General features: G+C 46.0%; 1 protein-coding gene across 1 annotated transcript; it reads right to left on the bottom strand.

The window, feature by feature from the left end:
* Positions 1 to 19,369: 19,369 nt before the first annotated feature.
* Positions 19,370 to 71,405, bottom strand: LOC148480700 (solute carrier family 26 member 6-like). The gene is made up of 18 exons (XM_088454018.1): positions 71,266 to 71,405; positions 66,862 to 67,001; positions 65,042 to 65,152; positions 63,660 to 63,826; positions 62,653 to 62,817; positions 61,908 to 62,060; positions 60,415 to 60,497; positions 51,253 to 51,400; positions 48,104 to 48,217; positions 47,910 to 47,987; positions 46,597 to 46,692; positions 42,435 to 42,541; positions 42,281 to 42,350; positions 40,796 to 40,888; positions 40,593 to 40,709; positions 39,741 to 39,932; positions 32,259 to 32,313; positions 19,370 to 19,521 (listed from the first exon to the last, which is right to left on the bottom strand). Exons 1-18 carry the CDS (start codon positions 71,403 to 71,405, stop codon positions 19,370 to 19,372), a joined length of 2,181 nt encoding a protein of 726 aa, XP_088310144.1.
* Positions 71,406 to 72,089: the final 684 nt, after the last annotated feature.

Genomic DNA, 72,089 nt, shown 5'->3' with positions numbered 1-72,089 from the left:
CGATGTACGGTGCAGACTGCAGAGATCTGACGTGCAGGTGCTATAACCCCGATGTACGGTGCAGACTGCAGGGATCTGATGTGCAGGTGCTATAACCTCGGTGTATGGTGCAGACTGCAGGGATCTGACATGCAGGTGCTATAACCCCGGTGTACGGTGCAGACTGCAGGGATCTCACGTGCAGACTGCAGGGATCTGACGTGCAGGTGCTATAACCCCGGTGTACGGTGCAGACTGCAGGGATCTCACGTGCAGACTGCAGGGATCTGTCGTGCAGGTGCTATAACCCCAGTGTACGGTGCAGACTGCAGGGATCTGTCGTGCAGGTGCTATAACCCCGGTGTACGGTGCAGACTGCAGGGATCTGACATGCAGGTGCTATAACCCCGGTGTACGGTGCAGACTCCAGGGATCTGACGTGCAGGTGCTATAACCCCGGTGTAAGGTGCAGACTGCAGGGATCTGACATGCAGGTGCTATAACCCCGATGTACGGTGCAGACTGCAGGGATCTCACGTGCAGGTGCTATAACACCGGTGTACGGTGCAGACTGCAGGGATCTCACGTGCAGACTACAGGGATCTGACATGCAGGTGCTATAACCCCGGTGTACGGTGCAGACTCCAGGGATCTGACGTGCAGGTGCTATAACCCCGGTGTACGGTGCAGACTGCAGGGATCTGTCGTGCAGGTGCTATAACCCCGGTGTACATTACAGACTGCAGGGATCTGACGTGCAGGTGCTATAACCCCGGTGTACGGTGCAGACTGCAGGGATCTGACGTGCAGGTGCTATAACCCCCGTGTACATTGCAGACTGCAGGGATCTGACATGCAGGTGCTATAACCCCGGTGTACATTGCAGACTGCAGGGATCTGACGTGCAGGTGCAATAACCCCGGTGTAGATTGCAGACTGCAGGGATCTGTCGTGCTGGTGCTATAACCCCGGTGTAAGGTGCAGACTGCAGGGATCTGACATGCAGGTGCTATAACCCCGGTGTACGGTGCAGACTACAGGGATCTCACGTGCAGGTGCTATAACCCCGGTGTACGGTGCAGACTGCAGGAATCTGACGTGCAGGTGCTATAACCCCGGTGTACATTGCAGACTGCAGGGATCTGTCGTGCAGGTGCTATAACCCGGGTGTAAGGTGCAGACTGCAGGGATCTGACATGCAGGTGCTATAACCCCGATGTATGGTGCAGACTGCAGGGATCTCACGTGCAGGTGCTATAACCCCGGTGTACGGTGCAGACTGCAGGGATCTCACGTGCAGACTGCAGGGATCTGACGTGCAGGTGCTATAACCCCGGTGTACGGTGCAGACTGTAGGGATCTCACGTGCAGGTGCTATAACCCCGGTGTACGGTGCAGACTGCAGGGATCTCACGTGCAGACTGCAGGGATCTGTCGTGCAGGTGCTATAACCCCAGTGTACGGTGCAGACTGCAGGGATCTGTCGTGCAGGTGCTATAACCCCGGTGTACGGTGCAGACTGCAGGGATCTGACATGCAGGTGCTATAACCCCGGTGTACGGTGCAGACTCCAGGGATCTTATGTGCAGGTGCTATAACCCCGGTGTAAGGTGCAGACTGCAGGGATCTGACATGCAGGTGCTATAACCCCGATGTACGGTGCAGACTGCAGGGATCTCACGTGCAGGTGCTATAACCCCGGTGTACGGTGCAGACTGCAGGGATCTCACGTGCAGACTGCAGGGATCTGACATGCAGGTGCTATAACCCCGGTGTACGGTGCAGACTCCAGGGATCTGACGTGCAGGTGCTATAACCCCGGTGTACGGTGCAGACTGCTGGGATCTGTCGTGCAGGTGCTATAACCCCGGTGTACATTACAGACTGCAGGGATCTGACGTGCAGGTGCTATAACCCCGGTGTACGGTGCAGACTGCAGGGATCTGACGTGCAGGTGCTATAACCTCCGTGTACATTGCAGACTGCAGGGATCTGACATGCAGGTGCTATAACCCCGGTGTACATTGCAGACTGCAGGGATCTGACGTGCAGGTGCAATAACCCCGGTGTAGATTGCAGACTGCAGGGATCTGTCGTGCTGGTGCTATAACCCCGGTGTAAGGTGCAGACTGCAGGGATCTGACATGCAGGTGCTATAACCCCGGTGTACGGTGCAGACTACAGGGATCTCACGTGCAGGTGCTATAACCCCGGTGTACGGTGCAGACTGCAGGGATCTCACGTGCAGACTGCAGGGATCTAACGTGCAGGTTCTATAACCCCGGTGTAAGGTGCAGACTGCAGGGATCTGACGTGCAGGTGCTATAACCCCGGTGTACAGTGCAGACTGCAGGGATCTGACGTGCAGGTGCTATATCCCCGGTGTACGGTGCAAACTCCAGGGATCTGACATGCAGGTGCTATAACCCCGGTTTAAGGTGCAGACTGCAATGATCTGACATGCAGGTGCTTTAACCCCGTTGTACATTGCAGACTGCAGGGATCTGACGTGCAGGTGCTATAACCCCGGTGTACGGTGCAGACTACAGGGATCTGACATGCAGGTGCTATAACCCCGTTGTACATTGCAGACTGCAGGGATCTGACGTGCAGGTGCTATAACCCCGGTGTACGGTGCAGACTTCAGGGATCTGACATGCAGGTGCTATAACCCCGGTGTACGGTGCAGACTACAGGGATCTGACATGCAGGTGCTATAACCCTGGTGTACGGTGCAGACTGCAGGGATCTGACGTGCAGGTGCTATAACCCCGGTGTACGGTGCAGAGTGCAGGGATCTGACATGCAGGTGCTATAACCTCGGTGTACAGTGCAGACTGCAGGGATCTAATGTGCAGGTGCTATAACCTCGGTGTACAGTGCAGACTGCAGGGATCTGACGTGCAGGTGCTATAACCCCGGTGTACGGTGCAGACTGCAGGGATCTGACATGCTGGTGCTATAACCCCGTTGTATATTGCAGACTGCAGGGATCTGACGTGCAGGTGCTATAACCCCGGTGTACAGTGCAGACTGCAGGGATCTGGCGTGCAGGTGCTATATAACCCCGGTGTAGATTGCAGACTGCAGGGATCTGGCGTGCAGGTGCTATATAACCCCGGTGTACGGTGCAGACTGCAGGGATCTGACGTGCAGGTGCTATAACCCCGGTGTAAGGTGCAGACTGCAGGGATCTGACGTGCAGGTGCTATAACCCCGGTGTACGGTGCAGACTGCAGGGATCTGACGTGCAGGTGCTATAACCCCGGTGTACATTGCAGACTGCAGGGATCTGACGTGCAGGTGCTATAACCCCAATGTACGGTGCAGACTGCAGAGATCTGACGTGCAGGTGCTATAACCCCGATGTACGGTGCAGACTGCAGGGATCTGACGTGCAGGTGCTATAACCCCGATGTACGGTGCAGACTGCAGAGATCTGACATGCAGGTGCTATAACCCCGATGTACGGTGCAGACTGCAGAGATCTGACATGCAGGTGCTATAACCCCGGTGTACGTTGCAGATAGCAGGGATCTGACGTGCAGGTGTTATAACCCCGGTGTACGGTGCAGACTGCAGGGATCTGACGTGCAGGTGCTATAACCCCGTTGTATATTGCAGACTGCAGGGATCTGACGTGCAGGTGCTATAACCCCGGTGTACATTGCAGACTGCAGGGATCTGATGTGCAGGTGCTATAACCCCGGTGTACATTGCAGACTGCAGGGATCTGACGTGCAGGTTGCAGGGATCTGACGTGCAGGTGCTATAACCCCGGTGTACGGTGCAGACTCCAGGGATCTGACATGCAGGTGCTATAACCCCGGTGTACGGTGCAGACTGCAGGGATCTGACGTGCAGGTGCTATAACCCCGGTGTACGGTGCAGACTGCAGGGATCTGACGTGCAGGTGCTATAACCCCGGTGTACATTACAGACTACAGGGATCTGACGTGCAGGTGCTATAACCCCGGTGTACGGTGCAGACTCCAGGGATCTGACGTGCAGGTGCTATAACCCCGGTGTACATTACAGACTGCAGGGATCTGACGTGCAGGTGCTATAACCCCGGTGTAAGGTGCAGACTGCAGGGATCTGACGTGCAGGTGCTATAACCCCGGTGTACGGTGCAGAATGCAGGGATCTGTCGTGCAGGTGCTATAACCCCGGTGTAAGGTGCAGACTGCAGGGATCTGACATGCAGGTGCTATAACCCCGGTGTAAGGTGCAGACTGCAGGGATCTGTCGTGCAGGTGCTATAACTCCGGTGTACGGTGCAGACTGCAGGAATCTCACGTGCAGGTGCTATAACCCCGGTGTACATTACAGACTGCAGGGATCTGACGTGCAGGTACTATAACCCCGGTGTACGGTGCAGACTGCAGGGATCTGACGTGCAGGTGCTATAACCCCGGTGTAAGGTGCAGACTGCAGGGATCTGACATGCAGGTGCTATAACCCCGGTGTACATTGCAGACTGCAGGGATCTGATGTGCAGGTGCTATAACCCCGGTGTAGATTGCAGACTGCAGGGATCTGTCGTGCAGGTGCTATAACCCCGGTGTAAGGTGCAAACTGCAGGGATCTGACGTGCAGGTGCTATAACCCCGGTGTACAATGCAGACTGCAGGGATCTGACATGCAGGTGCTATAACCCCGGTGTACGGTGCAGACTGTAGGGATCTGACGTGCAGGTGCTATAACCCCGGTGTACGTTGCAGACTGCAGGGATCTGACGTGCAGGTGCTATAACCCTGGTGTACGTTGCAGACTGCAGGGATCTGACGTGCAGGTGCTATAACCCCTGTGTACGGTGCAGACTCCAGGGATCTGACATGCAGGTGCTATATCCCCGGTGTACGGTGCAGACTGCAGGGATCTGTCGTGCAGGTGCTATAACCCCGGTGTACATTACAGACTCCAGGGATCTGACGTGCAGGTGCTATAACCCCGGTGTACGATGCAGACTGCAGGGATCTGTCGTGCAGGTGCTATAACCCCGGTGTACGGTGCAGACTCCAGGGATCTGACATGCAGGTGCTATAACCCCGGTGTACGGTGCAGACTCCAGGGATCTGACATGCAGGTGCTATAACCCCGGTGTACGGTGCAGACTGCAGGGATCTGTCGTGCAGGTGCTATAACCCCGGTGTACGGTGCAGACTCCAGGGATCTGACATGCAGGTGCTATAACCCCGGTGTACGGTGCAGACTGCAGGGATCTGTCGTGCAGGTGCTATAACCCCGGTGTACGGTGCAGACTCCAGGGATCTGACGTGCAGGTGCTATAACTCCGGTGTACAGTGCAGACTGCAGGGATCTGACGTACAGGTGCTATAACCCCGGTGTAAGGTGCAGACTGCAGGGATCTGATGTGCAGGTGCTATAACCCCGGTGTACGGTGCAGACTGCAGGGATCTGATGTGCAGGTGCTATAACCCCGGTGTACGGTGGAGACTGAGGGTCTGATTCAGAGATGGAACGCAATGCAGATATCTTTGCAGAACTAGTGAATGCTATTGTGCATGTGCTAATGCCAGGATGCGCATGCACAGCGATTGTATTGCGTTTGTGCTCGTACAGAGGAATCGCTCACAAAGTGAGTGACAGGTACAGTAGTCAGCGTTTGGGGGTGGTAGCGGGATGGTTGGTTAGATAAACGCAGCCGTGTCGGGCCGTTTCATGGGCGTGCATGGGCTGCCCGATGTGCGTCGATAGTACCGATGTTTACGCTGTTGAACGCCGTCGAACGGATATGAGAAGGCGGCGTGCTCGGCTGTGCTTTGGAAGGCATTAGCATATTTTCATAGTTGCGATCCTTGCGTAATCATAGATGCGATCCTTGCGTAATTATAGATGCGATCCTTGCGTAATCATAGCTGCGATCCTTGCGTAATCATAGATCCAATTTTATTAGCCTCCGCCTCTGAATCACGCCGTGAATATGATGACTGTGCAAACACAGGAAAACTGCTGCAACTGTGTTTTAAAAGTCACTTTAAAGTGCAGAGCTCACTTGTTTTACACAAAGAAAGGATGATTCACAGTGAGGGCCATTAATGAACTGGGAAAGAATGAGGCCCAAAGTGTGGTTACAGCTGCACATATCCATCCGCCTAATGCTTACAGTAGATAGCTGGTACATATCCATCCGCCTAATGCTTACAGTAGATAGCTGGTACATATCTACACCTGGAAATGCCCCTGTACAACTACCCTGCACCTATTTCTGCAGAACTGTGGACCCATATGGACATGCCCATACTACTATCACTTATGGCCATTATTACATCGCTGTAGGGACAGTGGGCCTGATTCAGAGCCGCTCGTAAGCAACTGCTCATTCGCTCCGAGCGATGTTCGCACATCTGCGCATGCGTATGGGTCGTAATGCGCATGCGCCAACCAGTCAGTGCGGTCGGAAATCGTGTGCTCGCAAAATAGCGAGGGGCTGGTAATTTGAGTGACAGAATGAGACGTTTGTGGGTGGTAACAGGGGAAGGTGCTTGAAAACGGGGAGTGGAGATCCGAACGCAGGCGTGCCAAATGGTCAAAACTGGCGTTTTAAGGGTGTGCATAATTAGCAAAGCAGCGTCATCGACCACATCACTTGGTTGTCCTTTAGCCTGAACTGCTCGCATGATTGCGGTAGGAAAATCCTACCACATGAATAGTGAGCCGTTCAGATGCCTTTCGATGTACTTGATTAATCTAATAAATAGCGGAGATGACGTATGATGCGAACGGCCAGGGGGCGTCTTTACAAAATAGCTAGCGCATGTTTCGGACGCTCGCTCAGACATAGAGGCGTCAACAGACCACAAAGAGCGAGCGCTCAATTTAAATAGCCAGCCCCTTTTTCTGAACGAGCGAGCGCAAATAGCGTCTGGCTCTGAATGAGGTGCAGTGACCGCTGGGGAGTTTAATTGTGTAACAATAAAGCAGAAGTACTAAGGCTCAGGGAGGACAGAGCCACCCGTGCAGCAGATGGGCAGTATTGGCCGTGCCTCTATTAGATTAGGTTTCTAGTAATTATGGAAGTGGTGGAAATGTCTGTGTTTATTATATATATTACAATTGTACCAATAAATGCACCAGGTATGGTTTTGCATTTCCCACTTCGCCCCAGATACGGCTTTTCATAACAAACTTGGCACCAGGTACAGCTCTGCATAACAGACTTGGCACCAGGTACAGCTCTGCATAACAAACTTGGCACCAGGTACAGCTCTGCATAACAGACTTAGCACCAGGTACAGCTCTGCATAACAGACTTGGCACCAGGTACAGCTCTGCATAACAGACTTAGCACCAGGTACAGCTCTGCATAACAGACGGCACCTGGTACGGCTCTGCATCACAGACTTAGCACGAGGGCTTGCTCTGCATATCAGTATTGGCACCAGGTACAATCTGTAGAACTACTACTCTGCATTTGACATGGAATGACCCCTTTACGTGGTATACTAGCCACCAGATGTGGGCCTGGTTGGACTTGGCACCAGATATGAGTCTGTGGTTGGACTTGGCACCAGATATGAGTCTGTGGTTGGACTTGGCACCAGATATGAGTCTGTGGTTGGACTTGGCACCAGATATGGTGACATCAGTTATGGTTGTGCTAATTAAACTTTGCACAAGATACAGCATAACTTTGCTTTCTGTATTATACTCGGCACCATATAGTATGTAGATTTGCATATTAAACAAGGACCAGATAAAGCTCTGCATATTAGGCAAGCTGTTATATATAAGACTACACCAAGGTCTGCAGCAACAAGTTACTGGATTTACAGAAGGAGAAGGAGGTACGGAAAGTCAAAAGGGGACAAATACAGCAGATAATGCTCATATAACACAAATCCCTTTAGTCACTATCATATGGAGTAATGGGGCCTCCTAGCCAGCTGTACTAGAGACCGGGCACAGTTACAGGAACTTGTAGGGAAAACACAAGCAGAACTGGGATATGTGCAATGGAGTTTGTATACCTATAACTGGCAACTAGGATGTGCAGTATAGCTGGCATAGAGGCTGGCAACAGAGTCTTGTAACTAGGATGTGCTGTATAGCTGGCATAGAGGCTGGGAGCTGGGCTGTGCTCTATAGCTGGCATAGAGGCTGGTATCTGGGCTGTGCAGAAGAGCTGGCATAGAGGCTGGTAGCTGGGCTGTGCTATAGAGGCTGGTATCTGGGCTGTGCAGTAGAGCTGGCATAGAGACTGGTAGCTGGGCTGTGCTGTATAGCTGGCATAAAGGCTGGTAGCTGGGCTGTGCTGTATAGCTGGCATAGAGGCTGGTATCTGGGCTGTGCAGTAGAGCTGGCATAGAGGCTTGTAACTGAGCTGTGCAGTATAGCTGGCATAGAGGCTGGTATCTGGGCGGTGCAGTAGAGCTGGCATAGAGGCAGGTAACTGGGCTGTGCTGTATAACTGGCATAGAGGCTGGTATCTGGGCTATGCAGTAGAGCTGGCATAGAGGCTTGTAACTGAGCTGTGCAATATAGCTGGCATAGATGCAGGTAGCTGGGCTGTGCAGTAGAGCTGGCATAGAGGCTGGTAACTGTGCTGTGCTGTATAGCTGGCATAGAGGCTGGTGACTGGGCTGTTCAGTAGAGCAGGCATAGAGGCTGGTATCTGGGCTGTGCAGTAGAGCTGACATAGAGGCTGGTAGCTGGGCTGTGCAGTATAGCTGGCATAGAGGCTGGTAGCTGGGCTGTGCTGTAGAGCTGGCATAGAGGCTGGTAACTGTGCTGTGCTGTATAGCTGGCATAGAGGCTGGTAGCTGGGCTGTGCAGTAGAGCTGGCATAGAGGATGGTAACTGGGCTGTGCAGTATAGCTGGCATAGAGGCTGGTAACTGGGCTGTGCAGGAAAGCTGGCATAGAGGCTGATAACTGAGCTGTGCAGTTGAGCTGGCATAGAGGCTGATAACTGGGCTGTGCTGTAGAGCTGGCATAGAGGCTGGTAACTGGGCTGTGCTGTATAGCTGGTGTAGAAGCTGGTAATAGGGCTGTGTATTATAGCTGGCACAGAGGCTGGTAACTGGGCTGTGCAATATAGCTGGCATAGAGGCTGGTAACTGGGTTGTGCTGTATAGCTGGCATAAAGGCTGGTAACTTGGCTGTGCTGTATAGCTGGCATAGAGGCTGGTAAATTGGCTGTGCTGTATAGCTGGCATAGAGGCTGATAACTGGGATGTGCAGTAAAGCTGGCATAGAGGCAGGTAACTGGGCTGTGCTGTATAGCTGGCATGAGGCTGGTAACTGGAATGTGTGGTATAGTTGGCACTAAGGCTGGTAACTGGTCTGTGTCATATAGCTAGCATTAATTGTGGTAACTGGGTTATGCTGTATAGCTGGCACTGAAGCTGGCAACTGGATTGTGTGGTATAGCTGGCATGGAGGCTGATTACTGGGCTCTGCATGATAGTAATCTAATTCATTTATATCAGATCATTAACAGATATGTTGGTAAAGGTCTGTGAATATGCAACTTTTAATTACACAAATGCAAGCTTTCATTACCTATTTACAACATAATTAACTCATCAATTGAGTGTTAAGTGTTTTAGTTATACAGTTTCCTGTTGTGGCTGGATCCACCGACCACCACCTGACATGCAAATGGGGAGAAATGACTTATTGCATGTACTGGATCTATTACCCGTACATCTCGCCTTGTGTACATTATTGTAGATGCTGAAAGTGTAGGAAGATATCACCTTGACAATCAGATTCCTTTGAATGCCAACTGCTGGGAGTCGTGTGCTACAGTATTAGTGGATACTGGGCCTGATTCAACAAGGAACGCACGCTAGCAGACGCACTCACCCATCCGGTACGAGAATATGCTAATCAATGCATACGCACGCGAGACCGCAGCACAAGATGCAGATGCCCAGCCCCATATAAGGCCGCCCATCTCCCTCACAGCCTGATCAGCACGCAAGATAGCATAACATCGAGAACCATCGGACCCATTAGCATTATAGTGGTTGACCAGACCTGCCGCAGGATTTTGGCCGCTTCCTGTGGACAGCTTACGGTATGGCTGTTTTTGCAGCCGCACTGCCCCTATAATGGCGTTATAACACCTGCGTTCGACTGACCACCCCCACGTCACCACCCACAAATGCCACTTCCTGTCAGTCAATCTTGGAATGGTCTGCGTACACACTGGGCCTGATTCAGACCCGCTCGCGAGCGAAGGACGCTCGCAAGCGGGTCGATGGTGCCCGAATGTGCATGCGCACAACGGAGGGAGCTCCGTCGTGCGCATGCGCGAGACCCGGCGAGCAACGAGGAATTTGTCGCTTGGGGTCTCGCACCAAAGGGGGCATGCTGTCGATGGTGAGTGACAGCATGCCCCCTTTGGTGGGCGTGCCGGGGGCGTGGCTGCCAGACGGAGGCGTTCCCATGGGAACGCCTACCGTCTGAGTCCGGCCCCACTGACATCACTAGTGATGTCAGTGGGAGTGATTTTGGCTCTGATAGAGCCAAAATCACTCCAGGGCTTGCGGTCACCGAGACCCTACCGCAGGGTCCCGTCGCAAACCCGATGGTCGCGATGGTCTTGACCATCGCGACCATCATCATGGACGCTCGCATAGCTGTGGGTGGTAACCCACAGCTATGCGAGCATCCAAGAGGCCGCTCCATTTTTAGGGAGGAGGGCCCTGATTCAGAGCGAGCGCTCTGGTCAGAGCATTCGGCTCTGAATCAGGCCCACTGTGTGTAGTCTGCATACCATAACCCAATCGCACTAGGTAGTTTGCGCTCGCGTAGTGTGATGCATGCGCAGTGCACAAGCATCGGCCAAGTGCGTGTGTTTTCTCTCCTTTGCGTTCCTTGCTGAATCAGGCCCTCTGTCCCAATGCAGAGGCGTGCAAGTATTGGGGAATCAAACATTGCTGTAAACTCCCTGTGAGGTAGCTGAATACTGTAATGTAATACACAGGGTGACTTAGTAAAGAATATTTGCGGGATATCCCCTGAAAACGCCCATTTTCAGGGGATGTCTGCAAATATTAAGGATCCACTGAATATAACAAGGAGGGATCACAGCAGTCCGTTCATTACCGACTGCAAAAGTAGCACCCATACGTTTCTAAGGGGCTGCTAAACTGTTGGTTTTACCAAGCTCCCGAATGGGCGTTTCTAGAGAGGAGGGGGTCTGTGTGCAGTCTCCGTCACGGGCCCCCTCCTCTCCGCCCGGCAGCGCACTGAGCGGGGTGCGGCCAGCACCGCACTTATAGACTCTGGGTACTAGAGTGTGCCCAGAGTCTATATCGCATGCGCAGGTCACCGGGAAAATGGCCACCGCGGCCATTTTCCCTGCACTGCGCATGCACAAACGACGGGAAAATGCCCACGGTGACCATTTTCCAGCATTTTTTACAGCGCAGACACCGGCGCCAACGTGCTACCCTGCACCCATTATAAATGCGCCCATGCCCACAGGAGCCTATGGGTTACTCTTTTGCAAGTTGTACTGTAGAGGGATCCATTAGATCCCTCTCTGTCAGCCCCCAGTGATTCATGTGCAGTACACGTACCAACGCTGAATCCGGAAGAATGATCGTGTAAGCTATCAGTCTGCTTCCAGCTCTTCGCCAGGATGGGATTTCCTGAGGAGGCCTGTCAGCTGGCATTCGCGAAGTATTGGTATGTGTGCCAACACATACCAATACTTGTCCATATGGGTTCGGTTACTCGGTTTGTTATGTTGCCAAGGCCCCTGGATGCTACTTAACACATTATTACCCCCGTACCCCGCTTCAGCCCAAGCATGGGGTTTCGGGAGAGGGGGGGCCTGTTCTTGGGGGGGGGGTCCCCACCTCCCCTGAGATTCCCAGCTTGGGCTGGCCAGCTTGGGGTGGGAATGCTTTGGCCATGGAGCCCCGGTGATGGGGTCTCCTGGCTGTGGCATTACACCCCGGTCAGTTTGGGTCTGGTGCTGGTTTTAAATATAGGGGGACCCCTATGCATTTTTTTCCCCCTCTATTTAAAACCAGCACTGGCCCTGCAGCCAGGTGCTGGTTCCTAAATTATGGGGGAACCCTACTTGTTTTGTACCCCATAATTTTAGGAACCAGAACTGGCTGAGCAGTCTGGGGCTGGTTATGCTTTTGGGGGGGACATTATGTCATTTTTTTTTTTTTTTTACATTTAACCCGTTTTTTACAGGTTCAATACACAAGTAGCCTTCACATATCTCACTGATATGTGCAGGCTGCTTGCTCGGGAGAATTTTGCAGAGAGAAAACACTGCAATCTCGGGTGAGTAATCTCATCTAAACTTGCTGCTCGGGGGAGAAATCTTAATTTGCTTCACCATTGGCCAACTCACTTTCAGCTAAACTGACTTCTTAGTAAAATTGCGAGTTTATATACGAGAAAATCATCCGAGTTTCGGCAAATCAAGTTTAAAAAAAAAACAAACTCGATCAGACTCGATTCTTAGTAAATTTACCCCTAGAGGTCTTACACGGTGAGTCCTAGGAGACCGTAACATCAGTCTTTGCTTTTACAATCCTTTTCCGCTGAGCTGGGCAGTTGCTTGTAACCATTACAATTTGGGTGGGCCTACCAGTAACCATCTCATAGTGCACTGATTGATGAGTGGAGCTAGGAATTAAAGTATCAGTAGCTCTCCACACACTATAAATGGCTGAAAGTATCTACCAATCAGAATGCAGGAAGCTATCCACTGGTTATTATGGTGTGCCAGAACAGCTGAACCTGTCATCCACCATGCCATGAGTCTGCGTAGGACCACAGGAGGGGTTAGTAATTGATTTAGGGTGCCATTAGAGATCTGGGGGTCTTATTTCTGGGATCTGTGTAGTAAAGCAACCTTTGGCCTTGGGTAGGCTACCTAATCGATCACCATGGAGGCACAGTGGTTAGCACCGCAACCTTACAGTGCTGGGACCATGAGTTTGATTGCAACCATGGCACTATATGATGGAACATAACCAGTGAGGTGGTTTGTTTGGTAGTAATGTGACGGTACAGTCGTACTCACACACTCAGACTGGTCATGGAGCGCATTGGTGGCATACAGCTCACCAGCCCGGTGACTGTATACGGGTAGCGGTGCAAGCAGAACCATGCTCTCTGGCAATGTGGAATCACAGTATATCACAGGTCTCACTGGCGCTAAGTGGAAGATGTCTGTAACAAGATGGCGTCGTTCATATTAGTGAAGTGGGTGGTATATGGGATGCTGGCCTCAACCCCCCGGGGTCCAACAGAACTCCACGATATTTGTGAGTAGGTGGGTATGCGTTACTGGTTCCTAGTGGATGGATATGCAGTTTTCTCATAAATATTGACTATATCGACTCACAAAATGGCAACAGACTCTGGGTCTGATTCAGAGCCGGACGCTATTTGCGCTCGCTCGTTCAGAAAAAGGGGGTGGCTATTTAAATGAATCGTTAGCTCTTTGCGGTCTGTTGACTCCTCCATGTCTGAACGAGCGAACAAAACATGCGGTCGTAATTTTGGAAAAACACCCCCTGGCCGCTCGCATCATACGTCATGTCCGCTATTTATTAGATTAATCGAGTACATCGAACGGCGTCTGAACTGCTCGCTATTCTTGTGGTTGGTTTTTCCTACCGCAATCTTGCGAGCAGTTCTGACTATAAAATAACCAAGTGACGTGGGCAATGACGCTGCTGTATTAATTATGCACACCCTTAAAACGCCTGTTTTGACCTTTAAGCACGCCTGCGTTCTGATCTCCACTCCCCGTTTTCAAGCACCTTCCCCTGTTACCACCCACATACGCCTCATTCTGTCACTCAAAATAGCAGGCATTCGCTATTTAGCGAGCACACGATTTGTGACCGCACTGACTGGTTCGCGCATGTGTATTACAATCCGTACGCATGCGCAGATGTGCGAACATCGCTCGGAACAAACGAGCGGCCGCTTACGAGCGGCTCTGAATGAGACCCTCTGCTCTATGGGGCAGATCATGTATGAAGCTCTGGGAAGTGATAAAGTGGAGAGTGATAAACTAACAACCAATCAGCTCCCAACTGTCATATTTCAATCACAGCCTGTAACATGACAGTTAGGAGCTGAGTGGTTGATCGTTTATCTCTCTCCACTTTATCACTTCTCAGAGCTTCATAAATCTGCCCCTAGATCATAAAGCATCAGGTTGGATACTGGGAATTGCATTTATAAAGTGATTCCTATTATACTCTTTATACAGTATTAGATCAACTGAGGCCAGAGGTCACTGCATCTCCTAATTAGCGTACATTACTATGAGAAAAAATAATTCAGATTTTATCATACATTCGGAGCCTATAACCACACAATCGGCAGATACAGGTCATTGAACTTTCTGTTATTAGTATAACACCCTCAGGGTACCATAAACACAGCTATGAGAACCGAAGCCGCCAAGAACACCCTTATATTGCTCTCCAGCTGTTTATGAAACGTGAGATTTGATTAAGAGAACTATTAATAACTGCTGATAGTTGTGGACAGAAGGTCAGCTATTTGGGGTATGTTTTTGGTTACTGTTTCGCCGATTTTGTGTTTGTCACAATAAACAAACCTGTGACGAAATCATTTAAACTTAAGATGTTGTCAAACAGAGCTACCAGTAAACATAGGAACAACTGGCGTTGATGACAATCCAGAATCTTTCTGTCTGGGCAGCATCTCCCCAGATATAGTTGGCAGGGCCGTAACTAGGGTAGTGCAGCCGGTGCCATGGCACAGGGCAGGGGGCGCTATTTGGGCCCGTCAGTTTTCCTGTTTATTATCATTCTCACTTGTAGCTTCCTCTTATTTTATCCCCAGCAGCTCCTGGCCTCTCTTATCTCTTCCCTGGCCCTTCCCCATGAGGCTATGGCCCTTTTTTTGGATACGGCTGTCGAAGCTGAATAATTGGCTGAGACAAGTTCAGTTTAAAATGTAATCGCAGCGACGCCATCTTGCGAATGGCCGCAAGACTCCATTTTAGAAATGAGATCGCAAGACGCCATTTTGCGAATGGCCGCCTAAGCGCCATTTTAGGTAAACTCACAGTATAGTACATGTGGCGATATTTATATTAGCACTATGCGATCGCTTCTTTCATCGTTTCTCATACACACAATATTACTCACAAGAGCGCTATTAACTAGTCGCATATTAGCGAATGCATAAGACTTTGTATGAAACCGCTGTAAAATTAGCTTTATGCGCACGCATCTGCCCCAAGTTAACTAGCGTCCTTATATCTAACCCTGAATACCCACACATTTCATATTCACTCATAAAGGTTCAATAAGCATCAAATGTATGATTTAAGTTGGTTTAGTTAGTTTAAATGCTGAGAAATAGAGGTATTATACATGATAAGCAAGTTGTTTGGTCTTGTTCTGATGCGTACGCTTTTTCCAGCATTCCGGTGTTATCGGTGGAGAGATCGCATCATGCAAACTCAAGTTATGGATCGCAGAACTTACAAGCAACAAAATGTTTAACTGTTGGAATGTTACAGAAGGGGTTACTAGAAAGATTCCCCTGCTGTTAGAGGCAGGGAGAGTCTATTTGAACCAGCCTGTTAAATGTGCTGTAACATATGCTTCTCCTCTGGGAACCAATGACATCAGCAGGAAACTTCCCCATTGTCCTGTTTTAGTCTGCGGGGGATAAATATGTGTGCCCGAATACTGTTTTTTTAGTCCATGCTGAATGCTGTATGAACTGAGGGTCTCTATATTGATGCCTATCTCTGTGTCCGGAGGCGCAGCGTATGTATACTGTACTTGGGTCTGTATTATTTCCTTTTACGCCTAAATTGTGTATGTATCAATTGCGTGTAACTGACTGTACTTTTACCTGAATAATACTTGTGCTTTGGAACCACAGATTCCACTCCTGTCTTTATTTGCGGTCAGACTGCATACGCAAATTAGCGTTATTCTTAGAGGTTTATAGGAAGGATTTTAGAAGGTATAGGCAGGGGTATATAGAGGTTCTGATCCAGTTTCGCTGCGCCAATGCTCTTTCTGGCACAGGGCATCAAAAAGTCTAGTTACGTCTCTGATGGTTGGTATACGGAGGCACAAAAAGCAGCATTTAAAATATACCACACTGGAGGGGAGATGTATCCAGCCATGGAGATGAGGAAGAGAAGTTGCCCAAATCAGCCAATCGCCTTCTTTTATTTAGCACAGTCTATGAAATGACAGAAGCTGATTGGCTGCATTGGGCAACTGCTCCAATTTATTTATCTCCAAAGCTAGATACATTTCCCCCTGGATATCTGGCTCCAATGTTTTTTTTTTTTTCTTTCACCAGTGTTGTATTTTTTTTAGCACATTTTCGCTTACAATGTAACTTCTGAGTTTCAGATCTCTCTCGTGTATCCAAACTGCACCTTAACATGATTGACATCTATTGCTGACATTGTAGCAGCTGACACCTTGTTCTCCAAGCAATGCAACTAGGGAAATAAATGAGGCTTTGGAGGAATCAGTCTATGTTTAATATTTATTTATTTTTTATTTTTTTGGGGGGGGGGATCTTTTAATTGGAGATTCTTTAGTAGCAACAGAATATTAATCAGATTTAGTTGCATCAAAGAAGGAGTAAATAATATTTGTATAAAAATATTGAAAACATATCAAATTAACATTCTAGAACAGTCACAGCATGTAGCGGCAATTGGTAATGAAATTATGTAACATGGCAACATGGCAGCGCCCTCTTCTATAGTCTGGCTATAAAATGTGGGTAGTGTAAAGATCCCCTTCAGTATTTGTACCTGGAAGTGACGTGGATGAGGGTGGAAGTGCGGTTCCATGCCCATAAAGTCCACCAAAAGAAGACTTTTGTCCCCTCGTGGGATTGCTTTGCTCGCCACAGGTTTATATTCCCCCTCTATGTCCACATGGATAGTAAGCAATGACGTTGGACAGTAACTGATGACGTCAGGGTACAAATACTGAAGGGGACACTCACATCTCAGGTACAAATACTTAAGGGCAGCTATACGGGTACATCCCCTTCAGTATTTGTACCTGGAGATGTAAGTGTTCATTGATCCATACTGAAATGCAAATGGAGTCTTAAAGACACAGAGATTGCCGATTTAGCAAAAGTTTGTAATAAGTCAAATTATTCCCATTATGAGCAGTTCTTATACACATTGTTAGCGCATATGTCTGCCGATAGCCACCATTGGAATTGCATGGATCTCCATGCAATTCCGATCTGCGTCCCCTTGTGGTAACCATCGGTGATGTATGCATGTGTACAACTAAAACATCGAACAATTACTTCTGATGTTTTCAGTTCATCCATTTCTGCATCAGACCCTCAATGAGAGACCAAAATGACACACAGCCGTAGTATATAAACATATATTAATATAATAAAAAGATCCAAAAACAACACTTTACATATTGTAACTGGGAAACAAGTTAAACTTAAGTCATTCAGGTTTTCTGAAGCTGTACAAAAATTTTTTTCAATAACAAACGAGCCTGTGAGAGGCACACGTTCGGTTAGAACTCGGTTTTGGTCTATGGTTGGGATTTAGGTTTCAGTGAGGGATTGGCGAGTGTTAGTGTTTAGAGTTAAGGTTTGGGGTAGACTTGGAGTACAGTAAGTATGTGGGATAAGATGAGAAGGTGACTTTGGGCTTTTAAAAATAAATATATATAGATAAACCTCTTTCTTGATGGCAGAGTGAATGTGAATACAATTCCATATTACCGAATCTCTACTGTGTGGCTCCATCCCAAGCCCTACAGATCTCTATTTTATGTTTTGTTTTTTTAAGGAAGTTCTTGGCACTGTATGTGATGTGTTTGCAATGGGAGGAAACCCAGCTTTAATCCTGGCATATTAAATAAGCATAAACTTGGACGGGCAAACCACTAGGCATTCTCCAGGCTCGGGTTATGGAGTGGACTCAGTTCAAGCCTTCTAAGCAGTGGTTTGCCATAGAGGAACAGTCCATTGCTTGACCGATTGCTACCCTGCTTGGGCCCCACCTTACCATGTGCTGCCCACCAACCATTGCCATTATAATCCTTTAATGGAAGACAATGAGGCACTGGAGTAGTTTTCCATACCCCCATTTCCTCTGACTTCACTTGCATGTAATGTTTTCTTTCCTAGTGGGTCAGCAGTCACATGTTCTGAAGGACTGGTCCACCATCCAACCTTTACGTGTCTGCCGTTTGGTGGTAACTGGGGAAATCCGTCCATTTCTGGCTCTACAAGGGGGAACTGTCTCTTCCAAATAGGGACCTTTGGAGATAAATCTCCTGGGTATGGATCTAGCCATAGCCATATTTGAATCGTCCTGTACCATCCATCTACATCCAAGACATATGTCCTCCTTGACATGTAAGCTTTTTATTAAAGATTTTTTAGCCTCACCTCCTGAATACACGCAAGCTTGGCTGCATTTCCATCAGAAGCCAATGCTGAGCACACAACCATGTGACCATGAGAACCAATAAGAAGCTACTTTGGCAATATTTGAATGTGTCTCAGCAGGGGTTGCACCTTCCACAATCTCCCAGTGCTGGGATGCCTGAGGGGTTCCATACTTGAATATTTTGAACCCCCTTCTTGCTTTGGCACGTTCCAGGTTATCATCTTCACCAGACATGTAGGAATCAGTGCTATGAAGACAGAATGAACCTAGAAGGGACATAATGACCTTTGACATAGTTTGATTGGCATTTGCATCTGGTCACAAAATCTTCAGATACATCCAGCATCAATAGATGTAATATAAAAGGTCAATGCAAGATAGTGAATAAATGTGTACACTGATAAACAATATACTTTATTACACAAAACAACAACAACATACAATTGAATCAAAACATATTCAGATTAATATAATAATGCCTAAAAACAATATAATAGGACTATACAGTGACATAAATCTTTAAGATTGGTGTAGCTTATGTAAAGAGGCCCCGAAAACCGATTAAAAGTAATAATTAAAACAAAAAGGATTTAAAGTAATTAGTTTTCTAAAAAAATATCAGTCTCTTATTCACAGGCTCTGGAACCAGAAATAAATTTCAATACCAGTGTATTTGTATTTGTGACAACTGTGTGTATACTTAGCGGGCCTACAGTATGTGCTATTTGTGATGTATCTTTATTCCCGCAGACCCAACGTTTGAGCAGACTTAAGGTGCGTCCTATATATCCAGGACATGAGAGTAAACGGATAACAAATGTAGATGAACATATACAATCAGTCTGTCGTGTGGCATGGGATATAAAGGTAAAGATTGAAGGGGTCAGGACTTACACATACTGCATTTTCCACGCGAATACCTTTCTATTGTATATCAGACAACTTGGGTTTGGGTTTATTGCAGAGAATAATCTGATTAAATTGCTGTTATTTCTTGGAGTGAGCTGGACTCGCTGTTTTGTCCGTTTGAGAGATAGGAAACCGCATCGTGGATTGAAGCAAAGACGGAGGCCTGAGTGATGGTCTCATTAAAGAAATTGCTGTTCTCCAGCTGTCTTAGCACTGATGCTGCAAATAAAAGAAGCTTATTATTATTACCTGTATGTTCTGTGTGCACCCATTCAGGGAACAGGGAATTGTTTCTGAGTTGTGACACCGTATCGGGTTTATTTTACATTTAGATAGATGTTAGTGGGGATCGTGTAGCATAGGACGGAATTTGTGTCTCAGGGGTCTATGGGTCTGATTCAGAGCCGCTCGTTAGCGGCCGCTCGTTCGTTGCAAGCGACGTTTGCACAACTGCGCATGCGTACGGATCGTAATACGCATGCGCGAACCAGTCAGTGTGTCCGAAAATCGTTTGTTCGCTAAATAGCGAATGCCTGCTATTTTGAGTGACAGGAGGAGGCGTATGTGGGTGGTAACAGGGGAAGGTGCTTAAAAACGGGGAGTGGAGATCCGAACGCAGGCGTGCTTAAAGGTCAAAACGGGCGTTTTATGGGTGTGCATAATTAATACAGCAGCGTCATTGACCACGTCACTGGGTTATTTTATAGTCAGAACTGCTCGCAAGACTGCGGTAGGAAAAACCAACCACAAGAATAGCGAGCAGTTCATACGCTGGTCGATGTACTCGATTAATCTAATAAATAGCGGACATGACATAGGATGCGAGCGGCCAGGGGGCGTAGTTTTCCAAAAAACGAACGCATGTTTTGTACGCTCGTTCAGACCTAGAGGCGTGAACAGACCGCAAAGAGCGAACGGTTCATTTGAATAGCCACCCCTTGTTTTAGAACAAGCGAGCGCAAATAGCGTCCGGCTCTGAATGAGGTCCTATGTACGAAGCCTAACTGTCACTCTATAGGCTGTGTTTGAAAAATGACAGCTAGGAGCTGATTGTTTGGTCCTTTATCTGCATCCAGTTTATCTCTCTCCAAGGCTGTATTACATAGACCCTTAAATCACATGCATAAAAATGTGACCTGAGAACATAATTTTCCCCTGCTAAGTGGCTCTGTAATGGCTAAATCACCCACGCCTCAGGTAGGAGAGGCGTCTACTGTCACTTCAGCCACAGAGTCCTTACATTCCACAGTGTATCCCAGAGGCAATCCGGAGGTAACAAGCAGAAGTGAGCGTTATCCGCTGCCTGTGACTGCTCGCAAGTTGATCGCTAGGCTGTTATTGAACAGCGCTTTAATGTGGGAACAGACTCAGGGGCTTATTTCACACAATTCTCATTTTAATACAGATGTGATAAATATTTTGATAAATGTAAAAATTTATATTTTCATGCAAATATACTTAGAGCCGCATTCAATTTGAGCCAAGCCACGTTAAGTTAATGTGGCCCGGACTTAACTCCGACTTCACCTGTTTTGGAGGCGGAAAAGTATCGCGCGCGTGCACGCTTTACCCCGTATTCAATTTGAAAAGTACGTGTAAACGGGACCCGGCGATACTTTAACAAGTGGTAAGTACTGTCAGTTTTGGGGAAATCAGCCTGACACCCCCCAAAAGATGCTCTGACATGGGGGTTAACTATGGTACCCCCCGATTTGGCTTGCTGAAGGTATTTGGTGGTTTTAAACGGGCTCAATAGCTGGTAAATAGCGTTTTTCTATACCTGATGCAGAATAGCATTTAGGAGTATTTTTTCCAGAAAATAAGTTATCCCAGCAAATTTGGGGTACTTGAAAATGGGGGTCAACATATTTAGAGTTGAAAAAGTGAAGTTGAATAAATCGTGAAAAATCCACCTGCCGCAAGCCCCTGCAATCAAAAAAACACTTGGGGCCCCCTCCTAGAGTCAAGTTTGCTAGTTTTTAAGTTTGTACCCCAACATTTTTTTTTTCGCCCCCTTTTTCAAAGTAAATTTTTGGGGGTGTCCTTAAGTTTTTGGGGATTTTTTACACCGATTACCTTTGGGGGACTGCCTGAAGGCTGCACGTGGGGTTCCCGCAACGTTGCACCCCAATTCTGCACTTTTTTCCACCTGCCGTTCATAGGCGAAACTTTACCGCCTATTACATTGCATTGACAACGCCTAGGCGGAAAGTCTTTCAAATTGAATACGGGGTAAAACCAAAACAGGCGATAATGACGTCATCGCTGGCAACTTAACATGGATCCGGACTTAACGCTTCAAATTGAATACGGGCCTTAGTTTCTTTTGCCAGGAGATCGGCTCCGATAAGAGCCCATCCTAGCAAAGAAGCTGGTCGGAGTGTGATAGTATAACGCTATCACACTGTGTAATAATGTGATAGTATAACGCTATCGCACTGCTTCCTGGTTCGGGTCCCCAGCAGGCAAAGCTCATTGCATGGCCGACAGCCTCCCTCCAGCTCATTCTCTGAAAAAATATAGTCTCACATAGGCTACTATAGGGTAATGCCAATGTGGGGATGGCATTATCCTAATGGGCCAAGCTTGGTAAATTCGTCAGCGGGGCAGCCCCCATGGAAACCTTATGGGGGCTACCTTTGAGGACGAAAATGGAGATTTCTGCTGCGATCCCTCCATAGTGCATCTGGGGGAAACGAAAATGGCTACTTTTGGGGAATATCTCACAAATATATATATATATATATATATATATATATATATATATACACAGAGTGGCAGCCGGCGTTCTCTGCGTTTTCTCCTCCCTGTTCACTAGTTGACGTTGTTTGTCCAGGCTTTTATGACGGATGCTGTCCAGTTCAGCCTTTGCGGTGGTTCAACACTGCCTGCGCATTTTAGAGATGTGTGATAACCGGTTCTAGAGTTGGAGATATTCGCTGTGTCCCTATGGACGCTGAGATCATGTCACGTTAAGTCTGAAACATTGTCTATGTTTGACTTTAGATAACTAAGGTCTTGGTAAAGGTTCTGGTGAACCGAAACGTCAACCATGATGAGATCCACAATCGTTTGACCTAGATGACATCTATATACTTCTGATGATGATGTTTTAATAAATGGGACTATTGATTTAAATGGCGAGTGCATCCTTCCCATAGTGGAAACAGACTATATTTTAGGGGCCTGTTGGTCTTTGGTAGCACCCCGATTTTGTCTATGTAAAGTTGAGGACTCTGTGGGATATATATATATATATATATATATATATAATTTTTTATTTTTTTTTAATTGAAACATCATATGACATATCAGACATGAATATAAGGTTGATAGTACAAGCAATATGTAAACATTATAATACAGATACAACAGATGTGCATTCAGACTGGCTAAAAGCAACACTGGAAACAAAAGATCATTGTTAAAAGTATAACCGAGGTAATAACCAAAGCCACAGGGTTAACATTAAAGTATCAACATGTCTATGCCTCAACCAATTTTCTTAATTTTCCTATCCAAGCAAATGGAGCCATCTCTGGATTGAATACCAGAGATAACCAGATATGTAATGAACAAATAGCGCAGTGGAAAATTGAGTGTAAATTTAACAATCCAAACTTACGGGTAGAAGGGAGAATGTAAAACTTTACAGTGAATAAGTACTAGCCCAGATATAATATTATAAATAAAAATGTTGTTAAAGAAAAACAAAATGGGAGAAACTGAACATAAGGGGGAGGAAAAACAAACAAATGGTAAAATGACATTTAAGTTCTGAGCAAAGAAAAGAAAACATTGTTACTATTAGGTAATTTGTGGTAACAAAAAACAGTGTAATAGGTTGAGTCTCCCATATCCATAATGCTTGGGACCAGGGGTATTTTGGATATTGGAATATTCCGTATTTTTGAATATTTGCATACTATAACGAAATATCTTGGGAATGGGACCCAAATCTAAACACAGAATGCATTATATGTTATATACACCTTATACACACAGTCTGCAGGTCATTTTATACAGTATTATTAATAATTTTGTGCATCAAAAAAAGTTTGTGTACATACATGAAATTAATTTGTTTCATCTACACCTTATACACACAGCCTGAAGGTTATTTTATACTATATTTTTAATCATTTTGTTCTTTAAACAAAGTTTGTGTACATGAAACCATCAAAAATCAAAGGTTTCACTTTCTCAGTCATCCTAAAAATATTCCGTATTTCGGAATAGTCCATATTTCGGAATATTTGGGTATGGGAGACTCAACCTGTATAACCAAGCAAAACATAGATTACCTGTAGGAAGGGCATATCTACTGTATTTCTATTAAAATATACTAGAATTTAAATAAATAGACAACGTGAAATGTAAAGAAGTTCCCATGGATGTATGGTAATATAAATGTCAAATAACTAATGGCAGTACACTATTCCATAAGCCTAATATTTAGTGGCTGGAAACAACCCTAGACAGCAATCTAAGACCGAACAAATAATATGAGACCACAATGGTGTAGAGAAAATGGCATTTAACCATTATCAAAAACCTGTATTTTCAGTGGGAAGCTAAGGGAAAACCTATATGGGTGTTTGGGGACAAAAACAGTATGAGGAGGCACTGAGAAGTTCGTTTTAAAGTGAATCATGGAAAGTTGGTGTTATCCCAATTATCAAAAATAAATAAAATACTGGGCCTGATTCAGAGCCGGACACTCTTTAAGAGCGGTCACTCTGAATCAGGGCGGCATTTTTTTTTTGAGCCGGCCCCCCGGCCGCTCGCTAAGCTGTGGGTGACCACCCACAGCTTTTGTGAGCGGCCAGCTGATGGTCGCGACCATCGGACTTGCGACGAGACCCTTGTGGTAGGGTCTCGTGCATCACAAGCCCCAGTTAGCGTCCAGCTCTAATAGAGCCGAAAGCTCACTCCTGAGGCCGTCCCCAAACGGCAGGCATTCCTGTGGGAACGCCTCCGTTTGGCCAGCCACCCCCCCTGCCCGCCTCCAAAACGGGGCGAGCTGTCAATCAAAATTGAGAGCCGCCCCGCTTTGGTGCGAGACCCATAGCGACGGAGCGCCCGTCGCTGGCCGGGTCTCGCGCATTCGCGCTGTGCGCTCGCGAGCGGGTCTGAATCAGGCCCACTGTTTCAAGTCAGGGAATGTCTGCAACTCTCATTCCATCAGGCCACATGTGAAAAACAAAAGGTGAAAACTGTATGTAAAGGGCCCCATACATCAGCAATGGATGGCCGTGATCCCGCAATGCTGCAACCTGGCATCGCGGGGTCACAGAAATCCAACATGTTGGATTTTCCCGATTTGATGATCGCGATTAAAAAATTATCGTGATTGTCTAATCAGGGACATTTAACATGGAAAAATTCAGCGATCCTGCGATGGATCACTGAACATCAATGGTGGGCGGTCGCCGTTTCCACCTGGAAGATTGGCATTTCCGATCGCATAGCAACAATCAGTCGCTGATGTATGGGCACCTTAAACCGCTACATCCAGGGCTGAAGATAATTTCATACCAATAGTGTGAGATAATTGTGACTTTACAGGAGATCCCGGAGTCCCTATGAGATTAAAGGTAGTTTGGTTTTGCTGAGAATGGAGACTATCATCCTCAGCAATCAGGGATGAAGGGAGATATAACTGATATAATTGAATACTAAAAAAATATTACAAAGGTAATGTGAGCAAAATCTATTATTAATAGTAATTACCAAATTCAAAATAGTACAAATCTAATATAAGGCGGCTCGCAGTTGCCCAATAATGAGCCTCCCCCTTAGAAATGAAAATATCAATCTATTAAAGTAACAGCACCTAGGGGCCCCCAAGATGTTATAAACACAGAGCCTTATTCAGAGCCGGACGCTCTTTCAGAGCGCTTGCTCTGAAGCAGGGCGGCATTTTTTAATTTGAACCGGCCTCCTGGCTGTGCGCTAAGCTGTGGTTGACCACCCACAGCTTTTGCGAGCGGCCATGTGATGGTCGCGATGGTCACGACCATCGGGCTTGCGACGAGACCCTTGTGGTAGGGTCTCGTCCATCACAAGCCCCAGTGAGCTTCCGGCTCTAATAGAGCCGGAAGCTCACTACTGAGGCCGCCCCCAAACGGCAGGCGTTCCTTCGGGAATGCCTCCGTTTGGCACGCCACCCGCCTGCCCGCCTCCAAAACGGGGCGAGCTGTCAATCACAATCGACAGCCGCCCCGTTTTGGTGCGAGACCTGTAGCGACTGAACGCCCGTCGCCTGCCGGGTCTCGCGCACGCTGGAGCTGGCGTGCGCATGCGCAGTGGGGGACCATCGACCCGCTTCCAAGTGCTGTGCGGGTCTCAATCAGGCCCACAGTACAGATGTGTTTAGGGATAGGACTGCTAATGACATTTAAGTAACAGCACCCAGGGGGCCTTGAAACAAAGCTGGTATAGACATAGCAGGGAGTAATCCCAGTAGCTTCTTCCAAGGAAATACACACAGCAGTTTATCTGGAATATTAAAGGCAAGAATGCCAGGAAATATAGCGTTGTGACCGCCATCCACATGCCATTGAGGTGATGAATGTGAAATGTGCATTAATGAAACTCATATCCCACAATGTAAGTCCGAAGTTGCAAAGAGATGAGTAGCAGGGTTCCCCTCTAAATTAGGAAACGCAACATATTGGGAAGGTGACCTGGTAGAATGGGTGTGATATGTGTTACCGCATGGCCGGCGGTTCAATTCCCGACAGCGGCTGCCCGACAAAGGAGGAAATCTCGATCGTCATAAAGGTAAGTATTTACTAACCTAACCTCCCTAACCCTCCTTAGGGGTGCCTAACCCTAACCTCCCCCCCTGTGCCTAACCCTAACCTCCCCCCTCTAAGTGCATAAACCTAACCCCCCCCTTCCCCGCTGCCTAAACCTAAGTCCCCCAGGCGGGGTGCCTACCCCTAACCTCCCCCAGGGGGTGCCTAACCCTAACCCTCATTCCCCCTAGCCTAAGCCTAACCCTAACCTCGACGTCAGGCAAATGACAAGCGTCTAGATTTAGACACCTGTCATTCGTCCCTAGCCGGGATAAAGCAGTCTGGAAGCCAGTGGTCGGCATTTAGACCATCGGGTTCCAGACTACATCCCGGTAGAATTAATGCCAGCATTTTCCGGACGAGGAATGGGCATAAAAGCAATAGGCTCAGAGTTGAGACTAATTGGGGCTGGCTCATTAATCTCACAGTCACTCTGCAATTGGGTTAGAGTAGCTAGTTCTGATGTTTGTGCATGCAGAGAATCGGGTCAGTGTCAAAAAGAGACAATAATCTATTCAACTTGTAATCTAGGTAAGGTATTAGAATCTTCAACAACGCCGACGCTAAATGAGTAGCCAAAGGTGTAACATCAAATCCTGAATCCAGAACCTCCACTGTTGGTGAAACAGGAAGGATAGTGAAGAGGATCACTCCTCCAACTGGAAAAGCCTGTGAGCAAACATGATACGAAAAACAGCGTACCTTGTTGAGAGATGAAAACGGGGCAAATCTTAGCAAGATTATAAAACTATGGGGTTATCTAACAACACTAATAGTAACACAGATATACAGCTGAGATAATAACACTACATAATAAAGTTGCAAGTATCGAGTATATGAAAGGGATGTAGTCTGGAAGCCGATGGTCTAAATGCCGACCGTCGCTTCCAGACTCTCTAATCCCAGCGTGGTACTAATGACAGGCGTTGAAAACTCGACGCTTGTCATTAACCATATGCCGGAAGACCGACGCCTAGCATACTGAACAACGGTAAACTGGGCACCAGGCACGGACACCCGTGCGGGGGGGAGGAGGGTTAGATTTAGGGCTCTCGGGGGGGACTTAGGGTTAGGCACCCCCCTGGGAGGGATAGGTTTAGGCTAGAGGAAGGGGGGGTTAGGGTTAGGCACCCCCGGGGGGGGAGGTCAGGGTTAGGCACCCCCCCAGGGGACTTAGGTTTAGGCATCGGGGAAGGGGGGATTAGGGTTAGGCACTTGGGGGGGAGGTTAAGGTTAGGCACCCCTAAGAGAGGGTTAGGGTTAAAATTAGGTTAGCAATACTTACCTTAGGGACGATCGGGATCTGCCGCTGTCGGGATTTGAATGCGGCCGACGGTAATACCTACTACACCCATATGAAATAATGCACTGTAATAGCAGGTGTAATGTGAAATTATAACACCAGGTGGCAGTATTGTAACATACAAGACTGAAGTATAGCTAATAAACCCGTGCAGAATTCACAGAGCCCCGTAAATACTGTGACCCATATTCAATTAGAGGCAAAGTTTTCACCTGTCCGACTGTTCGCTTCATTCGCCTGTTTCAGAGGCGAATTTATTCCGTGCGCGTCCCCGCTTTTCGCCTAATTCAATTGCAAAACAGGCGAAAACGGAAATAGGCGAATGCAGAACAGGTGAAAAGTACTGAAAGAATTGGGGAATCAATATATAGCTGTGTACTAATAGCCCTAATAACATAGGGAATCACTATAGATGTGTACTAATAGCCCTAATAACATAGGGAATCACTATAGATGTGTACTAATAGCCCTAATAACATAGGGAATCACTATAGATGTGTACTAATAGCCCTAATAACATAGGGAATCACTATAGATGTGTACTAATAGCCCTAATAACATAGGGAATCACTATAGATGTGTACTAATAGCCCTAATAACATAGGGAATCACTATAGATGTGTACTAATAGCCCTAATAACAGAGGGAATCAATATATAGCTGTGTACTAATAGCCCTAATAACATAGGGAATCACTATAGATGTGTACTAATAGCCCTAATAACATAGGGAATCACTATAGATGTGTACTAATAGCCCTAATAACATAGGGAATCACTATAGATGTGTACTAATAGCCCTAATAACATAGGGAATCACTATAGATGTGTACTAATAGCCCTAATAACATAGGGAATCACTATAGATGTGTACTAATAGCCCTAATAACATAGGGAATCAATATATAGCTGTGTACTAATAGCCCTAATAACATAGGGAATCACTATAGATGTGTACTAATAGCCCTAATAACATAGGGAATCACTATAGATGTGTACTAATAGCCCTAATAACATAGGGAATCACTATAGATGTGTACTAATAGCCCTAATAACATAGGGAATCACTATAGATGTGTACTAATAGCCCTAATAACATAGGGAATCACTATAGATGTGTACTAATAGTCCTAATAACATAGGGAATCAGTATAGATGTGTACTAATAGCCCTAATAAGACTATTTTGCGTACTTAAGTTGTGTAAATTGCTTGCTATTAGCGTCTTTGTAAAAGTGGTGAAGAATGGCATAAAGCTGTATTTTTTGGTGAAAATAAGTATTCCTGTCAAATTTGGGGTGCTTGAAAATGGATGCTAGCATATTATTATGTCTCTAAAGTGAACTTTTAAAAAACGTGAAAAATCCACCTGCTACATGCACCTGCAATCCCCAAAACACCTGACCCATACTTGGGGACCCCCAAGAAGTCTATTTCGCTACTTTTATGTTTATCCTCCCACTTTTTAAATATTCACCCCAAAAATGACATGTCTTTTTTGGTGTGTTCTTAGGTTTTTGTTTCTGTTTTTTTTTTGCAGATTTGTCTTTTGGGGGGGCTGTTCCAAGGGGTCTGAGTTGTTTCCCCACATTTGCACCCCAAAATAAAGATTTTGCATTTCTTTTCACCAGCTATTGATTGGAGAATCTTTTTTGGAGAATTGTTTTCACTTAGGCGAAATTGTCCTGGAATTGAATTTGGCAAAAAAAAAATTTGGCAAATTTTTCACAAAAAAATAGGCGAATTTGGCTTTTCGCCTCTAAATGAATTCCCCTCTGTGTGTGGAAATTGTACCTGTGCCAATGGAAAATATTCTCAATAACTTGAAAATACACTTTGAAACAAAACTATTTCTTAAATGTAGATGTTACACAACAGATGCATCAATACCCTTAGCAATAGAAAACAATGTATCTCATTTATACCAAAAAAAAAGTAGAGATAAGATCAGTCAGCCAATAATGTGGACATTTTCAATAGAGAGCTCACAGTTCCCAAAACAAAATCTGTCCAGCAGGCTATTGGACAGGCTAATATGGGCAGCAGCAGTGTTCAGATCTGGAGTTGAACCTGAAATGAGAGCGGACAGTGGGCCTAATTCAGACCCGCTCGCGAGCGTAGGATGCTCGCAAGTGGGTCGATGGTGCCCTAATACGCATGCACACGACGGAGGAGATCCGTCGTGCGCATGCGCGAGACCCGCATAGCGACAGCCAAGCTGTCGCTCCGGGTCTCGCACCAAAGGGGGCGTGCTGTCGATGGTGACTGACAGCACGCCCCCTTTGGTGGGCGTGCTGGGGGCGTGGCTGCCAGAAAGAGGCATTCCCATGGGAACGCCTACCGTCTGAGTCCGGCCCCACTGACATCAGTAGTGATGTCAGTGGGAGTGATTTTGGCTCTGATAGAGCCAAAATCATTCCAGGGCTTGCAGCAGCGAGACCCTACCGCAGGGTCTCATCGCAAGCCCGATGGTCGTGATGGTCTTGACCATCGTGACCATCATCATGGACAATCGCTATAGCTGTGGGAGGTAACCCACAGCGTTCCCATGGGAACGTCCATGAGGCCGCTCCAAGTTGAGGTAGGAGGGACGGCCCTGATTCAGAGCGAGTGCTCTGGTCAGAGCGTTCAGCTCTGAATCACAGGCCCAGTGTCCAGAGTCAGGACTTTGAAATAACCGAAGTATAAAAAAAGTAAAGGGGATGAGAAACCGGGTCTGGCAAATTGCACTATATGAGGAAAAAAGATAGAGGACGGGTAAGACCAGGCAAACAGGGGAGAGATACAGCTACTGAGCCATTGTGATGGATGGTCAGCTGCGGGGGGCACCAGATGAAAGTGAACGTCAGTGATTCCAGACAGGAGAGTTCTGTGGCACCTGGACAGTCAGAAAGGAGCAGCTCCAGCCGTGAGAAGCAGTCACTCTGGAAACACCAGGAGAGTATTCAGCATCGGGTTACCTCCGCAGCCCCGGAGCTTCAGGCAATTGAGAACTACCAGCAGCATACAGGAGCCACGGTCTCCCAGGTCCATGCCCACTCTCTGTGAAAGGTAAGATGGAGTCCCGCAGGGACAATAAGCACCAGGAGAGACTGTCCAGTGATGAGTCTCCCCCTGGCAGTGTTATTAGACACCAGAGCTGCAGTATGTACATGAGGTTCAGGGATGGAGATCTTTTACAGGGAGAGCCACAGGTTACTCAATTCCAGAACACGGACCGAACCTCAGACAGTCCAGCAGGGAGGCAAGCCAGACACCACTGGAGGAGGAAGGCAGCCCGGTAAGTGAGAACTGGCTCAAGGGTGCTGCTTACATTCACTGGGACCACCCATCACACCAGCCCACAGCTTGAAGTATAGCAGTCACTTACAGCAGGAGAGATTCTCAGTCAATCCCAGGTTTTGCGCCCAAAGATGGCCGAGGGCGGTCAAATGCACCTTACACTTTGTAGGCTTGACTCCGGGATATAGAAGGTGACTCCAGACCTAAGATCAGGACCAAACTTTTTGCCGAAGTATCAGTGCAGCTGTAACGCATGGCTAACAGTAAATCTTAGAGCAAAAACTAGGTTTTAAAGCAGTTGAAGCTAGCAAGGTCCGGAGTTCATGTAAAAAGCAGCCACACTGGGTGCCTCGCCCACCGGAAGTCTATCCCGCAAAAAATGTATGATAAAGAGGCCCTTAAGCAGCTTATCCCATAATAACTAATTGAATCTGCCTATTAGAGTTGGGATGAGTGTCTCCTAGCTGAATGTAGCTGAACTCTGAATTGCAGTGTACAAATAGAGCTGTCCAGCCGCTTGAGGCTACATGCAAAAACAGCCCGTATTTACCCTCCCTACATGCAAATAAATAAATGTATTTGCACCCTTTGCATTGCATAATGGTTTGTTCAAGTGCAAAGTTGACACGACTTTTATTTTTTGCTTTGTTCCCACCTCTATTGAGCATAACCTCAACAGAAGGACTCATAGATATGAAACTCTTGTTGTCCTTCTGGTTGGGTGGGAAAGTGGTTTACAATGTGTCATCTATATACTGCATATATACTAGTCCCTTCATAGCCCTTTTCTGTGTGTGTTCAGTAAGTACATCTAATTAACCAGTTCATCTATTAAGCTCTGCTGATTTTTGGTGACGTAAGCAAGGTCCTTTGACAATCCTCTCCTAGTCAATGACCACAGAGTCTGCTAGGATCTACAGAAGTCCATCTGTCCATCTCTGAACTCATGTGGAACCTAGCTATGGGAAAGATGAGTATGGGAAAGTGAGCAGCCAACTTTTTATAAGCCAAACACTCTCACAAGCTGCTCTGGGCAACCAGTGTGTGGTAACTACGGGTATTTGTGCAAGGTTTTGAAGTTTGGCTCCTGCATTGTGCATTATTTATATTACTTGGCAATCCATCTGGCATTCTGCGGGTCAGATGCGGACCTCAAAACCATTTCTTTTGTCCCTTCCATCTCCATGGTCTTTACTAGTAGTTAACTGTGATCCAACCAGTAACTTGTCATTTATAAGCTATTTACCCATCCTATGCAAGACAAAGGAAAACCCTAATCTAATTAGCTCATTTCACTACAGAGAATCACCAATGTGCACATGATTAACCAGACCAATGGCGATACCAGGCACTGTTATATTTTTATGTGAATTTAAATGTATGAAGACAACATATAATAAATAAGCCACCTCCGTGGAGAACTGTACAGTTGATGGTCTGAAATGGGGCTATGCAGACCCTGTATAAGATAATTGTTCCGATCATTACTGAAGACTTATTGATATAATACATCATTCTGGTAAAGCTGTGTGAGGTGAGTCTGGCTGCGGAGAAAGCGAAGGACACTTACAGTCACAGCTGACGAGATAAACGTCCACTTCAATTTCACGAAACTCCTCGAAGAGCTAAAAGAAAAAAAATGTTGAAAATTTGAAGCTTACATATTGTTGCTTGGTTACTATTTCATGTGCATCTTTGCTATAGCTTATATCTTTTTGGGGGAGATATGTCAAACCTGTTGGCGCGTGGCGATGGAAATGCCATAGGTGTGTAGCGGGAGATCTCATACATAAAATATCATCACAGGGAGGTACCTTAATGGTGCATACACACGATCAGATTTTTCCTTCAGATATGAACGATAACGATTTAAAAATCGTTCAGTCGTTCATATCTGAAGGAAAATCGTTCATATCTGACATGCCTGAACGATGGACGATCAACGATGCGCGTTCCCGATGGTCAGATAACGATTTCTGACATCTGATGTGTTTGCAGTCAGACTTGGACGATTCCATTCATTTTAATGCAGTCAAAAATCGTTCAATCGTTCAAATCGTTCAAATCGTTTAATCGTTTAATCGTTCATCTGACAAATCTGACAAGTCTGACAAATCTGACCGTGTGTACGCTCCATAAGGTGCATACACACATAACGATTTTTTGAACGATTATCGTTAAACGATATTGTTTAACGATAATCGTTTGAAAAAATCGTTCACTTTCTGAGTCAAACGATGAACGATTATCGTTCATGCGCGTTCACGTTTGTTTGTAGTTTGTAGTTCAGTCAGACTTGTCAACTGAACGATTTTCAGTAAGGGAATATGCAAAAATCGTTTGTAGTTCATAAAAATCGTTCATTACACTTTAAAATCTGACAGATAATCGTTCAGAAAATCGTTCAGAAAATCGTTGGTAACAAAATCGTTGTGTGTGTATGCACCATTACAAAGATATAACTTCTTTACATAGTACTGGGCAGCAGGATCAATATAAAGATAAATGAAATACAACACTGCGCACTGGGGGCCTGATTCAGAGCCCGACGCTATTAGCGGACGCGTGTTCTAAAAAAGGGGCCGGATATTTAAATTGAGCGCTCGCTCTTTGCGGTGTGTTGATGCCTCTATGTCTGAGCGAGAGTCCAAAAAATGCGCTCACTATTTCGTAAAGACGCCCCTTTGCCATTCGCATCACATGTCATCTCCGGTATTTATTAGATTAATCGGGAACATTGAAAGGCGTCTGAACTGCTCGCAGTGCTTGTGGTAAGTTTTTCTTCCCGCTATCACTGCGAGCAGTTCAGGCTAAAAGACAACCAAGTGACGTGGTCGATGACGCTTCTTTACTAATTATGCACTCCCATTAAACGCCCTTTTGACCGTTTGGCACGCCTGCGTTCGGATCTCCACTCCCCCGTTTTCAAGCACCTTCCCCTGTTACCACCCACAAACGGTACATTCTGTCAATCACATTAGCAGCCCCTCGCTGTGTTGTGAGCGCTCGATTTCCGACCGCAATGACTGGTTTGCGCATGCGCATTACGACCCATACGCATGCGCAGCTGTGCAAACATCGCTCAGAGCGAACGAGCGGCCGCTTACGAGCGGCTCTGAATCAGGCCCTGGGCTCCTATCCTACTGTTTGTGGTGAGCTGCTGATTGGGAAAAGGGAAGTGTCCTCCCTTATAGCGTGAATATACAAAGATGATTAATCAGCACTAAACCATCTGAACCTGTATAGCGCATTAATAATGCTATTGTGTTTGAAATGAGTCGCTAATTTGTAGAACGTAATAGATGTAATGATCATCAGCAAGCTGCCGTACCAAGTGGAAAAAATGCTTTACTTGGATTACACATGTAATGCATATACAGATTAAAGAACAATGGCCCTCATTCAGAGCCGTTCGCTATTTGCGGTCGTTCGTTCAAAAACAAGGGGTGGCTATTCAAATGATCCGTTCGCACATTGCGGTCTGTTCACACCTCTAAGTCTGAACGAGCGAGCAAAACATACGCTCGTTTATTTGATAAAAACGCCCCCTGGCCGCTCGCACCATACGTCATGTCCGCTATTTATTTGATTAATCGAGTACATCGTACAGCGTATGAACTGCTCGCTATTCTTGTGGTTGGTTTTTTCAACCGCTATTTTGCGAGCAGTTCTGAGTTTAAAAAAACCAAGTGACGCGGTCGATGACGCTGCTGCATTAATTATGCACACCCTTAAAACGCCCGTTTTGACCTTTAAGCACGCCTGCGTTCGAATTCCACTCCCCCGTTTTCAAGCACCTTCCCCTGTTACCACCCACATACGCCTCATTCTGTCACTCAAAATAGCAGGCACTCGCTATATAGCGTACAAACGATTTTCGGCCGCACTGACTGGTTCGCGCATGCGTACTAAAAACCGTACGCATGCGCAGATGTGCGAACATCGCTCGGAACGAGCGTACTGCAGCTAACGAGCGGCTCTGAATGAGGGCCAATATTATAATGTTCAGATCTAGACTTGAATAATGAAAAAACGGTAGAAACTCAATGGGAATACAAATAAAAATAAAAATAGAATTAGAATGAAAATAGTAAATGAAAAATAATAAATTAAAAAGTGCTTGCTGGCACAGGTATAGCAAAAAAAGTCAGATGATGTAACTAGCACACTATACTTGCTGTACTGAGACCCTTCTTAAGTATGAAACTTCAATGCTTGTATATGACGGAAAGAGACTAGCGGCGTCCCGCTATCTCTTCCAGTGGAATGCAGTCCTGATATGGATGATAAGCCTGCATGAGATGGTTATAGTGGGCTTGAAGGTAGCTGGTGTGGGCTGATGTCGAGGGTGTCTTCTGTGTAGGATGGGGGAGAACCACTCGGGCCAGGGTCTCCAGACTGGGGTGGTGCAGGCTGTGGGTGGAGTGAGCGGTGGGCCTAATGAAAGGCTGTGCCCTGCACCACCCCAGTCTGGAGTCTCAGTACAGCAAGTATAGTGTGCTAGTTACATCATCTGACTTTATTATTTTTCAATATAAAGATGACAAACATCAGCTTTCAGTAACAGCTTCTTAACACAACATGAGCTCCATGGCTCACCTTCATTTCACCTTCACTAGAACACACACATGCACATGAAAGGTATATTTCCCCTTCAGTAGCCGTAACTGGAAGTGATGTGGACTAAGGGCGGAAGTGCAGTTTCCTGCCCACACAGTCCACCAAAAAAAGAAAGTTGGCCCCTCCTTCACTAGAACACACCCACATGCACATGAGAAAGGAACAAGCAAGTACATGAATATACAGCAGACAAACAAATACACATGTATATTAATATATCACCATCTGCTGTCCCTCCAAGATAAGTACATGCATATGAATAAACCCACAGTCTGTTGTACATATTTCAACACTCTAGGTTTCTTCAAGTAAACCCATCTTTGATGTAAGTCTCCAATGTCTCTCTCTGGCAAGAGGCTTAGTCAGGATATCAGCGGCCATATCTTCTGTTGAACAATGATGCTTGACATCAATATGCTTGGTCCTTGGATTCACTTTTTCTATTTGTGCTAACGCAAGGCATCCTTGATTATCTTCATACATCTTGATAGGTTCTTCTTGATGCATTCCTAGGTCTGATAGTAGTTGCATTAACCATATCACTTCTTGACTTGCGTGAGCCACTGCAATATATTCAGCCTCTGTAGATGACAGTGCTACGTAAGACTGGCTCTTGTTTGTCCAGCTGATTAATCCTTCTCCAAATGAGAATAAATATAATTTCTGTCTCCAGCCCAGTCAACATATCCTGTTAGCTTGTGACTTGTACCTCCTGAGAGTTTAAGCTTCTTGTAATCGTTCCCTTTAAATAACGAATTACCCTCTTGACTGCCTTCCAGTCCATCTGTGTTGGTTTTTAAACTTTTCTGCTTAAGAGCCCAACTGCTGTGGAAATATCTGGTCTGGTGACAGTTGCAATGTATAGCAATTTACCTATAGCTTTTCTGTATAGATGATTATCTTGTAGCAGTTTACTCTGATCATTTGATTCCTTTACGAGTGTTTGCTATCTTTGATTCTTGCATACCTAATTCCTCAGTGGTTTCCTGAATTTTGTATTCTGACTTAGGGGGTCATTCAGACCCACTCGCGAGCGGCAGTACGCTCGCAAGTGGGTCGATGTTCCCCACTGAGCATGCGCACGACGGAGGGAGCTCCGTCGTGCGCATGCGCGAGACCCGGCGAGCGACGGGCTTCCCATCGCTCCGGGTCTTGCACCAAAGGGGGCGTGCTGTCGATGTTGATTGACAGCACGCCCCCTTTGGTGGGCGTGCCGGGGGCGTGCCTGCCAGACGGAGGCGTTCCCATGGGAACGCCTACCGTCTGAAGCCGGCCCCACTGACATCACTAGTGATGTCAGTGGGAGTGATTTTGGCTCTGATAGAGCCAAAATCACTCCAGGGCTTGTGGCTGGGAGACCCTACCGCAGGATCTCCGTCGCAAGTCCGATGGTTGCGATGGTCAAGACCATCGCGACCATCTTTTTGGTCGCTCGTATATGCTGTGGGTTGTGACCCACAGCTATACGAGCGTCCAGGAGGACGCTCCATTTTCATGGAGGAGGGCACTGATTCAGAGCGAGCGCTCTGGTCAGAGCGTCCGGCTCTGAATCAGGCCCTTAATGTTAACATTCCATCATATTCTCTTGAGATTTCCATTCCCAAGTAATGCGTTATGTGACCTAGGTCTTTTGTTTCAAACTGACTGTTTAGTACTAGTACTAGTAGTATTTCAATTTCATCCCCTTCGTGTTCGAAACAAACTAGCAAATCGTCCACGTAAATTAATACATAGAACCATCTTTCTTCTTTGAACTTTATATAATGACAGGGGTCTGCTTTACTTCTGATGAACCCCTTCTCCGTCAAGACTTCATTTAGTTTTGTATTCCATGCTCTTGCTGCTTGCTTTAGACCGTATATACTCTTGTTAAGCTTACATACATGATCTGGTTCTTGAGAATTCACAAGACCTGGTGGTGGTTCCATGTATATGTCTTCTCTTAGTTCACCATATAGGAAAGCCATAATCACATCGAAATGTTTCACCTGCATACATGTTATGGCTGCTGGTAGGAGTAAGGTTCTAATGGTGGTGTGCTTCACAACTGGAGCAAACGTTTCATCATAATCTTCTCCAAATTTCTGTGAAAGTCCTTTAGCAACTAGTCTTGCCTTGTATCTTTCTACTTTTCCGGGAGGCCGCTCCAAAAAAAAAAAAAGTGTCCGGCTCTGAATCAGGCCCTATGTCTTTACTTTGTATTAGATAAGTGACTGTGAACCTGGAATAGTCGTCAATAAATGTCAGCATGTACCTTTTGCCTCCTGACGTGCGTATTTTCATAGGTCCGCATACTATGTACAAGGCCTAGTGGTCTTGAAGCTCTGCTTTCGCTTAGCTTTGGAATTGTCGCCCTTGTTGCTTTTTGCTTTTAGGCAGCATTTGCATTTCATAATTTCCGAACAATCTGACACTGTGAGATCCTTGGCTAGGTCTCTTCTCTGCATTTCCTTTATTTAATCTGAGTGTCTATGTCCTAATCTTCTATGCCGCTTGTGAATGCAGTCAGTGTTTCTGTGTACTTAGCTTTGCCTGCTGCGCTGCGATATCCAGACAATATACGTGTTCTTCTATTCTGGCTGTATCTAGCATTTCTCTTCCATTTTGGATAAAACACTTGTTATTCTGGAACTTTACAGTAAGTTCTTTTTCTACTAAAATCTTTACCGACAATAGTGCTCTTTTTAGCTGGGGAACATATAGTACATATGTTATGGGTACCTGTATGTAGTTGTCATCCCCCTTGGAGCATACCGTGCATCTAGAAAGTATTCACAATGCTTCACTATTTCCACATTTTGTTATGTTACAGCCTTATTCCAAAATGGAATAAATTCTGTTTCCTCCTCAAAATTCTACACACAATACCCCATAATGACAACGTTTAAAAAGTTTTTTTTACGATTTTTGCCCAGTCTGGGCCCATAACCTGTTGGTGTGTGGCGATGGAAATACCATAGGTGTGCAGCGGGAGGTCTCATACATAAAAGATTATCACAGGGAGTTACCTTACAATCAGACAGTGTTTCCAGCTTTACAGTCATAATCTACATACACTGAGCTGACTCCTAATTATACTTTACAAATATATTTCTAACGTACGTCCCCTCTATATTGGAGCCAAGCAGGTGGATAATAGATATATTTTTTTTTACAGAGACATCACTTTTGATGGTCTCAATCAACACTTGGCATGTTCTTGTCTCATCATCAGTGGAGGTCACAATTGGGGCAAATGAAAGCCACCGCCATCAATATACTTGATAGTCCTTTAAACTCCACTTGTGGTGTAAGTGTTGACTTTGACTTGCCATAAGTTTGTATGTACTATCCTATAGCTAGATGGAATCTGTCTTGATCAAAATCAAATCTCTTTCACTTCAATACAAGAATATTATTCTTTTGACATCATCGTTCCTGCGAGCCAGCATGGTGACCTCATTCCCATTTATAATGACGTTAACAAAAAATGGCACCACAGCCCTTGGGGCCTGATTCGAAGTCACATGCAGCGCCGATGTTGGAGGCAGCGGAGCAATGTTTTCAGTCTGCGCATGGCACCACGCATGTCTCCTACAGTGTTGCAGAACATATTTGGATGCACAGTAGCAGAAGTGTATTGGAACTGTTCCTGGATGGTAACAGAGGGAGGTTCTAATCGGATGCAAGGAGTTGTTGTCTTATTGGAGGATCGAGGTCGTGTGGCTGATAGTGGTTGCATGTGCAGATGCAGAATCGATCTCGTAGGAGGCCATATTCAACCAGATAAACTGTTTTGATGGTGCGACTAAAGGTTCACCAGGCACGTTTGCCACATCTGAAGTCACAGTGGGTGTCTCAGTCCTTGTACATGTAGGTGCTTGGGTGTACACCAGGGAAGGGCTTTGTAGCTGCATTAGCATAAAGTAGCAGGTGCCACTGCGGCAGAAGACACGGACACGGCTGCGTGTAACTCAGAATCAGGCCCTTGGTTGGATATGAGAAAACTGCTTAACCTAAAATCTCGTATTGGGTAGAGCTGATTCTGTTATATAAATCCAATGTTTTACTTATCTGAGATTCACCGTTTAGTGGATCTGCCATGTCCATGTGCTACTAGTCTGCTTGCTAGTTCCTCCTGCCAAAATCCCACCAACAGCGCTCTACCCCTCTAGTGTGTAGTCTCTGGGGCATCTTAACAGAGCCTGCACTAGGTGAGTTGTATGAACTACAGCTCTGCTTATTAAAGGCTTGCAGGGCTAGTATACAGAGGAGCAACATGGGAACGGACCCTGTGGATCAGACAAATTGGACACTTAGCATAGTTTGTGTCATCTAACACTACATTTAAAGTTTCAGGTGAAGTTCCTTATTATGCAATATGTTGGTGTTATGTAAGTGTCTGGATAAGAATGACTATCTATAATTAAGAATCATCATTTTTGGAACTCACCTTCTTTAACATTTTCGTTCCGACGGTGTCTATAAAAATGACTGCTGAAAAGTCCAAAATAAGGGAGTGAAAGTCGAGTTTTTTCAGACCTAAAGAGCGGAGGGTGAGGGGACTCTGTGGGATGGTCTCACTCAGGGACTTCAGACTCCCGATCACCTCTTGTCTATTTGTCAGAAACTCCAAACCGCTGCCCTAGAGACAAGACAGGGAAGATTGAGGGACCATGGCGTGTCCAGCTTATGCAAGTAACACACAGCTAAACACCAGGTGAATTACAGCCCATCTTTCTCATCACTAGCAATTACCATTTACCACCAGCTTAGAAGAAAGGACAAACCTAGAATGGTGGAGGAGACATTGCCATTACAGAGCCACGAAGGGAAACGGGTACCTGCAATGCTGGTCCACCATCCTGAGGCTCTGGCTCTGCTCTTCTGATAGGCAATGTTACCGACTCTCCTGGAATGTGCAGGACACTTCAGAATTTGGAGGAGTTCTTCTGAGCTTCCCAGAGAGTAGACAACCCACCCGGCGCCCACTTCACTGCGATGCAATTTGCTGTGAATTGAGTCATCATGGCCACATATTACAGCATTAAACCAAAGGGGTGGAGCCATGATGAAGTCATTCATGCTCTACGGTACCTGCACCCCCCCACCTGCCCTTCCCCCTCTCAGATCTCTTAGAGGTCATCTTATAAATGGAGTATAATGATGGATAGGGGCTAACTAATGTGCATCATAGTCCAAAACGGGAGTTGACACGTGACTCAGAAGGGCATCGCCAAGCCTGTCGCAAAGGGGCTGTCAATGCCATGATCTACCCCTGACTGAGATCTTTTTATTTGCTCACCTTTTGTGTTTTTGCTAGAATGATTTTCGCCAGGTTGATGACCTTTTGTAGACTTTTCTTCCTCTTCTTAATGGCTTTCTTCTTCTTCTCAATTAGTTTGTCCACATTGGCCCCCATCTGAAATACACATATTTTGTTGCTGCAAATTTCACCTGTTAATGAGATGTGTGTCGTGTGCTCACCACATTAGTGACGCCTGATACCTTCAGCTTCAGGGCTTTGGCATACAACTCTGCATTGGCAAAATAAATGGGTGAACTGGATTTGAAGATCTTCACGCCAGAAATCTCTTTGGCCTGGAAACAAAAGAAAAACCCAGAAAACTTTAAATCTTTCTCAGTCACAGGAACAAAAAATAAAACAATAATACCATAGAAATGGTGCATCATAAAGGCTGGTGGTAAGTGATTAAAAAATAACGACCATTATTGTTGAAGCTGATAGATCGGTATTTATTTTCCATTGTTCCTTATGGTGCTTGTGGGTTGTAACATAGTGAAATTCTACTCAACAAATTGGAATATGTAAGGGTATTCCTGTTCTCTTTTAAGCTGAGAAAGTTGTCAAATCATAAAAGTTGTAAATCCACACCCGTTTGCCTGTGAAAAATCAGAACTGTACAAGAAAAGTTGGGGCTGTTTGATGGTACATAGGTCAGTGGTGGATATATACGTTAAAGAAATGGAGAAAGGGATGCAGCCACCATGTTGACATTCAAAATGTTGATGGTTATGATGACGTCAATGTTGAAAGGTCGAGATGCTCACAATGATGACATTCAGCAGGCAACAGAAGTTTAGGGTTAAGCACTTGGCCTAGGGGGAGAGTTAGCCTACAGGAGGGGAGAACTATGGTTAGGCACTAGGGAGAGGGTTAGACTCTGGGAAAGGATGATTAGGGTTTGGTTGCGGCAGTGGAGGGATAGGGGACGGCCTATGATACAGGAGGGGAGAAGTAGAGTTAGGCACTAGGGGGAGGGTTAGGGATAGGCTACGGGAAGGGAAGAGTAGAGTCAGGCACTAAGGAGAAGGTTAGGCTGTGGGAGGGGATGGTTAGGGTTAGGCACTAGGGGAAGGGTTAGGGATTGGCTCCATGAAGGGAAGAGTAGCGTTAGGCATTAAGTGAAGTGTTAAGCTGTGGTAGGGGATGGTGAGGGTTAGTCTGCAGCAGCAGAGTGTTAGGCTACAGGAGGAGAGGAGTAGGGCTAGGCACTGGGGGAGGGTTAGGTGGAGATAGGGGTTAGTTAGGGTTAGGCTGCAGCCTGCAACAGTGGATGAATAGGGTTAGGCTACGGGGAGAGCAGTAGGTTTAGGCACTGGGGGAGGGTTAGGTTGAGGGAGGGGATGGTTATGGTTAGGCTGCAGGAGGGAAGGAGTAGGGTTAGTCTACAGGAGGGGAGGATTAGAGGTAGGTGCTAAGGGGAGGGGAGGGTTATCTTTAGGCACCAACGGGAGGGTTAGGCACTAGGGGGAAGGTTAGGGGTTTGTGTTACCACTGGAACCGCTGGATGACAGCGAGAAGTAACCTACATCTGACCACTGGATCCATAAAATTGAGGCACCATAAGGATGGAGCATAATTCCAGTCTGCAGGCATAGCTTCTGCATGAAGGCTCTGCGCTGGTGCCCAGGTATGTTGTCATTCTTGAACACATACTTGTATAAGTGCTATACCTGTGCTATATTTACCATATCATTCTCTTCTGCATCCCTGTAGATGTCTGTTTCAGTAACTTGCCCCAGAACAGCGTAATGTGGCCTGTCAGACCAAAACAGAGAGCTTATACATTGCAAAGAATAATTTCTGACATTATCTATCTAAATGTTTAGTAGAAAAACTCACAATTGGGTTCTGAAAGTCACAGACAACAGTCCAAAGAAGACGGAGACAGCCAGTCCTATGTCCAGGTTCAGGCAGATTGTGGACAGAAAGGTCACTAACCATATTAGCTGAAAGTGAGGGGATTATCTGTAAATGGGTTATCAGGTATGTACAGTAAGCTACAATCTGGTTACAGTAATATCCCTGTATGCAGAGCATAGAGGAAGTAACACATCATCAATAAATCATAGAGGGAAGTGACACATCATCAATAAATCATAGAGAAAATGACACATCATCAATGAATGATAGAAGGAAGTGACACATCATCAATAAATCATAGAGGGAAGTGACACATAATCAATGAATGATAGAAGGAAGTGACACATCATCAATAAATCATAGATGGAAGTGACACATCATCAATAAATCATAGAGAAAATGACACATCAATGAATGATAGAAGGAAGTGACACATCATCAATAAATCATAGATGGAAGTGACACATCATCAATAAATCATAGAGAAAATGACACATCATCAATGAATGATAGAGGGAAGTGACACATCATCAATAAATCATAGAAGGAAGTGACACATCATCAATGAATGATAGAAGGAAGTGACACATAATCAATAAATCATAGAGGGAAGTGACACATCACCAAAAAATCGTAAAGGGAAGTGATACATCACAAATAAATCACTATACACAGAAATAAAATATTCTTGGCAGCATTAAAGGGAGAGTATTTATGAACTATGATGCTTCACTTTACCAGTATTTTATGTCATTTGATTTCCAGCTTAATATAACTTTTGCAAGTAATTAACTAGGTGTAATCCAATGACAACAGGCAGTGGTTCATTAATATCACACCAAGTAGGTCAGAGGTCTGTTACTTGTTACATGTGGCCCTTACAGCATTCAGGTGTTTAGAATGGGTACAAAGGGAATTCCACAAAAAAACTATTGAGATTATGCTTTGATTGACTTTGAACATTTGCAACATACAATAATATACTGCAGCTGGCAATAAAACATTAATACAAAGATCGTTATACAGGAGATTGTAACTACTATAAAGAATGGTTGAACTGAAGGCTGTGAATTTAAGCCCAGGGAACATCAGACCACAACGGTGTTTTTGGATTGTTGTCGCTTTGAAATGTTCTGACAGTTTCCCCTTTAATTGTGGTTAATTGACATGCAGCCAATAATTGTCAGATAGGGGCCACGTTTTAGGTTTATAATCATTGTGTGGCAGAGGAACTGCCCCTTTGTTCCGATTTTTTCACCCTCCCTTTGTTGCATATAAGTGGCTCTAAATCGTGGTAGTTTAATTGTGTAAATTAGGTTTTAGGATTAGTGGGTGCGCTTTCCTTGCATGGGGAATATGTTGTGAGCCAATTGTCTTCCAAGGGAAATGGTTACACCACCTAAACGTGTGGTTGTGGTAAATTGAACGCCAATGTTTGGGTTATGTGTGTGCGTGTTGGTTGTCCTTTCCGTTCCTCAGTGCCAGCACCATTTAAACATTTAAAATTAAAATTTCAGATTATTATTTTGACAATAAAAAATTGACAACATTTTTTAAACTCCAGCACTGTGTCCGTGTCTTTATTCTTAAAGGTTAAGTTATGTTTGTATATATGATTTAACGGTTTCATTTAGAGTGCAACACAATTATTTTCACAAAATTTAACTCAGTGGGGTATATTTACTAAAGTGAGAGTTTTAGAGGTGGAGATGTTGCCCATAGCAACCAATCTGATTCTACTTAACATTTAACTAGCACCTTCTAGAAGATAATAGCTAGAATCTGATTGGTTACTATGGGCAACATCTCCACTTCTAAAAACTCTCTCACTTTAGTAAATATACCCCACTGAGTTTATACATAGTTATGCTGTTTTAGCACCTCTAGTGGCTGAAACTTGGGTTTTTTAGCCCATATGCCTCTCTAGAATCATTCACCTTAGACCTCTTTGCAATACTACAGATCATCTTATTATTACTTGGTGAATACTGAATACAGGTCATCTGGAAAATATTCACAGCACTTCACTTTTTCCACATTTTGTTATGTTACAGCCTTATTCCAAAATTGAATAAATTCATTTTTGTCCTCAAAATTCTACACACAATACCCCATAATGACAACATGTAAAACGTTTTTTTGGGAGATTTTTGCAAATTTAATAAAGAAAAAAAACTAAGAAATCATATGTACATACTGTAAGTATTCACAGCCTTTGCTCAATACTTTGTTGATGCACCTTTGGCAGCAATTACAGCCTCAAGTCTTTTTGAATATGATGCCACAAGCTTGGCACACCTATCTTTGGGCAGTTTTGCCCATTCCTCTTTGCAGCACCTCTCAAGCTCCATCAGGTTGGATGGGAAGCGTCAGTGCACAGCCATTTTCAGATCTCTCCAGAGATGTTGAATCGGATTCAAGTCTGGGCTGTGGCTGGGCCACTCAGGGACATTCACAGAGTTCTCCTGAAGCCACTCCTTTGATATATTGGCTGTGTGCTTAGGGTAGTTGTCCTGCTGAACGATGAACTGTCACCCCAGTCTGAGGTCAAGAGCACTCTGGAGCAGGTTTTCATCCAGGATGTCTCTATACATTGCTGCATTCATCTTTACCTCTATCTTGACTAGTCTCCCAGTTCCTGCCGCTGAAAAACATCCCCACAGCATGATGCTGCCACCACCATGCTTCACTGTAGGGATGGTATTGGCCTGGTGATGAGCGGTGCCTGGTTTTCTCCAAGCATAACGCCTGGCAATGACGCCAAAGAGTTCAATCTTTGTCTCATCAGACCAGAGAATTTTGTTTCTCATGGTCTGAGAGTCCTTCAGGTGCATTTTGGCAAACTCCAGGTGGGCTGCCATGTGCTTTTCACTAAGGAGTGGCTTCCATCTGGCCACTCTACCATACAGGCCTGATTGGTGGATTGCTGCAGAGATGGTTGTCCTTCTGGAAAGGTTCTCCTCTCTCAACAGAGGAATGCTGTAGCTCCGACAGAGTGACCATCTGGTTCTTGTTCACCTCCCTGACTAGTGCCCTTCTCCCATGATTGCTCAGTTTAGACGGCCGGCCAACTCTAGGAAGAGTCCTGGTGGTTCCGAACGTCTTCCATTTATGGATGATGGAGGCCACTGTGCTCATTGGGACCTTCAAAGCAGCAGATATTTTTCTGTACCCTTCCCCAGATTTGTGCCTCGAGACAATCCTGTCTCGGAGGTCTACAGACAATTCCTTGAACTTCATGCTTGGTTTGTGCTCTCACATGCACTGTCAAGTGTGGGACCTTCTATAGACAGGTGTTTGCCTTTCAAAATCATGTCCAAACAACTGAATTTACCACAGGTAGACTCCAATCAGGGGTGTATCTATAACGGGTGCAGGGTGTGCAGGGGACCCCGCACTGCACACCCTGCACCCATAGTATTACTTACCTCTCCGAAGTCCCACATCGGTGCGGGGGTCCAGCACTGTAAAAATGACTGGAAAATGGCCGCCGCTGCCATTTTACCGTCGTTTGCGCATGTGCAGTACAGGGAGAATGGCCGCCACAGCCATTTTCCCGGTGACCTGCGCATAGTCTATAGACTCTGGGTGCACTCTAGTGCCCAGAGTCTATAATTCCAGCGCTGGCCACGCACAGCTCAGTGCGATGCCGGTTGCCGGACAGAGAGGAGGGGGCCCATGTTGGAGACTGCTCACGGGTCCCCTCCTCTCTAGAAACGCCCTTGACTCAAATTAAAGTGTAGGAACATCTCAAGGATGATCAGTGGAAACCGGATGCACCTGAGCTCAATTTTGAGCTTCATGGCAAAGGCTGTGAATACTTATGTACATGTGATTTCTTAGTTTTTTTTTTTTTATAAAATTTTCAAAAGTCTCAGAAAAAACATTTTACACGTTGTCATTATGGGGTATTGTGTGTAGAATGTTGAGGACAAAAATTTATTTATTTCATTTTGGAATAAGGCTGTAACATAACAAAATGTGGAAAAAGTGAAGTGCTGTGAATACTTTCCGGATGCACTGTATATTGTATAATAATATTACATGATCTTGTTTTACTACATGGGCATGGATAATGTCTTTATACAGGCGGGAAATTACCCAATTGCTTGAAGCAAGTAACATAGTTGTTACTACTCACCAGATCACATTTGTTGGTCCGCCATAGAACAGGTATATCCATGAACTGCTTGTACATGCCTTTCAGATTGGCGATGACAATAGCTGACAGTATTGCCTTTAGGGAAAGAAAAATTGGTGAATTACACTATGTTCTAAATTATTCCCCCCCCCCCCATCCCCCCCCTGGGAGTGACTAGACGTTCCTGGTTTCTAGAGCGACCTTTCACACAGAGCCAGGAACTGCTTGCATCCACTATACATGTGGTTCTATGGACTTTGTTTGCAGATTAATGAAGCAGAACATGTTTTCTCTGAGTAGACAGAGTCCTGCCCTGTTTTAGCATGTTAAAGTTGAATGTATGAATGCATCAACCAAACACAGGCAGAGTTGAAAGCTAAGGATCACAGATTTTTTTTTTATATCATCATTGAACTATGGAATAACAAATGTCTGAGTTGTAAAGCCAATATTACGGTGTATATTTAAAGTACCCTTGTCACCTAAAATCAGGTAATGCAGCCATTTTACCGGAGACAATGTATGAGTGCAACAACCAGTCCACAGTGCTGGACCAGTTATTACCCAACATGCACCTTGAAATGTGCAAAAGTGCCTAGATTTTCTGCCAAGACCCATGTTGATGGAGCAAGGTGACTTCTTCTGGGGAGGAGAAGTTGGCACGGGCCGATGGGAACAGTTGGACAGAGTGAGGGCCTTCCATGCAAAGTTTGGAGCACACCGTAGGTACACCTAGTTCTGCAGAACAGCACAGATACAAAATTTACTATTATGGAACAAGATTATTGTAATACCGTAAATTATCTGGAATATTTACAGGCCTTACTATCTTTACACAGGGGCAGATGACCATTTCCTCACCCCAAAAGGTCTTCCTTCCACCAACTCTGAACTTGCGATCCTTGGCAATCCTCCTATACTTTATAGGGACCAGTTTTGTGTCCTCCATTTTTTAGGCAATGTTTTAATGACTTTGACAGTTCTGATATCTTTGCGTTCTCACAAACAATATAAACCATAATTTTATGCTAAACTGAGCCACATTTAAACTTAAAAAAGATACAAGTTTTTATTGAAGTGGTTGTTTTAATGTGGTAGGAAGCTGGACTAAGGTGTAACATTTATGCTTTTTGCACATTGCACCTCCACACATCGAGGCACACTTCTAGGTTGAGGAGGAATCTCCAAAGTGTGAATGATAGCTTGTACCTTAGTTGATGCTGGACAGACAATCTAGTCACCGCTGTGCAACACCAACGCGTTTCGCTTTGCTAGTGACCTCTGTGTCTGGTAGAGAAAAACTAAATGCTTACCTTGGGAAGGCATGTAAATAGTTCCCCTGCCTTTAGAATGATCACCATGATAATGAGAGCGGACACTGATCCCGCAATCTGAAAATGTTGATACCCACCAGTCAGTGGGGGAAAATTATTGTTCTTTAATTATATAGATAATTTACCAGAACTTGTTTTCAGCTAAAATATTTGTTCCATATATGAAGCATTACCTGTGTGTTCCCTCCTGTGCTTTCCTGAACGAGGCTCCTGGACATGGACACAGTAACAGCAAAACAATGGAAAAAGCTGCCTGTTAGATTGCTGAGTCCAAGTGCAATCAGCTCCTTTGAGAGGAAAGGTGACAGTGGAAAAACGCAATTATATGAGATAATGATTGTTTGCAGAGTTGTAGCAGTTTGCAGTTTGCTTTCAGTATAAAAAAGCGTTCCAAGCATCTATAATAGAGTATGGTAGCACATGCAGTGGTCGGTAGTATAGGTTCTCCAGCAGTTTGCTAATAATAATAATTAAAACAAACCCTAGCAATTTCTCTGAGTGATGAAGGATGGAACCACTTCAGACTGCATGATAGAGTGCAGTGGGGCCAGAGACTAGAGCCTTTAAATGTCCCTTTTTGGATTTTGGATAAAACCTCCTCAACCATTTGAAGTGAACTTGAGTTTTAGGTTAATACTTTGAAAATGAGTGCTACCCCCCTTTCAGTCTATGCCTTGCATCAGAGATACAGCTCTTAATTCCCACTACCCTCCTGACACTGCAGATGCCGGGGACCAAGTATTGCCAAACCAGCTAGTGACCCAAACCAATGCCATGACATTCTATGTGGAGAAATGCTCAACGTGGTCAACTGTAAAGCCCCACGATGGGGAGGATGCCAGCTTTGGAAGAGGCCTGGTCAACATTGCTAGAGAGATTCTGGAAAAAGATCACATTGTGAAAGATCCACCCATTGATTGGTGAGCTTGGCTTTGAAAAGATTCAGACTGAGCCCATGAGGAAGTGGCATTTTAAATTTGGGGCTACTAGCATGCCAATCCTGGGCAAGGGGGCCAATCAGAGCTGCATCATCATATCCACACCATTTTGCTCCTGCTTATGTTGGCTGACATGAGCGGAGTAAGTTCCTTGGCATAATGGCAGTGGGGAATACCTTCCGAAGAAAGAATATAGAAGACATCGGAAAGAAGAAGAGAAGTGCCAAGGGTTTAAAAAAAAAAGAAAAAAAAAAGCTGACACTTCTTTCAATGTTCAACCGCTAAAGAAATATAAGAGACCATTTGTGGGTTCAAAATTAGTCCTCCTTTGGAAGGAATTGGGCACATTGGCCAACTCCATCTTAGACATTCAGGTCCCGCTCAGTCCTAAATATTTTTTACTCCCTATATGTATCCCTGGGGCATCCCCTCATCAAAATAGGTTATTTACTCAGATGGTTTTGACGGCAGCCCAACACTGGAACAGATCCCGGCAGCGGCAGCCCGACAGCGCTGGAAATCCCGATCGTCCCTAGGTAAGTATTAACTAACCTAACCTACCCCCCTAACCCTAACCCTCCCTTAGGGGTGCCTAACCCTAACCTCCCCCCCAAGTGCCTAAACCTAACCCCCCCTTCCCCGCTGCCTAAACCTAAGTCCCCCGGGGGGGGTGCCTTACCCTAACCTCCCCCCAGGGGTGCCTAACCCTCCCTCCCCCTAGCCTAAACCTAACCTCCCGGGGGGGTGTCTAACCTAAGCCCTAAACCTAACCCTCCCTGCGGCTGTCCGCTCGCGGCGCCCGGCATCCCTTCGATCGGTCTCTCGGCGTCGGTGAAATGAGCGGCGTCTACATCTAGATGCCGGGCATTTCACCCTCGCCGGGATATGACAGTCGGGAAGCAGGTTGTCAGTATAATGTCAGCCGGCTTTCCAATTGCATCCAGTTTTGATGGCCAGATGCGTCATTGCTTCAGCTTGGAAGACATCTGAAGCTCCTACTATGGGCTTGATCATAGCTAAAATATGGCATATCCATTCCATGGAATACATCACTAGCATAAGAAATTTATCAAGGTCTGGGAACCCTGGACTTCTCATTTTCAGGTGCCCCCAGCATTTATCTGACCACTTATTTTTGTGTTATTATTTGATATATAGGACCTCATTCAGAGTCGGTTGTAGCGGCCGCACGGTCGTACGCCACCGATGTTCGCTAAACTGCGCATGCGTACAGTTCGCAATGCGCATGCGCAAACTAGCCGCTACGATCAGAAATTTCTCTCTCCTTGAACACAGCCAGGTCGGTAGTTTGAGTGACAGATTGAGGCGTTTGTGGGTGGTAACAGGGGAAGGTGCTTGAAAACGGGGGAGTGGAGATCCGAACGCAGGCGTGCCTAATGCGAACGGCGTTTTATGGGAGTGCATAATTAACAAAGTAGTGTCATGGCACATGTGACATGGGAGGTTTGTACACTGACATGATCGTAGAGCTTAAGGTATGGTCAACCTTAAGCTCTACGACCAGTTCCGATGGTTCCCGGTGGTCTCGATTAATCCTTATATGGCCGGAGATGACGTGTAATGCGTACGAGAAGGGGGCGTATTTTTTGTCTTCCGGCTGCTTCCTCCCCTTGGCCGGCCAGCTACTGATCTGATCTTAGGGACGCAACATGCGAGTGCATCATTTGCATATCCGGCCCCTTTTACAGTACGACCGTGCGGCCGCAACGACTGACTCTGAATGAGGTCCATAGTCCCTGTTTTTTATTGATTGGGCTGTTTCACTATGGCTATTTCCAGTCGGGTTCCCAGTCCTCTTCCTCCTCCCCCCTCATTCTTCTTCTTTTTTTTCTTCTCTACTAATTTTATTTTTATTTTTTTTATTTTTGGAAATGTAAAAAATGGATGAGACTGTTTTTGTTGTATTTTTTTTTTTTTTATTGTAGGTGTATTGGACATATGCTTATTCTTTGCAAGATGTACGTTTACATGTTTAGACTACGTGGGTCACTATTTTATTGTCTCTCATTCTTCTAATAAAATATGTTTCTAGAAAAAAAAAAAAGAGACCATTTGTGGGTTAATCCATTCACCGCTGTTGTCTGTCTGTCATATCTCTCCTCCTGTATAGCACTTACTATGTCCCATATAAGACCTTATATCACTCTGCATCTATCTGTTCAGTTGAGGATTTAAAAGGATGATACATATTTGACCCTCTTAAACTATACAGTACAGCTCCCTCCGTATTCCACCGATAAGTGTCCCAGCAACGCCAGGACCATTGTGTATCAGAACAGAGAAGATCACAGGTCAGGAGCAATTTTCCACATCTAGAGACTTCTATGGATCTACTGAGACAAAATGGCAACAAGAAAACTTGCCTGGTTGCTGTCCACTTCATAACCATGCTTTGCCGCAAACATCTTAGCCAGAGAGATAGTGATGGTATATCCAACCACGGCAATGGCAAACGCAGTCCCAGCGACATCTACAAACAAGTTCGCGTTGGGGACAGTTGGCGCAAGCATCCTACAATAAAAACAAACTTATAAAATTTCTTTTTTTTAAAGCGAAGAAATGATTTATGAGAAGCTTTCCTGAGTATAACCAATAAGCAGAGTCATCTATAAATGTTTCACAAACTTAAGTTCAAAAAGTGGAAGAATATCAAAGAGAACAAATTTTAAGATTGAAATATATATCTGTATTTGTGGTCTTTTTTTCCTTCCCCTTGCCCTCCCCTTTTGCAATCTCTTACATGAGTGCTGTAGGCATGGCCCAGGGGTCTCCCATCTTGCAGAACCCAACCCTGAGAGCCTAATTCTAGGTGCTGGGATATTCTACCCCACTTCCTCCCAACAATCATGGCCTCCTGCAGAGATACCGTGAAAATTCACACAACGCTGAAGGGTAAAACGGCCGGAGAAAAGGTCTCAAACTTTATACTGTTTATAATGACACCGTTAATTTGGTGTTTGTGCAGGAGACCAACTTAAGAATTCTGCCCCTTCCTATGGTAACCATCTCTACTTTCATAAAGGGGGTGACAAGGTGTTTTCACGCAGACCTTCATTAATTAAATTGTCTATAACCTGGTTGCTGGACAGGTGTCTGATGGTTACACTCAGAGTAGAGCATGGTATGCACTAGGGGTGTGCACCGGCCACTTTTCGTGTTTTGTGTTTTGGTTTTGGATCTGGATCTTTCTTCGTGTTTTGGATCTGGATTGGTTTTGCCAAAACCACCCTTGCGTGTTTTGGGTTCTGGGTTTTGTGTTTTGGATCTGTATTTTTTTTTAAAAAGGCATAAAAACAGCTAAAATCACAGAAGTTTTTCTGCTCCTATGCTATTATTAACCTCAATAACCTTAATTTCCACTCATTTCCAGTCTATTCTGAACACCTCACACCTCACAATAGTGTTTTTATGTCCAAAAGGTTGCACCGAGGTAGCTGGATGACTATGCTAAGCGACACGAGTGGGCGGCACAAACACGTGACCCATCTAGGCGTGATACTGCAATGGCAGACAGGATGGCAGTTTGAAAAACTAAGCCCCAAACTGTACATAATGCAAAGAAAAAAAAGAGGTGCAAGATGGAATTGTCCTTGGGCCCTCCCACCCACCCTTATGTTGTATAAACAGGACATGCACACTTTAACAAACCAATCATTTCAGCGCCAGGGTCTGCCACACAACTGTGGCTGAAATGATTGGTTCGTTTGGGCCCCCACAAAACAAGCTGGCAATTAATCTGTCCCTGCACAAACTGGCTCTACGGAGGCAAGATGTCATCCTCATCCTCCTCATCCACCGATTCCTCACCCTCTTCAGTGTGTACATCCTCATCCTCACAAAGTATTAACTCGTCCCCACTTGAATCCACCACCACAGGTCCCTCTGTACGTTCTGGAGGCTGGTCTCCCTGGAAGAGCTGATAATTCATTTTGATGAACATCATCTTCTCCACATTCTGTGGAAGCAACCTCCTACGCCTTTCGCTGACAAGGTTCCCGGCTGCACTAAACACTCTTTCGGAGTACACACTGGAGGGGGGGCAACTCAGGTAAAATAGAGCCAGTTTGTACAGGGGCCTCCAAATTGCCTCTTTTTCCTGCCAGTACAGGTATGGACTGTCTGACTTGCCTACTTGGATGCTGTCACCGATGTAATCCTCCACCATTCTGTCAATGGTGACAGTATCATATGCAGTGACAGTAGACATGTCAGAAATTGTTGCCAGGTCCTTCAGTCCGGACCAGATGTCCAAACTTGGTCCTGCCTGCCCTGCATCACCGCCAGCGGGTTGCTTAGGATACCTAAGTTTTTTCCTGGCAGCCCCAGTTGCGGGAGAAAATGAAGAAGGAGCTGTTGACGTGTCACGTTCCGCTTCAGCTGACAGTGTGTTCACCAGCAGGTCTTTGCACCTCTGCAGGCTTGTGTTGGCCGGAAAGAGAGACACCACATAGGCTTTAAACCTAGGATCGAGCACGGTGGCCAAAATGTAGTGGTCTGATTTCAACAGATTGACCACCCTGGAATCCTGGCAAAGCGAATGAAGGGCTTCATCCACAAGTCCCACATGCTGAGCGGAATCACTCCGTCTTAGCTCCTCCTTCACTTTCTCCAGCTGCTTCTGCAAAAGCCTGATGAGGGGAATGACCTGACTCAAGCTGGCAGTGTCTGAACTGACTTCACGTGTGGCAAGTTCGAAGGGCTGGAGAACCTTGCACAACATGGAAATCATTCTCCACTGCGCTTGAGTCAGGTGCATACCCCCTCCTTTGCCTATGTCATAGGTGGATGTATAGGCTTGTATGGCCTTTTGCTGCTCCTCCATCCTCTGAAGCATATAGAGGGTTGAGTTCCACCGCGTCACAACCTCTTGCTTCAGGTGATGGCGGGGCAGGTTCAAGAGTGTTTGCTGGCGCTCCAGTCTTCGGCACGCAGTCGCTGAATGGCGAAAGTGGGCAGAAATTTTTCGGGCCACCCAAAGCGTCTCCTGCACGCCCCTGTCGCTTTTCAGAAAATTCTGCACCACCAAGTTTATTGTGTGAGCAAAACATGGGACGTGCTGGAATTTGCCCAGATGTAATGCCCGCACAATATTGGTGGCGTTGTCAGATATCACAAATCCCCAGGAGAGTCTAAGTGGGGTAAGCCACTGGGCGATGATTTCCCTCAGTTTCTCTAAGAGGTTGTCGGCGGTGTGCCTCTTACTGAAACCGGTGATACACAGCGTAGCCTGCCTTGTAACGAGCTGGCGTTTCTGAGATGCTGCTACTGGTGACGCTGCTGCTGTTGCTGCGTAAGGTGATACATCTACCCAGTGGGCTGTTACAGTCATATAGTCCTTAGTCTGCCCTGTTCCACTTGTCCACATGTCCGTGGTTAAGTGGACATTGTGTACAATGGCATTTTTCAGGACACTGAGGACACTTTTTCTGACGTTTCTGTACAGTCTCGGTATCGCCTGCCTAGTGAAGTGGAATCTAGACGGGATTTGGAACCGGGGACACACTACCTCCATCAATTGTCTAAATCCCACTGCACTAATGGAGGATACCGGACGCACGTCTAACACCAACATAGCAGTCAAGGCCTCAGTTATACGTTTTGCTTCAGGATGACTGCTGTCGTACTTCATCCTCCTCGCTAAGGACTGTTGGAGGGTCAATTGTTTAGTAAAAGTAGTGGTGTTCCTACTTCCTCTCTGGGATGATGAACGACTCCCAGCAGCAGAAACAGCAGCAGCGGCAGCAGTAGGCGTAGCAATGCAGGATCCTCCGGAGGAATCCCGGATAGGAGAGTCAGTCATGCCAGTGACATGGCCTGCAGGACTACTTCCGATCCTGACTAAGGAGGAAATTGACGAGGAGGGAGTTGACGGTGTGGTTTGCAGGCGCTTGGATACAACAGGACAACGGGATTTAGGTGTCCCTGGACTGCTTACGGTCTTAGCCAAAGTTTCTGAACTTGACAGTAACTTTTTATGAACGCGCTGCAGGTGCCGTATAAGGGAGGATGTTCCTAGGTGGTTGACGTCCCTACCCCTACTTATTTCACCTTTACATATGGTACATATGGCAAGACAGTTGTTGTCCGGATTTGGATAGAAATATTGCCAGACCAAAGAGGTGGAATGTTTGGTCTTCTGCCCAGGCATGACCGTGATGGGCTTTTTCATCCCACGGACAACAACTGTCTCCCCCGGAGCCTGATTTAAACAAACCACATCACCATCAGAATCCTCCTCGCCAACTTCCTCCTCAACGCCAGCTACACCAGTATCCTCATCCTGTTGTACTTCAACAGTGACATCTTCAATTTGCATATCAGCAAGTGGACTGTGGGTGCTCCTTTCAGCACTTGCAGGGGGCGTGCAAATGGTGGAAAGAGCCACCTCTTCCCGTCCAGTGCTGGGAAGGTCAGGCATCGCAACCACCACCACACTTGGACTCTCCTTGGGGATTTGTGATATCTTCTTAGAAAGCACAGTTCTTCGCTGTGCTTTTGCCAGCTTAACTCTTTTGATTTTTTTAGTCGAGGAGGGCTTCCATCGTCATGTGAAGCTGAACCACTAGTCATGAACATACTAGGGATCGACCTTAGCCGTTCCTTGCCACTCCGTGTCGTAAATGGCATATTGGCAAGTTTACGTTTCTCTTCAGCTGATTTAAATGTTTTTTTCAAGGTCATTTTCCTGAACTTTGTCATTTGGGATTGTATGTGCCCTCTATTATGACATCGGGCATCGGCCTTGGCAGACGACGTTGATGGCATGTTATCGTCTATGTCATGACTAGTGGCAGCAGCTTCAGCACTAGGAGGAAGTGGTTCTTGATCTTTCTCTATTTTATTTTTATCTGAGAAAGTTTGGTCCTCCATTTATGTTATATCGATTTGATATATACGTGCGGCTAAACACAGAAAATATTTTTTTATTTTTGCTGGAGAGTAGTGCACTTTGTGGGCTACACCAGCCTTTAAGAAATGAGCCAGCCGGCTCTTTACTTATGGGACACAGGCGCACACTTGGCGCTGCTCCTTTGTTGATGCACGTGCGGCTACTGCGCACACAATTCACAAACACAGAAATTAATTTTTTTTTTGGTTTGGACTGGAGTGTACTTTGGGGGTTACAGCACCCTTTAACGGTCAAGCCAGCCGGCCCTTTACTTATGACACAGGCGCACGCTTGGCACTACTTTGTTGATGCACGTGCGGCTACTGCGCACACAATTCACAAACACAGACAATAATTTTTTTTTGGGTTTGGACTGGAGTGTACTTTGGGGGTTACAGCACCCTTTAACGGTCAAGCCAGCCGGCCCTTTACTTATGACACAGGCGCACGCTTGGCACTACTTTGTTGATGCACGTGCGGCTACTGCGCACACAATTCACAAACACAGAAAATAATTTTTTTTTTGGTTTGGACTGGAGTGTACTTTGGGGGTTACAGCACCCTTTAACGGTCAAGCCAGCCGGCCCTTTACTTATGACACAGGCGCACGCTTGGCACTACTTTGTTGATGCACGTGCGGCTACTGCGCACACAATTCACAAACACAGAAAATAATTTTTTTTTTGGTTTGGACTGGAGTGTACTTTGGGGGCTACAGCACCCTTTAATGGTCAAGCCAGCCGGCCCTTTACTTATGACACAGGCGCACGCTTGGCACTACTTTGTTGATGCACGTGCGGCTACTGCGCACACAATTCACAAACACAGAAAATTATTTTTTTTTTGGTTTGGACTGGAGTGTACTTTGGGGGTTACAGCACCCTTTAACGGTCAAGCCAGCCGGCCCTTTACTTATGACACAGGCGCACGCTTGGCACTACTTTGTTGATGCACGTGCGGCTACTGCGCACACAATTCACAAACACAGAAAATATTTTTTTTTTTGGTTTGGACTGGAGTGTACTTTGGGGGTTACAGCACCCTTTAACGGTCAAGCCAGCCGGCCCTTTACTTATGACACAGGCGCACGCTTGGCACTACTTTGTTGATGCACGTGCGGCTACTGCGCACACAATTCACAAACACAGAAAATAAATTTTTTTTTGGTTTGGACTGGAGTGTACTTTGGGGGTTACAGCACCCTTTAACGGTCAAGCCAGCCGGCCCTTTACTTATGACACAAGCGCACGCTTGGCACTACTTTGTTGATGCACGTGCGGCTACTGCGCACACAATTCACAAACACAGAAAATAATATTTTTTTTGGTTTGGACTGGAGTGTACTTTGGGGGTTACAGCACCCTTTAACGGTCAAGCCAGCCGGCCCTTTACTTATGACACAGGCGCACGCTTGGCACTACTTTGTTGATGCACGTGCGGCTACTGCGCACACAATTCACAAACACAGAAAATATATTATTTTTTTAGCACTTGGGGGGAGCACCCCTGATGGACAGAGCACCCCCTGGACAACACTACAGCACCCCTTTAGGACTGGGACACTGCACAGGACTTTGGAGTGGACACAGCCCCTATGGAGAACTGACTGCACAACACAGTCCAGCCAGCCCCTATGGACTTTGAAGTAGTGGACACAGCCCCTATTAACAACAGCAGCACAGCACAACACAGCCAGCCCCTATGGACTTGGAAGTAGTGGACAACAGCAGCACTACACTACACTACACTACACAGCCCAGCCAGCCCTAACTCCCACCCTCCCTCTTCACTGTCCACAGCCGAGTGAGAAAATGGCGCCGACGCGGGTACCTTATATAGGATCCAAAACCCGCGAGACTCGGAAGGCGGGATGATGACGTTTTGCCTCGATTTCAGATCCGAGTCAGGCGGGAAAAGTCAAGCCTGACTCGGATCGGACTCGGATCTGGGGGGCTCGGGGGGGTTCGGATTTCAGAAATCCGAACCCGCTCACCCCTAGTATGCACTAACCTCTATTATGCGGTCAAACCCCTGAAAATGCAGTTTCAGGGGGTTTTATCGCATTTCTCATATGCACCAAGCTTCGGAAAGCAAAGTTTTCTGCAGATTGGAGCTGGTGGGCAATGTCATCTTATGGGAGCCTGTCCCACCCACTGATCTTACGTTCACGGTGTGACTGCATGTGGGAGCCTGTCCCGCCCACTGATCTTACGTTCACAGTGTGACTGCATGTGGGAGCCTGTCCCATCCACTGATGTTACGTTCACAGTGTGACTGTATGTGGAAGCCTGTCCCGTCCACTGATCTTACATCCACAGTGTGACTGCATGTTGGAGCCTGTCCCATCCACTGTTCTTACGTTCACAGTGTGACTGCATGTGGGAGCCTGTCCCACCCACTGATCTTACATCCACAGTGTGACTGCATGTTGGAGCCTGTCCCACCCACTGATCTTACATCCACAGTGTGACTGCATGTGGAAGCCTGTCCCGCCCACTGATCTTACGTTCACAGTGTGATTGCATGTGGGAGCCTGTACTGCCCACTGATCTTACGTTCACAGTGTGACTGCATGTCGGAGCCTGTCCCACCCACTGATCTTACGTTCACAGTGTGACTGCATGTGGGAGCCTGTCCCACCCACTGATCTTATGTTCACAGTGTGACTGCATGTGGGAGCCTGTCCCGTCCACTGATCTTACATCCACAGTGTGACTGCATGTCGGAGCCTGTCCCGCCCACTGATCTTATGTTCACAGTGTGACTGCATGTCGGAGCCTGTCCCGTCCACTGTTCTTACGTTCACAGTGTGACTGCATGTGGGAGCCTGTCCCGCCCACTGATCTTACGTTCACGGTGTGACTGCATGTGGGAGCCTGTCCCACACACTGATCTCACGTTCACAGTGTGACTGCATGTGAGAGCCTGTCCCGCGACCTGATCTTACATCCACAGTGTGACTGCATGTCGGAGCCTGTCCCACCCACTGATCTTACGTTCACAGTGTGACTGCATGTCGGAGCCTGTCCCACCCACTGATCTTATGTTCACAGTGTGATTGCATGTGGGAGCCTGTCCCGCCCACTGATCTTATGTTCACAGTGTGATTGCATGTGGAAGCCTGTCCTGCCCACTGATCTTACGTTCACAGTGTGACTGCATGTCGGAGCCTGTCCCACCCACTGATCTTACATCCACAGTGTGACTGCATGTCGGAGCCTGTCCCGCCCACTGATCTCACGTTCGCAGTGTGACTGCATGTGGGAGCCTGTCCCACCCACTGATCTTATGTTCACAGTGTGATTGCATGTGGGAGCCTGTCCCGCCCACTGATCTCACGTTCACAGTGTGACTGCATGTCGGAGCCTGTCCCGTCCACTGATCTTACGTTCACAGTGTGACTGCATGTCGGAGCCTGTCCCACCCACTGATCTTACATCCACAGTGTGACTGCACATGGGAGCCTCAGAGGCTGCTTCTCGGCCCAACGACCGCATCAAGCCAAGCACCACCAGTCCTCAAGGCTGCTGCTTGGTCAAGACTGACTTTAGCCTATCTTACCAGCCTCTAGCCTGTTGTTGGAGTTCATCTTTAAGGGGTACCCCCGCCGTCATCCTTGCACAATCCTCAGCTCTATTGCTACACAGTGGTGATTCCACCAAGACTCTTACCAGAATGATAAAACTCCTTATTAAATGAGGCCCTATATCTGCTACAGGCATGAGCACCGGGGGGGAGGGGGGGTACTAATTACATGGGCTTGATGGAAGGGCCTAAGTCCATCGTCTGCCCCCCTCCCTTGCCGGTCAACGGCAGCAGCCTGTGTCCCCAGCCCAGCATACAACGGATCCCTCCCCTGGATTTGCTATTGACAGGGGCACTCAGTGGAGCAAATACTTTGGGGCATATTCAATTGGGTGCGTGGTTTTTTTTCATGCCGGGAGGTTTTTTTTACTCGCACCTCCAGAGCAAGCGTGATCTTTCCTAAAATCGTTATCTTTAGGAAAAATCAGTGGGACTTGCTCTAGACAGGGAAAAAAGTTAGACACAAACAAAAGTCAGACACATTAAAGTTAGACATGCAAAAAGTTCGACAGGTGCAAAAGGTCGACAGGGTCAAAAGTTCGACGTGAAAATGGTCGACACAAAAATGGTCGACAATTATTATTTTTTGCTTTTTAGCCCTAATCTTCACCCTAACCCTAACCCTCCCCTTGGTGCCTAATTCTAACCATCTGGGTAAGTGCCTAACCGTGGGGGTAAATGTAAGCTGTATTCTCAGGGATGTCACTGGTGCTCAGTGTGTTGATAAGCTGAATTCTTATTTTATAGCCATATAATGCTTTCTTTCACTGTATAATTGTATGCAGCAGGCAAAATTTACCTTTACCGTAATTGCAATTATTTCTTAGTAAAGCATTTGAGTTATTCATTAGCAGCCCCAGCTGTGTAACCTATATCCAGCCGTGTGTATACTACATAGTATCAGTGTGCAGTCTTTGGGAGCAGCACTGAATAATGAATTTGGCCCATCATCACGTACATCATGGGATCACCACAAGCTGAGTAGGAGAGATAAGTGTCTCAATCTAAATAAAAATGTGAAGTGTTTGCATAGTATTTCCCGAGCACATACCCGGTAGGAATATCGCCAACAATCCCAACATTGTAGTTTTCATGGAGATTGATTCCATATGACACCGCAGTAGAAATGATGAGCTGGGGGAAAGAGGACACGATACACAGAGGACGCACATCGGGTACCTCAGGATATATTACTTTTCAAAAAAATAATCTGCATTAGGACACACAAAGTATACAGATCAGCTTCTATCCCTGATGTATCATTTCATTTGTTAAATATGGAGTCATCCATTCTATCATTACTGAATGGAACAAGCTATTGCGAAGTATAAAATATATGTATGTGAGAAGCACAAAAACAAAATGGCGGTAATGTTCACGCATGGGGGGACACACACAATTGAATCGCCGACTATGTTACAGGGCCAGATTAACAATGGAGCGGATGGAGCTCCAGCTCCAGGCCTCCAAATAAAATAGGCCCATCATCATAGCAGCATGATAATGACCATAATTCATAGATCTGCCTATAGTTATACAGTGCATTTACATGGGGTAAGTTCTCAAATCAAGAGGTGCATGTGCACAGGTTGGCAATCTTAGGCCCGTATTCAATTTGAGCCGAGCCGCGATACTTTTTCGACTCCCGGACTTTTCGCCTACATCGCGTGTTTTGCAGGCGGAAAAGTATCGTGCTCGTGCCCGCGTATTGCCGTATTCAATTTGAAAGTAGGCGAAAACGGGACCCGGTGAAACTTAAACAAATGGAAAGTACTCTCAGATTTGGGGAAATCAGCCTGACATCCCCCAAAAGATGCTCTGACATGGGGGTTCCCTATGATACCCCATGATTTGGCTTGCTGAAGGTATTTGGTATTTTTAAACGGGCTCAATAGCTGCTAAATAGCGTTTTTGTATAAGTGGTGCAGAATAGTATTCAGGAGCTTTTTTTGCAGAAAATAACTTATCCCAGCAAATTTGGGGTACTTGAAAATGGGGGTCAGCATATTTTAAAGTTGCTAAAGTGAAGTTGAAAAAATTGTGCAAAATCCACCTGCCGCAAGCCCCTGCAATCAAAAAAACACCTGGGACATACTTGGGGACCCCCCAGAGTCAAGTTCGCTATTTTTAACTTTTGTCCACCAACATTTTTTTTCACCCCCAAATTCAAAGTGATTTTTATGGGGTGTCCTTAAGTGTTTTTTGACACAGTTTACCTTTGGGGGACTGTCTGAAGGCTGAGGGGTTCCCGCAACGTTGCACCCCAAAACCCCAATTCTGCACTTTTTTCCACCTGCTATTCATAGGCGAAACCTTTTCGCCTATTACATTGTATTGACTCTCCGCCTAGGCGAAAAGTCTTCTAAATTGAATACGGAGTAAAGTCAAAACAGGCGAAAGTGACGTCATCGGCGAAAGCTTTTCCCCCAAAACACACGAAAACGGCTTTTCGCTCCAAATTGAATACGGGCCTTAGTGTTTGTAACTACTCTGCGGTTAGTAGATGATAATTAGAGATAAGTATTATATAAATTCGCCCCTTACCACCACCAGTTCAATAGGGATCGGCATGCACAACTTCAAACGCAACCTTTGATTGACTTCTTTTACGGAAAAGAGGCAAACCAGGGCGATGAGGCTTACGACAAGCGTGCTGATGTTTGTCTTGTGAATGTTGCAAAACAGGCTGATTAGGAACTAAAATTGAAAAAGAAGAACCATATAATATAATCTTTATTTGTGACAATAATCCTATGGAATATTTATTGACGTATATAAACCCAATGATTAGATTTAGCTACATAAGCAAATCTCTTTGTTTATCATTTATTGCAGAACTTTTATATTCCCAGTAGACAGCTGGAAACTACATTTTTTTTTTGTACTTTTTGTTTTACTGAAGATTATATTAAACAGGTTTTATGTATGACTGTAGTTTCATATTTATTTTGTTACTGTTTCTTTTGCAGTTACTATTTGGCTGTGCTAAATTACATGTTGTAAACCTTCCAATGCTCTGATTGGCTACTTGGTTGGTCCAACCCTGTGAGAAACTATTGTTCTGATTGGCTACAGATTGGTGTAGTCCTGTGAATGTTCTAAGGCTGTGATTGGCTAGAAAGTGTTACAGCCCTGGCAACATTTTAAGGCTCTGATTGGCTGCCAGTTTTTAGCTCAGCTACAAATTCCTCACAAACGGACGCATCAGTGCAATGGGCACGGCTCACACCCCAAAGGGCGACGCTCACACCCCGGGTAAACATGCATAAAAGTGAAAGAAGCAACTTACATAAATGAGAGACAAAGGCTGTGATCTCTCACTCAGGGGAAGCCCAAAGATATGTATTAGCTGAGACACAGTTACGTGGATCGTGGCCGCCGTGGTATAACCCCGCACCAGCGGCTCTGAAAGGTAAGTGACCACAAATCCAAACTGAACTAAGCCCAGAATAACCTGCAAAGAACAATATAAGTGCAAATTACTCATACAAGTCATACAGTACACATACAGGGGCCTATTCATCATCGACGGCCATATGGGATACTTTAGTATTCAACTCGCAGCGAGGGAAGCATGACACCGGAGCAATTCATCATTGCTCCAGTGAGGGGACAGCTGCTCCGAAAAGCAGTTGTCCCCGTGGAAAGTATCTTCTCTAGCTGCGTTACTTACCTGCTCCCCGTCGTCCCGGTGAGTGAGGAGGCGGCGGAGGGATCCGCTCAGATCCCTCTTCGCATCCCAAGAACTCCTTCCCATAGGAGTGAGCTTGGATCCAAGAACAAGCGCCGTATGAAGATGGCGCTTGTTCTCGGCAGCAAACCCTGAAAACTTTCAGTTTTCGTAGTTTGTTGAATACCGGGGGGGGGTCCTATCGGACCCCTAATGATGAATGGCCTGGTAACTTAAATATGCGGAAACTAGCGTTTCCGCATGGTTACCGGGCCATTTATCGTTTGATGAATAGGTCCCACCCTCATACTATTATCATAACAACCATTTCACAAAGGCTGTCACATTTACGTTCAATTGAAATGTTGTTCATAATTCAAATAGTGGAGCCACACCAACTGCCAGTGAGTCCCAGGCCAGCGATGTTTGACAGTGTTTGGGGTGGCAGTTGGTGTGGATCCCCTACTTGAATTTTGGATTGCGCTGCAGCCCCACCCCTGAAGCCGTCACTGCTCCCAGCTGTGCATCAGCCCCTTAGTGGGTCTATTTCCCTCTGACATACAGATTTCATGATCTCCTCTCTTTAGCACAGTAAACCTTTCCTTACTCCATAGGCGACTTCTTACCTGAAATAACCCCACCAGCAACGTTAACGCAGCCACCACCTCCACCCGGGCTTTGTCTCTTGCTACAGTATCAATGATTGTTTCATTTCCAAAAACGACAAAGTTATCGTTCGGGACCAGCGACTCCGTAACACTGCGGATCATGATGGAGACCACGGCAAAAGTCCCTGAAAGAATGACACATAAACAGTCCAAACCCAAACTGGCACTGGTGGTCAGTAGTAATGGACTACGTTCGTTCTGTCACCTACAGTAATTCCTCTTTGCATCAAGATGTCTAAATCAGTATTTCTTCTGTTACTTTGCTCAGGGGGTAATCACCCCTCTAAGTTTTTATTTCCTGAGAAAAATATAATCCTGAGTTAGGCTATGAAGTGCCTTATATAGTTCCCAGTTAGTGAGCAATGACTATATGTTTTATGTATGTGCAAGGCTGCCAAGCAGGGACAGACTGGGACTAACAATCGCATCCGGCATTCATTCCGTGTGTGGGCCGTCAGGCCATTGGCCCCTCTGGCTGTTGCCAGGTGACCAGTCCGGATGTGCCGGCAAGAGATCTGCAGGACCCTGGTACCAGAGAGGGGTTTGGGCAAGCTAGGTGTCATGGCCAAGCCCCTTTTTGACTCTCGGAGCCCTCCAAAGATGATGCCCACTCATGAGTTGGGTGCATTAACGTAGGGCCGGCTCGAGGCATGTTCGACAAGTGCAGTCGAACAGGGGTACACCCCCAAATAACGTCATTTAGGGGCGTGATCTATGGTAATTAGGGCACGCCCCATTTTCGGTCGCCCACAGCTAATGGGCGACGGGTCACGGTCCCGCACAGGGCGCGGCTAACCCTGGAGCCGGCAATGCATTGACGTGGTCACTCCTTGGTGGAGCATGGTTAGGTCTTCTTGACCCCAGACAGGGCAGTCCTGGGTACTCAGTGCCTGCCTGAACCTCTGTGCCCCTGTACATGTTACCCCCTGTCACCATGTGTGATTGTTGGCGATGCATGGGTTATCAATGCACTCTTTTCTTTGCATGCTCGTGTCCTGTGGCTAGCTATAGGGTGTGGACATATGTGACTAGTGTAGGTAGAGCCTGGGGGGCTGCCCAGCATCTCGGAGAGTGCTGGGCACGCCCCCTACAGTGACGTAAACGGGGGTTGCCACGAGGCTCCACCCCATTTTCTAGATGCCCCGCTCCTTTCCGGGAAGCTCCGTCCCTCTTCCCGCCTTCAAAAGTTGAGAGGTATGGTATAACAACCTGCATTTAACTTGTGGCCAGATCATATTCAACCCACGGTTCATCCAGAGTTTATCTTGTCCAGTGTGAAAGCGATCACCGTGCAGTTTGCATTGTGCCATGTATAAAAAATTTTTTTTTTCACAACTCACCTACGGAAACATGTCTGGAGGTGCCAAAAACAGAATACACAAACACTGGGAAAAAGGATGTATATAGCCCAAAAACGGGCGGAATGCCAGCCAGGAGAGCGTACGCCAAACCTATTAAAAAGAACAGACAGGGCAAGGTTAAACCAAACCACAGTGTGTATAACAGACAGTCAGGGGCCACGAGAGGGGGGGGGGGCGGGTACTAATTACCCAGGCCCAGGCTTGCTGGAGGGGCCCGGCGGGGGCCCTTGTCCAGTACCGCTCCCCCCTCTTACGTCATAGCAGCCCAGCACACACTGTTGTGTGCTGGGCTGCACTGGGAGACTGCTCGCGGCTGCTAGGAAGCAGTCACAGCAGTCTCCTATGCCTGTGGGGAGAGCGATCGAGCGATCAAGCTGATCGTGCCCCCCACTGGTTATGCGCCGGGCTGAGGGGGCTCACAGCACCCCCCTCTCCAGCGTTGCAAAACTTTTTTCCCTAAGGGGGCGTGGCCATCCCCACACGATTAGGCCATGCCCCTTTTTTCCCGGGCCCGGCGCCGCTCTTGGCAGGCCTGCAAACAGTCTGTGTGTACCGTTTTCCGGCCATGGGGTCATTTGTCAGAACCGAAGACAGCGTTTTCAGTACACCTAGGCAGCGCACAATTAACACCTCTGCGACAGCAAAGCATATTACTTATTTCATTTATCACTTATTAAACTGATGGAGTAACAAGAATGGCTGTTTTTCACCGTACCAGGCAACTAGGCAGATGCATAAGGTTAGCTCAGGGGGGCAGCACAGGGGTGGCCCGAGAAGCTAGAACGACATCCCCAAATCTTTACCCACATCTCCTATAAGACCCTGTATTGTCCCTACTGCTTTAGAGGGAGAAGTATCATCCCTTGGAGAGAGATAATAAGGTGGTCATAGCAACCAATCCAGTTATAGCTCTCATTTATCTAGCACAGTCTACAAAATGACAGAAGCTAATTGGTTCCTATGGGAAAATTCCACACATTATCTCTCCCGAAGGTTTGATACATCTCTCCTTTATAGTCCTTACCAACCACCAATTGTCCCAGTAATAATAATGGAGGAGGGGGTGCTGGATAGACGGTCCTGATCATGGGCCTGATTCAGAGCCATACGCAATTAGCGCTCACTCGTCCAGAAAATAGGGGTGGCTATTCAAATTAACCGTTCGCTGTTTGCGGTCTGTGCACACCTCTAGGTCTGAACGAGCGAACAAAACTTGCGGTCGTTTTTTGGGAAACTATGCCCCCTGGCCGCTCGCATCCTACGTCATGTCCGCTATTTATTAGATTAATCGAATACATCGACCAGGGTATGAACTGCTGGCTATTCTTGTGGTTGGTTTTTGCTACCACAATTTTGCGAGCAGTTCTGGCTATTAAATAACCCAGTGACGTGGTCAATGACGCTGCTGTTTTAATTATGCACACCCATAAAGCGCCCGTTTTGACCTTTAAGCACGCCTGCGTTCGGATCTCCACTCCCCGTTTTCAAGCACCTTCCCCTGTTACCACCCACATACGCCTCCTCCTGTCACTCAAATTATCAGGCATTCGCTATTTTGCGAGCACATGAATTTCAGCCGCACTGACTGGTTCGCGCATGCGTATTACGATCCGTATGCATGCGCAGTTGGGCAAACATCGCTCGGAGCGAACGAGCGGCCGCTTACGAGCAGCTCTGAATCAGGCCCCATGTGCCTTAATAATAAATTAGGGGGTATTCATCAGTAGAATCTATTCCGAATAGGACACTGGTTACTGTCCCTCATATGCCCTTGAGGGGTTTGGTCATTTTGAAGTTACCTTGTGGAAGCTGCAAGATCCCCACGCTGACCCCAGACACAATGTCCCCCAGAAGCCATTCCTTGACTGGATAGTGCGGCAGCCAGTGGAGTATTGGAAGGAACTGAAACAATAGGTTCTTTGCTGCTGCCCCAGAACATCTGCAAAATAGAACATAGGGGTAGATGTACTAAGCTTTGGAGAGAGATAAAGTGGAGAGAGATAAAGTACCAACCAATCAGCTCCTAACTGTCACATTACATGCTGTATTTTAAAAAAAAGTGACAATTAGTGGCTGATGGGTTGGTACTTTATCTCTCTCCACTTTATCTCTCTCCAAAGCTTAGTACATAGACCCCATAGTGTGATAGGGAAAATCTTGCATTACTATCAATAGGCTATACATATCCTTATACACTGATCATCTGGCAGTTGGAACACAAATATTGTTCTTTTATGATCGTTTTCAGTTTGCCTGGGGGCAATTCAGATTTTCATTTACATTGTTAATATTCAAATAAAGCAATTGTTCCCATGTGAAGTTTATTCTCTGATAAAACGCGTAGGGTTCGGGGCTCTTTCTGCAGATTATCTCTGGAGTGCAGGTTTGCATCACCCTGTGGAAACTCCTGCGAATGGCACGTACCCAGATCATCACTTTACTGTGTTTTGTTTCTTTTTTTAATCCTTTTTATTTATTGCAATCTAGTTTTATATAATACACAATGGGAGTGATTCAGCTTCGGACAGAATTGCAAACCTGAACGCAGGCATGTACTGTAGTGTGTAGTGCAGGCATGTACTGTAGTGTGTAGTGCAGGCATGTACTGTAGTGTGTAGTGCAGGCATGTACTGTAGTGTGTAGTGCAGGCATGTACTGTAGTGTGTAGTGCAGGCATGTACTGTAGTGTGTAGTGCAGGCATGTACTGTAGTGTGTAGTGCAGGCATGTACTGTAGTGTGTAGTGCAGGCATGTACTGTAGTGTGTAGTGCAGGCATGTACTGTAGTGTGTATTGCAGGCATGTACTGTAGTGTGTAGTGCAGGCATGTACTGTAGTGTGTAGTGCACGCAGGCAGCTTTGCAATTTCGTCCTTGCTAATATGCAAATACAATAGGAGGTGTATGACACCCCCTGTATGACACCCCCTATATGACACCCCCTGTATGACACCCTCTATATGACCTCCTATATGACACCCCCTGTATGACACCACCTATATGACACCCCCTGTATAACATCCCCTATATGACACCCCCTGCTGCATTTGCAATCCCAGCACTGCGACCAAGGTCAAAGGCTGGGATCACCATTGCAACCATTGGTCGCGATGGTGGACGGCGCCGGGCCGTTGAGTAAGCTGAGGCTTACTCAGGCTGCCAGTCTTGCAAGGCCAGGAAACTGCGTGTCGGCCCCAAGTTCCGGGACCGCCAGCCGTCCCCATGGATGCCTACAGGGAGAAGGGGACCACTCCAGGTAATGTAGGTATGTGTGAGTGTGTGTATTAAAAGTTTACTATCACAGCGTGTGTGTATTGTGTTTATTTAAACATTTATTTACAGGTGAACTACAGGTACCAGCGGGCACTTAATGCCCCGCATGCTGGTACTTGTGGTTCTCCAAGTAACAGCATGTGGGGGAGGCTTGCTGGGACCTGCAGTTCCTGCACTGCCTGTGCTTTCTTTATTATATTGAAGCAGACCGCCGAGTGCCGCCATTGATACTATATATATATATACACATACAATATATATATATATATTTACAGTATATAAGCCTAACTCTAAAAATAACCCCTAACCCTTACTCTAACCTAACCCTGTTCATCAACAAAAAAACACAACTATCTGTCAACATGTTAAATGTTGACATTCTAAATGTGCCGAAATTATAACTATTTCGGCCATAGTGCATTTTGACATTTTGGTTGTGGAACTAACGGCCCTGTCAACATTCTGGTGTTAGATTTCTGAATGTTGAACTTCTAAATATCAACTAGTTGATCAGATACCCCATTAGGGTTGTACGAGACCTGGATTAGCCAGGGGCCTGGAGATGATATGGGTGTCCTTTGCCTGCTGATAATCAAGTGTCCTCCAGGGAACATAGCCACACCCCCAAAAAGGCATGGCCACACCCTTTGCAGCATTTAATCTATCTATCTATCTATCTATCTATCTATCTATCTATCTGTCCAGCTACCTATCTATCTAACTACGTATCTCTCAAACTATCTAATATCTATCTACTCATATCTATCTATCTATCTATCTATCTATTTATCTATCTATCTATCTATCTATCTATCTATCTATCTATCTATCTATCTATCTTCCTTCCTTCTACTTCTTTATCTATTTATCTATCTGTCATCTATCTTCTATCTATCTATCTGTCTATCTATCTTCTATCTCTCTATCTATCTATCTATCTATCTATCCAGCTACCTATCTATCTAACTATGTATCGCTCAAACTATCTAATATCTATCTACTCATACCTATCTGTCCAGCTATCTATCTATCTATCTATCTATCTATCTATCTATCTATCTATCTATCTATCTATCTATCTATCTATCTATCTCATATCAATCAATCTATCTCATATCAATCAATCAATCTATCTCATATCTATCTATCTCATATCTATCTATCTATCTCTCTATCTCTCTGTGCCTATTCATTAGACAATTAAAATGAGTGGTTTAATGATATTGATATCATTCAATCGTTCTATAATCGTTTGCAGATTGTTTAAAAAATTGGTCTTTTAGACATCTATCATTGGTCAAACGTACTGGTCAACCTGACGATAACGTCAGGTTCAGCATGTTTGCAGATGATTGATTTTGCCTACACTGACCGACTGCTCGTTCAGTGTAGGCACATCACGGACTGAAGGTCCCCATACATCAGCAATTGATTGCAGCAATCGTGGAATTTGCAATCGATTGTGTATAAAAATCTTTCCCTTTTTCAATCGATTGTGACATCTCTGCAATCTGCAATCGATTGTGTATAAAAATCTTTCCCTTTTTCAATCGATTGCGAATTGCACGATTGCTGCAATCAATTGCTGATGTATGGGGGCCTTTACAAACGAATGCATGATTACAATGTCTTAATCGTGCAGTCTTTTGCCTGTCTTCTATTGGATGGGCACTGTATCTATCTATCTATCTATCTATCTATCTATCTATCTATCTATCTACAGTGCATCCGGAAAGTATTCACAGCGCTTCACTTTTTCCACATTTTGTTATGTTACAGCCTTATTCCAAAATGGAATAAATTCATTTTTGTCCTCAAAATTCTACACACAATGGGGTAGATGTATGAAGCCCAGAAACGGTATCAGCGCACGTTATGTGCGCTGATACCGTTTCTCCCCGATGTATGATCGGGGGTCTGGGCGGTCATTATCGGCGCTGCTGTCTACAAGATAGCAGCGCCGACACCCTGGGCTATGTACGAACGGTCGGATCGTCTGACCGTTCGACCGGCTGTAGCTGTCGTTATCGACAGCTACAGCCTGGCGCTAGCCTATACCCACAGCAGGGACAGCGCTGTCCCTGCTGTGGCGGCTACCGGCTCCAGGGCTGCACGCGGGGATCTCGCGATACTTGCGAGATCCCGCGCATGCTCAGTGGAGCCGGCCGAGCCTGACACACAGCACATCAGCACTAGGCTGATGCGATGTGGTCTGTAGCGGGTAGCGCCGGAGGGGGGAGTTAATGCTCCCTCTCTCCGGCCGGTGAGATGTTCACACATCTCACCGGTAGTGCTTCCTGCTTCGCCTTGGTAAAGAGGCGAAGCAGGAAGCGTTATAGCGGCACTTAACGTGCCACTATAATACATCTACCCCAATACCCCATAATGACAACGTGTAAAAAGTTTTTTTGAGATTTTTGCAAATTTAATTGAAAAAAAAATTAAGAAATCACATGTACATACTGTAAGTATTCACAGCCTTTGCAATGAAGCTCAAAATTGAGCTCAGGTGCATCCTGTTTCTACTGATCATCCTTGAGATGTTCCTACAGCCTAATTGGAGTCCACCTGTGGTAAATTAAGTTGATTGGACATGATTTTAAAAGGCATACACCTGTCTATCTATATAAGGTTCCACACTTGACAGTGCATGTCAGAGCACAAACCTGGAAGTGACTTGCAGTGTAGACGGGAGTGCGTTTCCATGCCCATATAGGCCACCGAAAGAAGAATTTGTCCACTTGTCACGCTTCGGGCTCGGTGGCTCGCTCTGCTCGCCACAGGTTTATATTCTGGCTCTATAGCCACGTGGATAGTAGGGAATGACAGTAACTGATGACGTCAGGGTCCACTCAGTGAAGGGCATCTAAATGCTGCCACAACAATATTGATTTGCTCCAAAACGCCTGCGCAGCACATGACCCCGCCTCACCTTACTTTACTCTTAGCTGCGGTGACGACGGAATGTATGGTAGTGGTGGATTTGGGCAACGCCCTCCCCAGTTCTTCCTCATGGAACACCGGGCGCTCAATGCAGTATCTTACATCCCGGTACTTCAGCTCCTGGTTCATGACGGCGGCCTAGGTGAACGGTTGCGCTCTCATCCGCATGAAATGTGTTTTCAAACAAAACCTGTGGAAAAAAACAACACAAGAAGCATCTTCACCATCTGGTTTGTGCACAACTGTAAATTAGGGGAGATGTACTAAGCCTTGTATAGAGATAGTGCCAACCAATCAGCTCCTGTCACTTTTCAGGCTGTGTTTGAAAAATGACAGTTAGGAGCTGACTGATTTGTACTTTTTCTCTTTCCAAGGCATAACACATAGGCATAATAACTATGAGCCCTATGGGGCTGCGAGCAATATTAGGTGAATCCGGGCTGCCTCTCTCTAAACTTTATTCCTCTCCAAGGTTGCATGCATGGATATATATGAGATAGATAGATACAAATAAATAAATATCAGTTAGGCGGATAGATTTTATTTAGATATATATTATATAGATAGATATTAGATAAGTGGATACAGAGGTAGATAGATATTAGATAGATACTGTACATATATATGAGCTAGATATATAGATAAATAGGTATGAGATAGTTGGATAGATATAGAAATTAGATAGAAATATAAATAGATATATATTAGCTGGACAGATAGATAATAGATAGAAACACATAAAACCATTTAAATATTAGATAAATAGGGACATATGAGATATATAACTTAGTTACTATATACTGTAGATTGATA

Source organism: Taudactylus pleione, unplaced genomic scaffold, assembly GCF_031769625.1.
Source record: "Taudactylus pleione unplaced genomic scaffold, aTauple2 ptg000607l, whole genome shotgun sequence".
Classification (NCBI taxonomy): domain Eukaryota; kingdom Metazoa; phylum Chordata; class Amphibia; order Anura; family Myobatrachidae; genus Taudactylus; species Taudactylus pleione.
Note: the sequence above shows the minus strand (reverse complement) of the source record. Positions and strands in the feature narration are given on the sequence as shown.

What these genes read in the sequence shown, in the direction of transcription:
- LOC148480700 (XM_088454018.1), bottom strand. Translation starts at nt 71,405, where the DNA reads ATGAACCAGGAGCTGAAGTACCGGGATGTAAGATACTGCATTGAGCGC. An exon ending in GGACCAACAAATGTGATCTG is followed by an intron (nt 42,542 to 46,596) that starts GTGAGTAGTAAC and finishes CCTCACTTTCAG; the next exon opens with CTAATATGGTTAGTGACCTT. An exon ending in CCAAAGCCCTGAAGCTGAAG is followed by an intron (nt 40,710 to 40,795) that starts GTATCAGGCGTC and finishes TGTGTATTTCAG; the next exon opens with ATGGGGGCCAATGTGGACAA.